Consider the following 72,089-nt stretch of genomic DNA (forward strand, 5'->3'; position numbering starts at 1 on the left):
ACAGCGATGTTGGGAAACTAATGGGTAGGTTATGACATAACATAGCGGCTGAGCATGCAGAGCCCATAGCACTCTTTGAAACTTCTTTGGAATCCTTTTGTCTCACTGTTTTATTTCAAAGTTTACTTATTCGCAACCTTTTTATGCAGAGTTGGGTTAGAGAAACATCTACATGGAACGACTTGTTATACATCATTATTTTCAAAGCATACATTGGCCCCAATGCTTCATAATGCTTGATTTAGATATCAAATGAACAAAGGACGCAACATAATTGTAACCAGAACATTATAAGAGGAGAATAATTAAAAGTTCAATACAGTCCGAGATAGATGGAGAAAGGAGGAGACGGGCTAGAGGAGCCTATATAGAAAAAATGAAGATTGACTTGTGAACGCGCCTGCCACTCCATCGCCAGGCAGGACAGGTTAAACTCTTATTATAAGTTTGATCATCTATTTTATGTAGAAATAAACATTTAGTTTATATCTTCAAAATGTAATAACCCTGGGGATACTCCAAAGTTGTTTTCTAAGGGCAATCCAAAATCTGGCTCCAGTATAAACAAAATAAATAAACGAGCGGCTGCCTTAGTTCATTGTCGAATAAACGAACGTCTGGGCATATAGAAAATTGAAGAAAACTTCATTTCATTTTCTAATGAACAAACTTTTGGAAATAACGATCACACCTTATTTCATTTGCGGATTAATGAACCTTCGGAATAACAAATCTTCATTCATTTTCGGGTTAACGAATCTTCGGAATTACGAACCAGCCCTTTGGAATATCGCCTCAATGTTCGGATCAACAAACTCTATTTCATCTAGGGATTTTAGAACCAACCTCTTGATTTATAGAAAATTTGTGTGTAATTTATTTGAATAACAAACCGTCTGAATGACGAACCTTCTTTTACTATAACTTTATGAAGAGTTTTATTGCAAAATGAGCTAATTTTCAAACATTTCAAAGTAAGTCCATCATTAGATAGAGCAAAATTAAACTTTTCCAGTATTACCTCACTTGTAACATATAACGAGGAATATTCTAGAAGTTATGATAAAAAAATATCCTGTATTTTCTTATTGCTTTCTTTGTTTTTAGCAGCTTTAATCGCAAATAGCTCAACTTAACAAGAATGGAGTTAGCGCCTTTTGCGATAAATACTCTTCATATAAATTTTCGGATTAACGAACCTTCGGGATTATAAAGGGAACATCACCTAATTCTGGATAATAAGTATACCAGCAGGTACTCCAGAATCGAGAATACCAGTACTTCCACAAGTAACTCGAGCAAGTCTAATATCTCACGTAGAAATAAAATGTATTCAGTTTGTCGCCCTCTTTTGCCGACCAGCTGGGTAAGACTGGTAATAAATCACATCTCATATTCATGTTACTCTGGAACCGCATCTATCTTGTGAGATCATTGCTTGATTGATACTAGCCCATTCGCTACGAAGTCCAAACGAACAGATGATGTGCAGTTACTGTGTGTGTACAAAGCGACCCTATTGATATTTTCATCGTAACTTACATGCGCATGAACATGAATAGAGTATTGCCCCATACTCTGCAGCCCATCATGCACACACACCAAAGGAGGGTGTTATGTTGTAACGGTGGATTGACGGCCGATAGACAGAACCAGCGTTAAAAGTCCGTGCGATCTGACAAAAGAGTGGGAAAGAGCTCCCTTGGTAGATGCCATTATACATGATTGGTGATGCCCATGTCCTGTCTTTTTAGGAGATAGCTCTGTTGTCAGACGGCGTGTCGTAACCGAATTTGGTGAGTAACATCTGCCGGTTGTGACATTAGATTACGCGGCATACTCGTGAAATAGGCCCCACCACTGCGTGTCCGTACAAATACTACGGCGGCTCGCCTGTTTATACTCGTGAATTCAGCCCCACCGTGTGGCGTTCATCGGTAGATAAGCACGGCGGTGGGGCTTTCTTCCACAGTATAATACTCGTGAATGCGGCCCCATCAAACGGCGTTTACGCGAGATGCATACGGCGGTGGGGCCGATTTCCACAGCATAGCATCTTTCGTCCTCCCTTTCTCCCGTTTTTTTCTTTGGTCTTCTACTTTTTATTCTCGGAAGGACTCCCTAATGTCCCTTGACTAATTTAATGGCCAATTTAACCATAAATACAACCCTACCTAACCCTAAACCCTAACCCTAACCTAACCTTGCTTGCTAACGCACGGGTGCACGCGCACTGCGGTGGGGCCTATTTCACGATTTTGCCGATTACGCTGTATTGCAAACCGTTTGTTTGGTGGGGTAGGGTAGGCTAGGCCGAGCGAGCGAGCACTGCGGTAGCTGCTGCTGAGTTTCGGGTTCTAACCATCCCAAAGCTTGGGCTGTGGAGGTCTAGAGTCTAAGGTAAGGACAAACATCATCACCATGGCGTTGATCACACCCGCCGGGCGCTGGCCGGGATGGAAATCCCGATCCATGACGTGTGTGTGCCGACAATAATGATTGTCGATGAGTTATATCTCAATTCTCATACACAGACTCCAGTGTCTGTACATTGATTGGTGGTTTGTGTGTGTGTGTGTGTGTGTGCATGTCATAATATGGATGTCACACCCAAGCATGAATGCATGTAGGCCTAAATAGACAGAAAGATCCGTCTGTCCGGAGGAGTCTTTTATTTTTTTGACGTTATTACTCTCCTCAATATCTGATTGAATCTGTGAAGCCAGATACAGACCGATCTTTCGGTCAAGAATGCATGAACTGGACTGTGGAATACACAACTTGACAACTGTCTAGTGTAAACAAGGTTGTTAATGTTATTGACTGAGCTGAAGTCTGAATAATTGGGTGTACAACACTACCTACGCCAATTGCACCAAGGGAGGAAGTTATGTTTTTTTTTTCTTTTTTTTGCATAAATTTGTTTGTTTGTCCGTGTGCAGAATAACTCAAAAAAGTTTTAAACGGATTTGGATGAAACTTGTAAGTTGTATGTACAGTAGACGGAGCCTTCTACAGTATTATTAACTACAGTAGATGTAATCTTATTATATACAGCCCTGTAGCTGTGGGACACACATTGGCGCACGGAGAAGCACGGCGCGGTGTCTGGTCAGGGGAGTTGTAGAGGAAAGGTTGAGAATGACGTACAATGTAAGGAACAGATGATTGAGTTTTGGTAGTGATCCGGCAATTTTTGAGGATTTTATGAAGATTTTTCAGTATTTTGGTGGGTAGGGTCAATGAACTTGGGAGTTCAAGCTGGCTGTGCATTTTTGAGATTTCATACACACACTAAAAAGTGTGTGCCTTAGTTTCTGCTACAAAGCTGTATAAAGGTGAGACATGCCGCGCAGGTTGAATTTGATGAAGTAACAAAGGGCTTCTACAGTATGTATGGGAAATCGGGCGACTTTTGGCATGCACATTCAATGATTATGAGTGGAAATCACTGATCTCTATGGAAGAACAAAATGAGTGGTGCTGGTGGAAATGAGCTGCTTGGCAGAGGTCTGTGCTCTGAGAGGTCTGTGCTCTGAGAGGTCTGTGTTCTGAGAGGTCTGTGCTCTGAGAGGTCTGTGCTCTGAGAGGTCTGTGCTCTGAGAGGTCTGTGCTCTGAGAGGTCTGTGCTCTGAGAGGTCTGTGCTCTGAGAGGTCTGTGCTCTGAGAGGTCTGTGCTCTCAGAGGTCTGTGCTCTGAGAGGTCTGTGCTCTCAGAGGTATGTGCTCTGAGAGGTCTGTGCTCTGAGAGGTCTGTGCTGTGAGAGGTCTGTGCTCTCAGAGGTCTGTGCTCTGAGAGGTCTGTGCTCTGAGAGGTCTGTGCTCTGAGAGGTCTGTGCTCTGAGAGGTCTGTGCTCTCAGAGGTATGTGCTCTGAGAGGTCTGTGCTCTGAGAGGTCTGTGCTCTGAGAGGTCTGTGCTCTGAGAGGTATGTGCTCTGAGAGGTATGTGCTCTCAGAGGTCTGTGCTCTCAGAGTGCTTCTCTAGTTTGATGAGGCAATAACAATGAATGTGAAAATGATGAATTCTGCTGTCGAGGCCTACAGTTCAAAAGGCAGCGAAACAGTGGGGACTCTTGAGACTTTCTTTGTTTAATTGTAACAATCTGAGAATTAGAAACCAAAACATAGTTCATGCCTGCAGAACTTTCCATTATAGCTCTGCAAAATGTATGTGATGATGTATGCATGAGAAATAAATGACACAATTTCATAAATTTGTGTAACATTGAAAGAGCAAAATATTACCATTAGGCCTACTACTTAGCCAAACAATTAACCTGAAGTCCACAATTAAAATCTCAGCACTTACCCGATCTTGGACACCTGGGCCCCATTTCATAAAAGATCTTAGGATGGCAACTCTTGGTGGAATGACAACTTCCAATAGCAACAGCCAATCAGGAAGCTGGATTCTTGTCATTACTATGACAATTGTCATTCCAGCAAAAGTTGCTATCATATCAACTGTTTATGAAACGGGGCCCTGGTATTTGCTATTACCACAAATAATGCCATGTTCTCAATGGACAAGGAACTGATCTAGACATTCTGTGCAACGGTTTTGTATGGAGTATTTTTAATAGTTCATGATTGTAGTGCCTTCTATACTTCCTTCATCACACTATATTGTGTAGAATCTAGACTGTACTAGTATAAAACCAGATTTTTTTTTTTTTTTTTTTTTTTTTTTGTCTGCGGCTGTTGTATACGCAACGCATTTAGAGCCAGTGCCGGTTGGTGAAAAATTCACGTACTGCGAATGTTTCTGTTTTTTGTTTTGTTTTGTTGTTGTTGTTTTAAATCATACAATGATCAAAAGCATCATGTGTTTCTTTGATGGAAGTGTTGTACAGCCACGTTTGCGCATCTTAATTAGCCATCCAGCCACTAATGCGTGGTTGTAACCATGCCCTAGCCTGGTAATAGTGGCAGTATCCATGGTGGGTAGATAATGCATCTGGGACTGTTTCCCTTGCTATGAAGGTGGCTGAATATTTAAGCATTAATGTGCAGTTTATATCACACACCACCATCACTAATAGAACAGCCTTATTTTTCCTAAATTTTTCTAGCATCATGAAATGGCAATTGACTTTCATACAAAGTACTGTCAAAGTGGTAATTTTCGTGGTGTTGAAATTTTTGTGCATTTCGCCCAACCAGAAACTAGCGCCAAAATAAAAGCACAAGAATATATTTGCTTGCCATATATATTCCAGGAGTTGATGCCTTTATTCCGTGGAATTATAAACACGCGAATCTCTTCTTACCAAGCCAAGCGCGAAAAATTAGTCACAAGAAAATATCCACTTTTACAGTACACCTTTTCAGAAAGCAGGGTACATGTCAGTAGCAAGTCAAAAAGAATACAATATTTGTTTGTTTGTGTTTTGTTTTTTTTTTTAATAAAAAGACATGTGCTTAGTCATTAAAAATAAGATGTGATGGAATTCTCTCTGTATTTCTTTTTAAAATCAACATTGTATCATTGTTGTGCAATGATGTCCCAAACTGTTTTAGTCTTTTCAGCCACGAAACATTGCATTAAAAAAACCAAACCAAAACAATGTACTGTATGTATACCATTGTACAGATTGTCTGATGTTCCTCAAACATCATTGACATAGTACACTTGTATTGCTGCATTCACTCACTCAATCCACCTGTTTGGGCAAAACTTTAAAGGGATTGTATAGTATTGGTGGAGATGAGGATTTGACTTTTAACTTTTTGCGAGATACCAAGAAACCACTTATGAAATAGTACACAGCATACCATTCAAGAGGAATTCAAAGTTCATTTAATGAAAATCAGTTTTGGAATGGCTGAGATATCCAAAGACAAAGTAAAACAAAGTGATTGTAATATAAAAGAAGTGTCCCACCTTTTATAAGGATTGCTTTGTTTTGGATATCTCAGCCATTTCAAAACCAATTTTCATCACATAAACATTGAATTCCTCTTTGAATGACATGCTCTTTCATATTTCATAAGAGGTTTCTCATTGCGACCACCAAAAATGTTAATAGAAACATGAAGTTTGGTCTCAACCAAAACTATACTATCCCTTTAGTTTTAATAAACATATTCATACATGAGTATCATAAATGTGGTTGGTGTTTTTGTGCCAGCATTCCTTCTTTGCCTTTGAGTCAATGTGGTGTCTGTGTTATATTGATAAAATTTACATGAAAAAAAGTCCCATACAATGTACATACTCCAGGCTGCCTAACTGACTTGTTACTGACAAGACAACTGTATTGCCCCCTTCACTCCTGTAAATGTACTGTACAAGTTTCCTTAAAAGAGAAATGCATTTGTATACTTTTGAAAATTGCAAAAAAAAAAAATGTGCAGCTCTGCTGGGGTGTTTCAGTAGTTTGTATTTTAATTAAAGTTCCTCATTGTGTTGCAGTCCATCCAAAGGCACAGGACCATTCATGCCTGCTGGACCTGGCATTCCTTCCAAGATTAGTGTCACTTCATACACAAAGGGCCGAATGCATAAAACAAGCAATTGCTTGTAAGCAATTGCTTCAAGCAAAAGCACAAGCTCGTCTAGTAAAAGGTGTAGCTCAAGCAATTGCTTAAATACATATATGCATAATCTTTTGCTTGTGCACATGTATACCTTTTGCTTGCATTCAGCAAGCAATTGCTTTGGGTTCGAACAATAGCGTCACGCCTGTGCGACCACAAGAACAAAGGCGAGTGTGGCAGCATGCATTTGAAAGGGCATGTGTGTGCGGAAACATTTCCTGACATAGCAGAAGAGCTATGAAATGACACTCATAAATGCACGCACAGACGCACACACACACAACTATACACACACTCGTATTACTGGCTGATTCCCACCACTGCTTACAATAGCCCGCATCTGCCAGATCGCACGTGGAGAGTCGTCTCCTTGCTCTCCACCGAAGTGAGACATCCTACCTGTTTTTCGTCAAATTTTGCGTGCTAACCACTGGACATTCCCGTTGTTGAAATGAAAAATTTCTTACTCTACTTTAAGAGTAATTTCTTATAGATTTATACCACTCCTTCACAATTGTTGTCTTTCTTCCATGAATATGAAAATGATACTTAAAAGGGAACGTCCCAGATAAGCAAAAGCTCAAGCTCATTTTACAGAGCTTGGAAAATCGTAAGCAATTGCTAGCAAGAACTAGCAAAAGGTATGTTTTATGCATACGTTTTTAAGCAAATACTTGGTCTCTAAGCAATTGCTTGCGGACAGCAAGCAGTTGCTTGTACTTGCTAGCAAGAGCTTCTGCTCGCAAGCAATTGCTTGTTTTTATGCATACGGATTCGAGTAAAAGGCTAGCACAAGCAATTGCTAGCGTTTATGCATCCGGCCCAAAGTTCATTCATTGTGCTGGACTCTCATTGATTTAAATGAATACTTTAGCACACTTTGGATTCCTTTTTTTTTTTTTTTTTTTTTTAACAATACAAGAAGGTTTTGAAACTTTTGCTCTGAGGGTGACAGACAAGTCTTAACATGTTTTTCTTGTCTTTTGCACTATTAAAAACCCCCTCTCCCAGACCCTCATCCAACCCAACCCCCTAAAACAAGCATACTGTGATACGTACAGTAGGAAATTATGTTCCCATTCAAATTTTAAAGGTTGTTACTGATACTGATAAAGAAATACAGTAGAGTAATGCCACTAATGATGATGCTTTTGTAATATTCATACATTTATTATATTCATTGTGAGTTTTATTAGAAAGATGGGGGGGGGGGGGGAGGGGAGAGAAAATCTTGTACATGCACCCAGACATGTAGTGGTACAGTCGAATCTATTGGACTGAAAAATAGCTTTGACTTTAAGAGAAAATTTGACTTATTAGGGATGAAAATCAATAGAATATAAAGAGAAGAGGACTTGAAAAGGCCTTCCACTTTTTATAGGTGATTATTCGACTTGTGCGAGGTCGACTTGAGCATGGTTGACTGTATTCCAGTGCACTACTTTGGATTATGCACTACATGGCATTTACAGTGTATTTCATTGTGTTGTATTTCCTAGAAGATTTTTCCTTTATTTCAATCTATCAAAGGGTACATGTTCTGGAACTGTGTGCATGATTTGTGAGCAGATTTCTGGCATTGTGAAAGACATACACTAACATATATTTGCATGTACTAGAATGCATGTTTAGGGCGTTCTGTATATAATGGCGTATGCGTACACCTCTTTCGCGAGTTGGGTGCTTTTCACGAATTTATCAAACAACACACAAAATTATTAACTCATATCTTGACATGAATGCGACACGCAGGTCCGCATTTCTCCATTCGTTATTTCATTCTGTGATCGCAAATTTAACCATTTACATGTATGTGTGAAAATGTCAGGAATTCCCAATTTGTGAAAAAATCTGGCTTGCTGTATAATACATGGTGTATATGCGAGAGATATCTTGTGCATTGCTGTGGAGGTAGAAAACAGAAGTCAGGTGTTGTTGTGTGGTATATATCTCCTGGATGTTTCACACTGGTGGTGGGGCTATGGAACTGTACATTACAGAGTGATGACTCACAGTGTACAGGGCTGGGTGTACAACCTGAATGTGCAAACTCCCAAACCTGGTGCACAGGTACAGTGTACGATTGTACTGGTACAGTATACTGACAGTGCCACAGGAGGAGAGGTAGAGCTCCCTTGCTGGAGCTGAATGTGTACAATAAACATCATACACAACAATAAGGCTGCAAGCAAGGTGCCTGTGAAGTTCAGTTAGTCTTGGCATCATTTAGTCAGCAGACCCATTTTTATTTATTTTTTTTATGAGCTTGGCAATTTTACAGGCAAATTTACATCGGCCCAATGAAAATTCAAGCTCAGTTTGTTTTGTTTTGTTTTGTTTTTTCTTTCTTCATGCTAAGATAGATTAGAGCTCTACAGTAAATCCTTTCCTATTCATGATAGCCAAAAGCAATTTAATTTGAGAATTTGTTTTAAACTGTATTTTGATAGTAAAAGCATGCACTTTACCTGTTGTATCTTGCAAATCACGGGCTGCAGCCAAATGCATTATATGGAGCCTAGACCAGCCATGTATATTTTGTGCGTAGATGATCTGCTATAAAATCATTACACATAATACTTGATAAGCTGGTGCTGAGTGGTGGGTTGCAATGCATGCATATCTTATTTAATGTTTCACGCTAAATTCTAGGAAGAGAAAATCATATTATACCGCGAAAATTCACCATTTCACTAATCCGCTACTTTGAGGAATATCCTGAGTTTCACTCAAGAAATTTTATTGATCTGACTATGAAATTAGAATGCTAATTGGAATCAATTGATATTTAGTGTGCTGTTTCGAAACATTGCCCTAATGTTTTTTTTTTTTTTTTTAAGAGGCTGTAGTGCACTTCACATCTTTTTACAGGATGTTTTTTGAGGTGCAGTGCCATGCATAACATCCCACGACCCTCCTGTGATATGAGTCTGTGTGCTTTCAGACCAATTAATTTGCCGTTAGCATGATTCCTTTTTAAAATACATTATCATGAACATAACAGATAATATCAAATTAAGTACCTTTTTAAAATGCATTCATTGTCAACATATCTTTGATTGCAATGTAGATATGTTCATGATATGATACACATAATGGAATGAAAATGTAGTGCAACACATAGTACATGTAATATTGTAGTTCAGGGAAGTGCTATTAAAGCATGTGCAATGTAGGTAGAGACCAGACATTATAAGGTACGGTGTATATTAGTTAAGCAGTGTTTTGATGGTTTGTGTTTAGAACAGATGTGGTCAGTATTGATTTCTTCATAGTGACTGCATATTTTCAAGACTGTTCCCTGTGGCGTGAAATGGTGTGAGAGTGCACTCATTGTGTGTTGGTAAATTCTTTTGTATTCTCATGCCCACTGCTGTAGGCAGCACAGGTTTCTCGTTACAGAATGGGGGCGTTTGGTGTGCATTCTGTTTGTGTTTATGCCCACGAAGTATTAACAGCTTTCAGTGAGGGCAGTGAACCCTAAAAAATGCTTGTGCCATCGTTATGTTACAGATCCATGCCAGTATACAGTAGAAGTCCAGGGGAATCCCCCGTTATGCTCCATGGAACATTATGTAGGCCCAGCCCAAAGTAGGGTGTGAATACCTAGGTAATGAATGATGCGAAATATTGAGCAATAGTGCCAGTGCCTGGATTTACCCTGGTGTATCAGTGCAGAACCTGTGCATAACAAATGAACATTCCTGTGCTCATTCTTTACAATTCCAACATCCGTGTGTAGTGTTCAGAGTGTGAGGACAATCTGCAAGTGTACAAACTACATTGTACAAATATCTCACTGTCCACTCAAATGTGTAGTTTTGTACATGATGTAGACCTACATGTAAATTGTACATATAATGTGCATTGAGCATTTGAGAGCATGGTACATTTGTACTTCTAAGTATCTACTTATCAGTATAGAACATTTAATACAGATGGCTTTTTAGGCAGGGTGTGTTGTACACAACTTTTTTTTTAATTTTTCTTTTAAACCACTTGCCCGGTTTGGCAAGCAGATTGTCAAATTTTAAGGATTTTGATAATTATGCTACTTTAAAGGGATCGTATAGTTTTGGTTGAGATCTAATTTCAGGTTTCTAACATTTTTTTTTGGTGAGATAATGAGAAACCTTTTATGAAATATATGAAAGAGCATGTAGTTCTATGAGGAATTCGACGTTTATTTGATGAAAATTGGTTTTGAAATTGCCGAGATATCCAAAAAAGAGCAATTGTAATAAAAGTGTGGGACTCACACTTTATTGCGATCACTTTGTTTTACTTTGTTTTTGGATGTTTCAGTCATGCAAAACCCGACTTTCATCAAATAAACTTTGAATTCCTCTTAAAATGGTATGCTCTGTACAAAGTGTTTTCTTGGTATCTCGCAAAAAGTTTAAAGGCCCAATTCTCATCTCCACCAATACTGTACCATTATATGACAAAAGAAGTTCATATTCTAGTGTAGATACTAGCCATGAATATTAGCATTATACTTGCCAACTCTACAAACTTGTTGGTGGGCTATCACTTTTGAGAGATCTCATTAACCCTTTATGTGCCATGGTGGAAATCCCCTGTGTGCCACGTTATTCTGAAACACGAAGGTAGTCATGCTTTGAGAAAGAATTCTGTTTTTCCAATTTGTATAACTTCTACAAATTTATGTTAAGCTGGACACAACAGTGAGCAAAGTTAGAGGAATGCCAAACTTTACTTCCATATATAATGTATAAGAATTATATTTCCAATTTTTCTTTTGATTTACCAGTTGCTACATTACTGTAAAGGCATGACATTTGCACATGAAATAGTGACAGAAACTTAGAACGTACAGGCAAATCTAGTTTGGAACACAACTTGATAGTCAATCACCACATAGAATACAAGCCGTATGTGAGAGGAACAAAAGCGCGAGAAACGCTTTGATTGTACCGCGGGATTAGCGATTTATCGATCGGTTTTGGCGGCTTTGTTTGTTGAGCAGAATATGCGAAGTTAGCACGCCGTCGACTGAGCCGGACGTGCGAACGTGGCACATAAAGAGTTAAAACATTCAAGCTAGTGCTGCTTGCTTGGGCAGCCTGGATTCTACCGCTTTCTCTGTATGAAAATGTTGGCAAGTGAACTGTAACTGATGCACAGGTGTGGCATCAAACAATGCTAATTAATGTGGTCTCAGACTTTTGATGGATGTGATTTAACCCAGTGAACACTAACACTAACAGGACCACTGTATATTGTGATATCCAGAGCAATTGAGGAGAGTAGATTATTGCACAAGTGGGCTAATGATCTGTAGATACTGAGACCTTCATTTCTGATAAAATATGATTGATATACTGCAGGTGCTGAGCCCCCACCCACACTATTAATTTATTCATATCTCATTGAGTCTTTCCACTCGCCTCGTACAAAATGTACCTTATTAGTAGGCCAGTGTCGTTCGCACAGTCACACTTTGTGCATGGCAACAGGGGGTACTTTACTCTCTCTCTCTCTGCTAATTGAGAATGTGGCACTGTGCTTTGCATTATGGTGAAGGGACACTCCTTTAATACTGGATGTACAATGCAGTACGTTGAACAGTCGTACAGTGCCACCTTGTAGTAAAGGGGATTTCCAACTCATTACCACTTTGACAAACCCTTCAGTGGTATCACCCATCTACGTACAGTACTATCATGCACTGTACAATTTGAACCCTGTACAGGTCTGCCACTACATATTATGTACACATGATTGTATGCCTGTGGATGTATTATGGGTGTTTAGGGAGTGTGTACATTGCTTCAGAAATGTAAACAGTTCCAGTGCTTTGGGAAGGGAGAACAAATGGGGGAAAGAAATGTTTATTTCATCCCCTGGACTGGGTGGCTATAACAGAATAGTACAGTTGTACTTGAAATAACCAAAATTGGTTAGTCAAAGATTATAGGATTCTGTACTTGACTTGCATAGTGTATCTAAATAAACGGTCTGATGTAGTGGAAAGGACTGCATAACAGTGTTTTCTGTTGTTGTTCGTTGTTTTTTGCTTGTAGCCTTTGCTGAGCATTTGCTTGTAGTGAAAAGGTGTCAGAAAGCAGTCTTGTCTTTTATAAACAGTGTACACTCCAGGCCAAAATTGAAGATTATTTTTAGTGTGGTCCATTTGTATAGTAGGCACTCAGGGAAGACTGATTAACATCCCATAAATTTATACGTATGATCTCTTAACTGTTATCTTTTTGCAGGACTTGGACACGCATGGGACTTGTCTGTGAATGGTATCGTCGTCCGCTATCAACAACAACAAGCTGCCCACTGAGAAGTTGTCGTGGCAAACGCATGGACCAAAGTTGTCAAGGGACCGAATTTGAGATGAATTGATTAAGGGGAGAGAGCAAGTATTTTTTTATTTCCTTGCTGCAGAAGACCTACTACAGACTTAAGGGTAGATCATACGTACAGTCCCCCCTCCCACATTCGCAGGGGTTTAAGAGAATAGAATCTGCAGACTACTGTATTAAAAATACGGCCTCCATTTTCCGTCAAATATTAAACACGGGGCACTGTCTTTGTCATCAACATAATTATCCCCCACGTGCCTGCAATCGCTTTTCCCGGGACCATTGTTTGGGGTTAGAAATCCCGTCTCTCGTTACGTCACGACGCCAGGCTCTTTTCATCCGGGGATCAAGTATGGGAGGTGATAATGATCGAGCGGCATCGCGGTGAGGTTGGCCGAAGGGAGGAACCACCTGGTTCAGCTTGAGGGCAGCGTGGTAGCAGTGCTTGAGGAAGAGATCACCAGGCATGCGAAACACATTGTTCTTTTTTCCTTTGATGGGGCGTACGTGTGAGAAAGGCAAAAGTGTCTCGGGGGATCGTGAGTGACATCGTATGTGAGAAATTGAGCCATGCATACGTTATGGCGGCAGGCTCTTCACCCATGTGAACCCAATCCCCACGTTGGCTCTTTCTTGGAAATCTACCCGTGAGAGGAAATTTGTTCTCGCAGATGAGGAATGAGGATCCTTGTGGATGGGAGAGGGAAATCGTGCCAAGCGCAAACTTTAAATGTCAGACTGCGTTTTATTTCATCTGGAAGTACCTACAAGTACAAAGAGGAATTGTGAAAAAAAAAATGCATAGAGGTTTTCAGGGAAAAAAAAAAACTAAATCAGGACATGAGAAAATATGCAGTTATCTTTATATTCGTTTTGTGCAGGGATTCTTCAGCAAAATAACCGCTAGGGAATAATGGTCGCATAGGATGAAGGGAACATACCCGTGGATTGTGCTGGAAAAGGGACCTACTAGGAATAATCGATGTTTGGAAATTAACATTTGTGAACTTCAAGCTATTGTTATAATGGACAGAGTTGCGTAACACCAACCATTGTTGAGACACTGGAGTTGTTTGACACAGCCAGCAAAATCTGCGGGTTTGGATGTTCTGCAATTAGTCAGATATTTTTGTACGAGTTTGGGTGTGTGTGTGTGTGTGTGAATTGTAATGGCGATGGAACCAGCCCCGTCGCCAGCAGTGCGCAACCCCATCATCCTGTGCCGCACTTGTGGGCAGCGCCACCATCTCCACGACAACCACGTCTACGAGTACTGCGACGTTGTGGACGAAGAGCTGGCATGCAATGTTTGCCTGCAGCCACTGGTCAATCCCATGGACACGATGTGCGGCCACACGTTCTGCATGCGCTGCTTGCGCAGTGTCCTGCACCTGCATAAGTTCTGCCCTATTGACCGTCGGCCACTGACCAGTCAGGACTGCCGGTCATCAAGCTTGATAGTGAGGAGGTGAGTTTAGCAAGCAAAATATCTTGTTTTAAAAAGCTGGTCATAAACTTTAGATCATACTCTCTTTCCAAATTAGCTAGTTAAAGATTACGCAATGGAATATTTGACAATGAGGAAGGAGGTATTATCAATAGTTTTGTTTTTTATAGAACACTTCAGTTGCAATTAAAGCTTTCATTTCACTTCTGGGTTCTCTCTTCTTTCAACTTACATTCAAGCTGCACTCAATTATAATTTAACGGCATCTGTTCCATGTAGTACAAGAGTTATTAATACAAACTTGTACAATGAACCATCTTCTATAATAAGTACAGTATACGTGTACAAATTTTTGTATTCATGTTGCTGTTCAATGTATACAGACTGTATGTACAAGTGTATACATCATGTACATGTTAACTGTCAGTTGTTTTACAAATTAGGCACTGGGCTGGCATTTTGATAGTGATTAGTGGGTGCTGTGATCCCTTTCCGTAGATCCAAACCAATACTTCGTCACCGACCGTGTGCAGTCAAGAATTTATTATTACCACTCTCAGCCAGAGTGGGCAGAGAGCTACAAGTGCTCTTGATGTAAAGTGTCTTTCACAAGATTAATGACAAGTGCAGGTCGTTGAGTTTAGAGGCTGCTAATTAGCTGCTGCAAGAGGTTTTTCATTGAATCCACTACACACTGTCAGTTTGGATTGGCTGGAGAGTGAGTGAGTGAGAAAGAGGGAGCTGGGGGGTGGGGGAGGGGGTGGGGGAGGGGGGTGGGGGGGAGGAAGGGAGGAGAACTCTTGTCCAAATATGGTATGATAAAATTAAATACTAGATTCAAACATTTTGTCTGTTTTCCAACCTGAGATTAAAAATAAAGTAGTTCAGGGGCCCGTTTCATAAAACTTGTCATCAGTGACAAGTGCCACATTTCTATGACAAATTTGCTCACAGCCAATCAGATGCAAGGATTTCAGTAGCTTGTCACATCTATGACAACTTGTCACTGATGACAAGTTTTATGAAACGGGCCCAGTAGTATGAGTTTGAGGTCTACATTCCCGGTACATGTAGAGTGTGTTTTATATGCATGTACACTGTACATTTCATGTGCATGGGTACAATGTACATGAACTATACCGTGTCTCTGCCATTGGATTGATACCCTGATCTCAGAGTGCACTTTAACATGTACACATCTGAAGTTGGTGTTTCCATTGTTGATGGTGGAATCATTTAAGAAGAAGAAGAAAAAAGAGAGAAGATAATTGTATATCATGGTACTGTAGTAGAACTAAAGTCCAAGTGTGATCAAGATTTTGTCAACCTTGGACTGACTCATAATCGCAATACTCTATTTACCCACAGATTGTAAACAGTAAGTTTGAGATAGCAGTCTTTGTAAATCTCCTTTCTGCACATATATGATGTAGCATGCTTACAAGGTCTGTACACTAGGCCGTGCTGTATTACAATTATACAGAAATTCCATAATGCTTACAGTTGTACAGTCAACTGTACCTCTAGAAGTAGCTGATAACTTAATACAGTGTAAAGCTGCACTCAAATTTAAGCCTCCTGGAATCAATGATTTACCAGTAACTGTCTTTGGTGCTCTCGATACATACAAAGCGGTACACAGTGTTCAACTGACATAGTGCCACCGTCACTTACTGTATGTCATGGGGTACTGTAAAAGTGGAAATTTTCGCGGTGTTGAAATTTTCACGCATTTCGCGCAACCAGAAACTAGCGCAAAAATAAAAACACGCAAATATTTTTGCTTGCCATACGTTCCTGTGCGTGATGTCTTGATTCCGCGGAATTAAAAACACGCGAAACTCTTCTGACCCGGCCTAGCGCGAAAAATTAGTCCCGCGAAAATATCCAATTTTACAGTAAAGCAAACTAAATTCTTTCAAAATCCAACAAACAAGAAAACATTGCAAGAAAGATAACAAAATAATGATGTGCCATGTTTAATAAGCACACAATTTGTTGATTTAATCAAACTTCAACCATCACTTTTAAAAGACAAGTTCACCTTCATAAACATAAGGATTAAGAGAGTGCAGCAATATTAATTAGTAGAACATGTCAGTGAAAGTTTGAGGAAAATTAGACAATCGATGCAAAAGTTATGAATTTTAAAAATTTTTGTGTTGGAACTGCTGGATTAGGAGACTACGTTACATTTTGTACAGCTTGTGATGTCATATATATATATGCGTACAACAGTATAAAAAAAATGTGAAGAAAATTCAACATATTTAACCTTTTTTTAGCATAATAAAAGAGCACTTGACTTGCCTCTTTCTAAAGGCAGTGGGAATATTACCCATAACATACAATGTAATGTCAGTAACGAGTCAAGGGAATGTGTACTTTTTTCAAAAGATGAACTTTTGTGAAATTCTCTTTATATTTTCCTTATATTGTTGTACTCATATGACATCATACACTGTACGCTGCAGAAGTCTTCTCATCCAGCGGTGGCTGCACAAAAACTTCAAAAATTCATAATTTTTGAACGGATTATCTGATTTTCCTCAAACTTTCAATGATGTGTTCTACTAAATATTGCTACATTCTCTCAATCCTTATGTTAATGAAGGTGAACTTGTCCTTTAATAAGAAACTAGAGAAGCACCGCTGTGAGAGCACAGACCTCCGCCAAGCATGCAGCTCATTTCCACCACTGATCTTGTTTTTCCATAGAGATATCAGTGATTTCCACCCATACGTACTTATCATTCTGTGCTGAAAGTCGCCGATTTCCCAATTCTAGAAACCTTTTGTTACATCATAATAAACTTCCAGCTGCACGCCGCGCCCTCACCTTGGCAGAAACTAGAGCACGCACTTTAGTGCGCGCAGCCTGAACTCTCAAGTTCATTGACACTATACCTGCCAAAATATCAAAAATCCTGCCATAAATTCCCCCCAAATTCTCGGATCACTACCAAAATTTAATCATCTGTTACTTGTATCATTCTCAACCTTTCCTGTAAGTTTCATCCAAATCCGTTCACTACTTTTTGAGTTATTTTGCACACAAACAAACTAACTAACAAACAAACCAACGGTAAACGAAAACATATAACCTCCTCCCTTGGCAGAGGTAATTAGACTTTGTGATCAGAATCTAAGCCTTTAATTACTGTGTACTTTGAACAATATGCATCTAATTTCTGAACCCCCTTTCAATGGCTATAAACAAGATGCATCTTTATAGCAATCATGCACCCCATACAATTTTGATGCTATGACAATACAAACTCTGCATCAAACTAAATCTGTGGCGGTTTGGCCTCTAAATGCATTGCAATGCACATGTTCATACATGTACTGTAATACAGTGTGTATATGTACAGCTTTTGGACCTTTACAGTGTAACCCTTTCTCTGCTTTTGTTCCATGTGTGGCACACATGACGGATGCTTTCTTCACTGATTAGCACCCATGTCTTGAAACCTTTTGTCAATGAATAGACATTAAATACCAGAATTCCCTATTGTGCCACCGTGGATGGCCTTGCCATTTATAGCTGAGCACTGTGTTTACATTCTATTCCCGAGTGTACAAATTGAAAGTACAGTAATGTTTTAATGTGTTAATGGTTGCTAAAGTGAAAAAGTTTGGCTCGGCATACAATACACAGTGTAACATAATTTTATGTAGGCCTACATTTTTGAACCAGAAAAAAAAAAAAAAAAAACAATTTATGATACAAAACATTTTATCATTCTGAGTAGACAGACACACAGTTTACTGTAGTTTTCTCTAGGTGGAGGACAGCGTCTCGATTGCCTGTTCTCAAAAGTGTTGTCCTGGTTTATGAATATTCCATTTACTGTAAAACAAAATTTTAGGGTGTATTTTTAATAATTCTGTGAAATTTGCAAGAGCTACATTGTACAAGTTGTACACTGTAAGATTCACAATTCAATCAAAATGCACACAATAGTTCTTGTCTACACTATGTGTGCATCGAATGCCAGTGGCAATTAATGAAAATGCTGTGAAATAAGGCCGTCAACTGGGCATTTCCATGGTAAAAGGGTACTTTTCAGGGATGTCTATATTTTCTGTTTCCAGTGCGTATTACCCCCAAATATAATGTGATCTTCAAGAACACTTCAATGAGAGATACAGTAACTTTGTTCCAAAATTGCTTCAAACAAGCAATCTATTAAAATTTATGCCAAAATGAAACATTTTGGGTGAACGCGTCTAACGCAGGACAGAAATCTATGTACTAACATATGAAGGTCAAATTATGACTGCTCATTGAAACTTTGTTGTTTTTCAATTGAATGGCTTAATTTTGATGAGAGAAGATAATAACAGCTGTAAAATTCTATTGAAAATTGTGTTTTATACCATTTCTAGACTTAGTGGTAAACGCGTGTAACATGGACAGACCATCTTTTCGCATTTTGGATTTAGTATTTGATGTTGATGATTTCAAGTAAATAACTAAAGATCTACAGTGCCGACCGCGGGAAACGTCACGAAAACCCCTAGGGCAAATGCGGGAAGCCCTTTCGTCCGGGCGTACTAGGTAATACGCGGGCGTTTGGACGCGTACAGACGAGGGAAGTCGCCCGCACTTTCACGCTCGTCTAAACACCCGCATTTGCCCGAGCGCTCCAGCGCGGAATTAATGATATGAAAATCAAACTCTCCCGTCAACCATCGGCTACATGAAGGAAATTAGCTGAAATCGATCCGCGAAAATCTTTTGAAAAGTATCAGTAATTTGCCGGATGTTTGCTTTTACGTTCGAAAGTAAAATAATAACCATAACATTCAGCTCCCGAATATGCTAAAGCAAATGTCCAATGATCCCTTTGACGTTTGGAAATGAATAACAATAATACTCCGTACGATGATTAAATAAATGTCGGATGTTTGCTTTTACTTTCGGAAGTAAATAGCAATAATATTCATCTCCGGAAGATGCTAAAATAAATGTCGGATCTTTGCTTTGACGTTCGGAAATGAATAACAATAATATTCAACTCTGTACGATGATAAAAATAAATGCCGGATGTTTGCTTTTACGTTCAAAAGTAAATAACAATAACATTCAGCTCCGGAAGATGCTAAAATAAATGTCGAATGATCCCTTTGATGTTCGGAAATTAATAACACTAATATTCAACTCCGTATGATGATTAAACAGATGTCGGGTGTTTGCTTTTACTTTCGAAAGTAAATAGCAATAACATTTGGCTCCGGAAGATGCCCAGAAAATGGCAGATGATTGCTTTTTACGTTTGGAGGTGAATAGCAGTAACAGTCTGCTCCATATAATAAAATAAATGTCGGATATTTGCTATTACATTTCGAAATGACGAACAGTAACATTCAGCTGCGTTTGATGGTAAAGTAAATGTCTGATGTCTGCCTTGACGTTCATAATGAAAAACAGTAACATTCGGCTCCGTACGATGCTAAAATGATTGTCGGATGTTTGCTTTTAAATTTGGAAATGAATAACGGTAATGTTCTGCTCCGAACGATGCTAAGATAAATAACAGATTGTTGCTTTTACATTTGGAAATGATTAACGGTATCAATCGGCTCAGTTAGATGCTAAAATAAATAGCGGATGTTTGCTTTCACGTTTGGAAATGAAAAAGGATAACATTCAGCTCCGTAAGATGCTAAAATGAATGTCGGTTGTTTGCTTTAACATTTGAAAATGATTAACTGTAACATTCGGCTCCGTAAGGTGTCAAAATACTAGTAAATGTTGGATGATTGCTTTTGCGATCAGAAATGAATAACGGTAACTTTAGCCTCTTTACAATGCTAAAACAAATGTCGGATAAATCAGATAATTTTGCTTAACATTCGACGTCGTGCGATACCAAGTTGATTACATAAACCTTCGACACTTCGTTGCTGCTCAATTTTATTTGATCTCGACATTATGGACGCTATACCTATTTGATTTAATTGTCCTTATTTTATCAACCTTCGACATCAGCCGCTACTTTATAGTTTTCTCGATCACTAACGTCGGACGGTATGACCTAATCAACTTTGGACATTGGTCGCTATTTAATAATTTCATGAACCTTACACATCGGTAGCTATTATTCCGATGTTCGTTATTCCGAAGGCTCTCTAGTCCGAAGATTCGTTATTCAGAAGGTATATTGTTCCGTTAATTTCATTTTCGGATTCATGAATCTTCAGAATAACGAACCTTCGGAATAACGCCACAAACGTTCGAATTAACGAACCTGTAGGTTTAGGGAATTTGTGTGTTTCGAATTTAACGACCCTTCGGAATTACGAACCTTCGGAATATTACGAACAGCACCCATCCGATTATCAACCTTCGACATCGATCGCTGCTTACTGATTTTATCAACCTTCGACGTCGACCGTAAATAACGTATTTGATTGACACTTTCGACGTCGATCGCTGCACATTAGATTGGCAAACCGTCGAAGTGTCGATCGCTGCCTATTTATTTACTGGTTCCCCAATTTCTGACTTAGTTACTGATTTAATCTACCTTCAACATCGGTCGGTCATTATATTGTAAGTGGCCACTTATTGTCTCGAGCTTGATATTTCCCAATGGCGTCCACGTCTACACACACACACACATAAAAAGAAAGAAAAAGATCTGAGTCTTAAAGGTCTAACGAGGCGTGAAAGTCCTTGTGTGATGCTTTTAATTGTGTCATTCACAATAGTGTCACGGTCCCTAAGATGGATGAAAGAGGCGCAGATCTTAAGAAGCCACTTGAGTTGAAGTTTACACCGTCTGTCTATTCTTAAAGTACACGATTTGTAGGGAAAAAAGAAAAAGACAAAGAGAGGGAGAAAACAAAAAAAACGTAGGAGAGAGAGAAGGGTATGGCGAAACCACCAGAGTGGCATTATGTAATCAACAAAGCTGCGTTTAACTTCACTCGAGTCCCCGAGAAGTGGTACTACACGTGCATGCATAATGTTTATCTTGGATACATGTACTGTAGGTACCCTTCTCTCCTTTCATGATAAATTGTTTATACGTATCACATAACTATGTCAATGCATGTTTACGTCGCAATTTGTCCAATCGGGGTTTTCCCTCTTTAAGGAGTGCTTGCTTTCCAAGAAAAAAAAAAGAAGGATGAAATCAATGATTATGAGCAAAACTGAATGCATTTAAGCAGCGGAATCGCGCTACATCAATAGCACTCCAAAATCTTCGAGTGATCCCGGAGGTCACTCCGAGTGAAAATGAACATTTTCACTCAAAATTCACTCCAAATTCACTCTAAATTGACTCCGTTTTAAATGTATCCACCCCTTCAAGTGTGAATGTTTTCATTTTTTTTAGAGAGAGAGAGAGAGAGAGAGAGAGAGAGAGAGTAGGCCTACTGTGCATTGGAATACGAATCTCTGCTGTGCAGCGATATTATCGCTATAAAAACAATCAGTTCGATGAGCAAAGCACGTGCTTGCCCTGCCAGCAGTGAGTGCGCCATGTGGTTCCAACATACTCATCTTGTGTGCCCAGCGTGTTTTTATCACATAACTCTTGTGTGTAGAGTTCTGTCGTTTTTACGTTATGGTCAATTCATGACGTGTGAGTGCTTCGACTTGACGCCTGTGAGATTGACAGGTGCCGTTTACGAGAATAAAAACTGTCAGTAGTGACTATCAATCCCAAAATCAGTTTCTATATAATAATCAGACTAATTACTTAAATGTAGAGTTACATGTAGTTACATGTATTTCGAATGACAATGCGCACATCCCCTTTATCATCACACTTTTGATACGGCGGACAGAAGGCCGTTAAATTTCATTGCTCTCAATGATTCGATACAGTCATAGCTTTTAAAAGGTCCAATTAAACAAATTGGATATGAAATCACGGTTACAGCTCGTTATTCCGAAGGTTCGTTAGTAAGGTTCTTTAGTCCGAAGGTTTGTTAATCCGAAAATGAAATAAGGTTCGTTATTCCGAAGGTTCGTTAATCCGAAAATGAAACAAAGCTCGACTTACTTCGAAGGTTCGTTACGGACCCTATATCATTTCGGATCCTATATCATTTCGGATCAACGAACCTTCGAGATAACGAACCCTATTTCATTTTCGGATTAACGAACCTTCGGAATGACGAACCCTATGTCATTTTTGGATTAACGAACCTTCGAAATAACGCCGCAAATGTTCGAATTAACGAACCTTTTTTCGTTTTCGGATTAACGAACCTCTATGGTTTAGGGAATTTATGTGTTTCGGATAAACGAACCTTCGGAATAACGAACAGCACCCGAAATCACGTCTTTATCTTGTTAAGATATAAGACAAAAAAAGGGTCCCTCAGTTCACGAACTTGCGATGTTTCTTTATTGCGTGTGTTTCTAGCTTGTGTTTGGCACTCACGGAATGAATGCGCGTGCAGTATATGGTAGGCTACATACTCGTGCTCTTGTTGTTGCTGAACATTTCCCCTTCACAGTGATTGTGTGGCATGATCGTTGAGTATGTTCAGATGGTGTTAGTGCGTTGATTAAAATGTTACCACAATAGATGCACGTGTGCTATAACAACGATCTGAGGTCTTTGCTCCGCGCTGCTTTCTTGTTTACAAACATTGAATCTTGGTGAACTTAATTCACTATCGTCCCCATGCTAACATGCAAAAGAAGAAAACGCCTTTGTTCTTGTTTACTCAGTATGTGTACCATGCAGTGAACAGAAGGTAGACCTGTAAACTGTGCCGCTAGGCCCTAGCTGTAGTTAGCACTTTGACGGATTGTCACTGCTCGTCTACTATTCGAAGCGAAATGAAAATCAAACTAGAGATCTCGTGCTGTAAACTTTCTCGTACTGTGTACTATGCAATTTGTGGTAGTACTTGTCAACGCTGTGTTTTTGGCTCAAACTTTTCTCTCTCAAACTTACTTGGTTACGCAGGGGCGGATCCAGGGAGGACCGCAACCGGCGCCCGCCCTCCCCCTTTATTTTTATTTTTTTTTTTTTTGTTGAAACAAAAGAAATGTAAAAAAAAAAAAAAAATGGGGGAGGGGTGCGTGCGCCCCCCTTTAATTTTGTAAACGCGCCCCCACTTTACGGAATTCCTGGATCCGCCCCTGTTACGGGATAATACCTATCAGAATCTGTGCACGTGAAAAGCATTCAAACTTTCCCATGTTTTTGCTCTTGCATTAAAGGCGTATTAATTCACCACGTATACATGAAACAAAACCCCCATAGTTCTGAAATGTGAGTTATAGGGATAGAATCAACTGCTGGAAAAAAAAAAAATTGAATCCGTATGATCGAAAATACAGTACACTATGTGAACGGTTACAGTTCGCTATTCCGAAGGTCCGTTAATCCGAAAATATGAGGTTTGTAACTTGTTATTCCAAAGGTTCATTTATCAAAAAATGAAATAAGGTTCGTTATGCCGAAGGTTCGTTAATCCGAAAATGAAACAAAGGTCCTAATTCCGAAGGTTCTTTACAATCTATAAGAGAAATACTGATATCTCCTTATATTCTAGGCTTTATTACAAAAAATTATGTAGGATGCTTTGCACAACGGACCTATTATGCATCACATGTGATATCTAAAACATCTTTTAAATCACTGCTCCCAAAGGTAAACATATGACCTTTGTGTATCTACTCGTTTGTGTGTATGTGTGTGCGTGTGTGTGTGTGTGGGGGGGGGGAATAGTTTCCTCCTTCTTCTTCTTTTTTGTTAGAGTTTATCTTAGTTGATCTTGATACAGTGTACCTCTTTCGGTGCGCCCTTTCTCTTGTTATGTCACTTCATCTGTTTCTACATTTTGAAGCAAAGTAATTTGTTCAAGCATTGTGTATGTCCTCGTAACCGTAATGTGTCATTTTGCTGCGATGAGTTGGTTCTATAATATAGTAGGCCCTATTATTGCTGTGAGATGTAATTTTTGTAATAACGTGTTGAGAATAACAGATTTTTGTTTCTGAACGAAAGGAAAAATGACGGAATTGTTTTGATAACCAATGTGGATGACGTGTTGAGAATTCTGATTCCTGTTTCTGAACGAAAGGAAAATGACGGAATTATTATTTTGATAACCAATGTGGATGACTACCTTCTATAAGTGATTTTGGTGTGAAAAGAGAGTTTGCTCAAAGAAACGCTTCTCATGAATGGTCAACGAAACAAAATACATCATACAATGCAACGTGACTCGCGTGCATTTAGCAAACGAAATGTCTACACTGTAAAAACATGGGTGTTAGATTTAACACCACGGGTGTTAAATCTAACACCGATCAAACTTCAATAAAGGACCACACCCACAGGTGTTAAAAATGCACTGTGATGGTGTTGAAAAGTGTTCACCTGACACTTCGTGGTGTTAATTTGACACTGTTACCTGGTGTTATTTTGACACTGTACTGGTGTTAATTAAAAAATGACACCACATGGTGTTGATTTGATACTTGTTGGTGTTAATATCAATGGTTTAACACCCGTCCAGCTTCAATAAGGGACCACACCAGCTGGTGTTACTTTGGTGTAAAATTATTTTCACATTTTTTAAAAAATCTAGTATTTTAATGTAAAATTCTTGATCGTCTTGTTTAAATTAAAAATCAACAAGAAGTGCAGTTACTAAGAAACTCTTCAAAAAAACAGTTTAAAATTTGGAAATGACACCCGGGGGTGTTAATTTAACACCATAAATGAGCACCGAAAATTTAACACCAGCTCGGTGTTCACTATTTAACACCGGACTTTTTGCAGTGTAGACCTTTAAGTTCAAGTAAAATGCATAAACACAGAATAAGAAAGCAGACAAACTAACAAATATGGAATTAATGACCGCAGACGTAACGTAGGAAAACCTGACACCTATGCTTGAAGAAATTCCCACAAAAGCAGAGCGCAAGATAAAAGAATACATGTGCGTAGTCCATACAGGTCGTGATGCGCTCGGTCGAAATGCGTATGTCGCAGTAAACGAAATTTTAGGCATGTCTACACATGTATATATAAATACTTGAATTCTACATACATTGTATAGTTTTATCTTTACAATAATACATAAAACAACCCCTTTCCGCATCCCTAGAAGTCAGAAAAGAAGAAGAAAAAAAAAAAAGAAAATCGCCCTTAAAGTTCAGGTTATGTTCAAGCTCACAACCCGTTCCCCCCCCCCCCCCCATGATGCAACAGTCCTGCCTTATAGCGACGGCGTTAACGCTTCATCGCACACACATAAATGGCGACAGCTTGGGTGTGTGAGAAAATTCATTCTTAAATGGATGCACCCCCATGGCACTCAGGATTATCACTGACCCTCCTATGCCTTTTGTCTATCCACCCTCCTGCTTTAATCCCCCTCCCTTCACCTATTGGCCTCCTTGCCCATGACCTCCCATCCTCTCCTTTTGTTTTCTTTGTTCCGTGTCCCTAGCCTGTCCCTGACTGTTCGTGTTGTGTGAACTTCTTTATAATGTGATTGCTTTCCCTGCCTGATTATCATTTTGCCTCTGACGAAGATTCTTTTGGAATCAAAAGCTCAGGCCCCTTTAGAGTATAGACTCCATTTTACTCCTTTGGCACGCCACTGATATTCGATAAGCAGTTTTCAGCATTTTTGTGTTTGTTTGTTTTTGTTTTTGTTTTGTTTTGTTTTGTTTTGTTTTTGCTACAGATAATTAGCCAATCACAAGACAGATATAATTCGATTCTAACCAATACCAAAATACGGTTGCCTGAATGTAAACTTTGGTGTGTTTGTGTTGTGTGTCGGCTGCAGTGTAGTTTGAAACAACAGAAACAGAAAAAAGAAAGAGGCACGCAATGCTTGTAAGAGTAAATTAGCATCCCTCTGACTATTTTTGGTCAATATGCATACTCTTAACCCTATTCTAACTGGGGGGGGGGGGTCAAATTGACCCCCCCCCCACGTTTCGCGTCACGATTCTGCAACGAGCAAAGATTTTGCCGCGTCGTTTCACAACTTTTTTCATTGAAGTCTTCCGCATATTTTGAGACCAAATTTGCGACGTCTGAGTACACCGTTCTGAAGTTACGTAATGTTATGCAAATGCATGTCAAACGGAAAACAGCTCAAATTCATGATATCGTGTGCAAATTGAATGTAAATTGTGTTTTGGGGTTAAATTGATATAAATTATAGTATTTCATCTTTGAACCATTGAAATTAATCAATTCTATATAGTGTAGATAAGCCTGAAAAAGTGCCTGCAACAAATTTTGAAAAACAACAGAAAACACAAGGTCGAAAAAACAATAAAATACATAAGAAATTAACAAAACAATAAAAAACAAAAGAAATTGGTTTTGACTGTGCTTTATTTTTAAATGAAAATTGGTTTATATGTCTTGAGGAATTTTGACACAAAAATTTAGCAATACTTCAGTCTTTTTTATGGAGTTATAGGTGAAAATATGATTTCATGCACAACTTTGCATCAATTTATCAAAAATAGAAAGGCAATATTTTTCTATTGTATGACCATGTAATCTTGTAGTTGACATCCAGCTCTATCTTCAGGAAAATTTCGCAGCGATCGCGCGATCGGTGGCCGAGATCTGAAGGGGGGGGGGGGGGGGGGGGTCACCCCAGTAAAAACTCCTCCCAGTTAGAATAGGGTTAAGCCAGCTGGACAGAGCGATCAATGGGCGCGATTATCACCACGCGTGGTTAACCTAAACAATGCTCGGCCGGCCTGTTCGGTTTCAGTGTTGTTTTTGTTTCTATTTCCCCCTTTTAAAAACGAAGGTTCCTTAGTCCAGCCATTGTTTTCGCTTCCTGCTCAAGACATTGAACTGTTCAGCAAAGCTGAAGTTTAGATCACTAAACGGCGACATCGATAATAGGACTTAGATCACAGCCGAAAGTGCGCTCCTTCATTACTCTAGAATGAGAAAGAACACCCTGTCTGTGTTCAAAGTTGGGTTACGGACGATGAAAAAAAAAAAAGGTTTTAATCATGAATTGTCGGATGACGTCGGCAGATTGATGATATAAATATTAGCGTATCATGGGAAAGATTAAGTAATGATGAGCCCAATGATATCGCAGGGCTCCAAACTAATTTTTATTTTTGACCACCAAAATCATTGATTTCTATTTTTTTTTTTTGGTGGCCAAAAAAATCAAGAAAAACATAGGAAAAACTAAATCGGTCCTACTAAAAACAATTATTAAGCATTACTGACGTGACAGGTACCCATGTCTAAAATAAATGAATACAAAAGTAGATCATCTTATCACCATTATTCTGAATTCTAAGATTTAGCAAATAGGCTTATAGATAATTATAAAAGTTGATGCCTATATAGGTGGTCATAGCTTACTTTTGGGATGAGAAAGTGGGAGCATTTCCAGATTGTTTGTTTTAGCATTGTAAAAGAGCCGAAAGTTACCGCTATTCATTTCTGATTGTAAAAGCAATCATCCAACATTTACTATAGTATGTTAGAACCTTACGGAGCCGAATATTACCGTTCATCATTTTCAAATACACTGTATAAAAGCAAACAACCGACATTCATTTTAGCATCTTATGGAGCTGAATGTTACCCTTATTGATTTCCGAATGTGAAGCAAACATCCTCTATTTATTTAAGCATCATACTGAGCCTATGTATACCATTAATCATTTTCAAATGTGAAAGCAATATCTGTTATTTATGTTAGCATTGTACCAGAGCTGCCAACCGTTCCGAAAAATTCGTATACGAAAAATCGAAGGGAATACGACAATATGAAAACGTCCTTAGAAAGTACGAATTCACAGTGGGGAAAAATAATGGGTAAAAATATCGCAAACGCACGTCGCATGTGCCATGTTATCTGTATTCAGCTGGGATATCGATGCATTGCGTACGCACCGTATGTGGAAAGCGCTGAATAGAAAATGTGCGCACACGCATATCGCTGCTTGCGTACTGTGTACACCGAACAGAACTTCGCGCGCGTGAATCCCTGTCGCCTACATACGGACCCTGGATGTTTACATGGATCGCCGTGGTATCCCAATGTGTGGCCGGCCGGCTGGGGAGTGTCTACACACTGTAGCCAGCTGCCACTACAGTACCGTATGAGGCGGGGTGAAAGCGTCCCGTTGTGCAATGTCTGCTTCTTTTTCTCTTCTTTTCATCCTCTTGTCCCTTGCCTCCCAAGTACGAAATGATTTTTAGAGTGTTGTGTGTTTTTTTTTTTATAACGCTATTGCATCATTTTCTGCGAGGAAGTTGTAGAGGTGAGTTTCTGTTTGTGTATTGATGACTGATGTGCACTGCCCTCTGCAGTATATGTGCAGGTGAAAAGCGTTCGAACTTTCTTTCCAGAGTATCGTGGAAACTCGATTATTTCTAGGCCTATTAAAGGAGATTTCATATAACAGAATACTTATAACAAACTATTTTCCCGTCAAAATGAATCAATTTCCTTTGTTTTGTATCGTTTATTGACTTGATCCCATAGGATCTCGTCGCAATACCGAGTTTTATATGTGTGTTTATTTTCGCGTAGCTTTCGGTGCTGCAAAACTTTTGCTAGGGCCTAAGCTTACTACTAAACTTCGTTTTATTTCCGTCGTTTCTCACACCTCGTTTAGTACGATTTCTTACATTTCATATCACTTTATCTGTTCCCTTTATACTCTGAAGTATTTAAACGTTATTCTCTTAGTGTCTCGCACTGTTATTTTCGTAACGGCGATTTCTCCGCTTCGCTGCAATCGAAGCGACGGAGTTTGATCCCAGCCGCTTCGATGTGCTATTTGTTGTCTTTTCTAAATGTTTGTGTTGTTGGGAAGTGTTGATACTTTGTATTTGTTTCCTAACCTCGAGGTTAGGGCCTGCCGTCTGAACGTAACTATGAGTTTCCTAGGTATTTATCTCGAGGGATTATGCGTGTTTCTTAATGTTGATCATAGGAAAAGGCTAAAATGATCTTGAGTGATGTCTGATAGTGATGATAACTATGCTGGTGACTGGTGTAAAAAGACGGCGTCCTGTGAATGCTTAGCGTACGTGACGTTTGTTTTATTTCCCTTTCCCTCTAGTCTTCTTTCCCCCTTACTCTTCTTTCCCCTCTCAAGAATGATTAAAAAAAGAGAAATTACGTACACCTCACAACAAAACGAACCATGTGCTATAGCAACTTTCGTAAAGTTAAATCTAAATGTTCAATATCAGCAAAGAATAAGGCGAAAACACGAATGACAATAAATAAAAGCGAAGAGATTGTGTATGCAGTCTCTTCGGCTCGAAGAAACTTGACACCCCACCCCTCTCCCTTGTGGAAATTTCCACAAAAGCAGGTGCCACACCCAGGTGCGTGCCAGACGAAAGAATGCGCGCATTGGAATAAACAGCGTGTAAGTATCCTGGAAATATCGATCGAAGAACCAGCTCATTAGTTGAATTAAAGGAATAATTCCAGAGATATCATGATTCTATGTCTATAGCCTTTCTTTTGGCGCATAGTAGGGAACATCGAAGAGTCGATTATAGTGTACTTGATCGAATATCTAATGTTCCCTGAACAATAACAAAAGGATTGATTATTAGTCAATTAAAAATGCAATCACAGAAATACATGAAAGGTCTCGTATGCCCAGACAAATTCACTATGAGAAGGTCCAATGAGATGCAGTCATCACCTGGTTAGACAGCAAAATACAACGTGTAAGGACAATTAATTTCAGTTCACGCGCATCAAAACTGCTTATTACTTTTCAAAGTTTTGGCTATCAACATTCGTTCGTGGGTGTATTTTGTTTGTTTGTTTGTTTTGTGTGTTTTTCCCTCGTGAAAGACGTAATGATTTCTTCATATCGAACGTAAATTGCATGTTTACCGTAAACAAGCCATTCAGCTCAGCTCAGCTATGGCGCATTCGATCCATCGAACTTGCAGTAACCTCTTATAGGCAGGAGCACATGGCGCATTCATTTAAACTTGAAAATGAAGCCACGTGTTTGCACCACATCGGCGCTTCCACACACAGCGCGGCATTTTGCGATCATCGTTATAGCAGACTTTCCGATTCCAGTCAGGGGAAAAGGAATTGGAATACTTCGAAGACTACTGATGTTTAAAATCCAATAAAATGAAAAAAAGCCTGAAAACAACGCATGATTATGTTTTTATAGTACATAATTGGAAACACAGAACAGAGTTTTGCATCCGCTCACACAGAAGCTCTCTTGAGAAGATCAAGCATTCCCCGTCACCTGCTAGAAAATGGAAGCTTCCATAATCAGCCCAGAAAGATTTTGGAGGTACAAACTTGCACTTGTACACATTGCGAGAAAGCAATCAATCAACGCTGAACATTGCGTAGTTTAGAATCTTTATCGTGCTGGTGACCAGCTGGATGCTTCGGCATGTGTCATAACGTTATGTTTAGAGCCTGTAGGCCTCATAGCAAAAAGAGGGAGATTGAAAAAAAATACGAATTCTGGTGGAAAACACGAATTTTGGAGCTGCTGAGTACTAATTTGTGCTTCGAAAGGTTGGCAGCTCTGTCGTATACGGAGCAGAATTTAACAGTTAGTCATTTCCAAATATAAAAGCAAACATCCGACATCTATTTTATCATCGTACGGAGCCGAATGTCACTGTTGTCCACTTGCGAAAGTGAAATGAGTCATCTGACAATTATTTCATCATATCGTATGGGGCCGAATTTTGAACGTCAAGGCAGACATCGACAGTTTTTTTTTTTTGTGTGTGTGTTTTGTTTTGTTTTTGTTTTGTTTTTTACCATCAAACGCAGCCGAATGTTACTATTCATTTCGAAATGTAATACACATGTAGCAAATATCCGACATTTATTTTAGCATAGTACGGAGCAGAATGTAACTGCTATTCACTTCCAAACGTAAAAGCAATCATGTGACATTAATCATTTTGGCATCTTCCGGAGCCGAATGTTATTGCTATTTATTTGCGAAAGTACATAACAATATAAATTATAAGCAAGCATCCGACATTTATTTAAACATCGAACGGAGTTGAATATTATTATCATTCATTTCCGAAAGTCGAAGGGAGCTGATTGTTATTGTTATATTTCGAACGTAAAACCGAATATCAGACATTTATTTTATCATCGTATATACGGAGTTATTTTGGTAATTCATTTCCGAACATCACAACAAACATTCGACATTTATTTTAGCATCTTCCGGAGCTGAATGTTATTGCCATTTACTCTTAAACATAAAGGCAAACATCAGACATTTATGTTATCATCGTATACACGGAGTTGAATATTATTGTGTTCATTTCCGAACCATCGAACGCAGGTGAATGTTACTGTTATTCATTTCGAAATTTAAAAGCGAACATCCGACAGTTATTTTAGCATCGTATGGAGCAGAATATTACTGCTATTCACTTCCGAACGTAAAAGCAATCATCTGACATCTATTTTGTCATCTTCCGGAGCCGAATGCTATTGCTATTTACTTTCGAAAGTACAGGCAATCATCCGTCATTCATTTTATTATCGTAAGAAGTTGAATATTTTTGTTATTTATTTCCGAACGTCAAAGGGATCATTCGACATTTACTTTAGCATCTTCGGGAGCTGAATGTTATTGCTATTTACTTCCGAACGTAAAAGCAAACATCAGATATACATTGTATATTTTATAAACGTATATACGGAGTTGAATGTCATTGTTATTCATTTCCGAGCATCAAATCAATCATTGAACATTAATTTTACCACCGAACGCACCTGAATGTTACTGTTATTTATTTCGAAATCTAAAAACAAACATCCAACAGTTATTTTAGCATCGTATGGAGCAGAATATTACTGCTATTCACTTCCGAACGTAAAAGCAATCATCTGACATTTATGTTAGCATTTTCCGAAGCCGAATGTTATTGCTATTTATTTTCGAAAGTAAAAGCAAATATCCGTCTTTTATTTTATCATCGTACGGAGTTGAATATTTTGGTTATTCATTTCCGAACGTCAAAGGGATCATTCGACATATAGCCTACTCAAGCATCTTCCGGAGCTGAATGTTATTGCTATTTACTTTCGAACGTAAGAGCAAACATCCGGCATTTATCTTATCGTCTTACGGAGTTGAATATTATCATTCACTTCCGAACGCCAAAGCAAACATTCGGTATTTATTCCAGTATCATACGGAGTCAAATGTCACCGTGATTCATTTCTAAAATCAAAAGTAAACATGCGATATTCATTTTTGGGGCTTACGGAGCCGACTGTTACCGCTGTTCATTTTCAAAAGTAAAGGCAAACATCCGACTTTTTTTGTAGCCCGATTGGGCCACCGAATTTTCAGCAATGAAATTTTGGTGGCGCAGGTCGTTAAAAGTCGTGAATAGCGAGATGATCGTAACCGATGTCGATAATGTTCTAATAATTATTGATACTTGAGTGATGAACGCATGTGCACAACTTCCGCAGGTGTACTTCTTTAGAAAGTAGCGAACAATCAAGGCAGTGGACATCAGAGTGTGATTAAATCGAAAAGAAGCCCCTGAAATCGGAATTTGATGAAAATGGGCAAAGTCGGAACTCCATGAAATGTATTTTGATTGAGCGGTCAAAATAAAGCTTAACGGGAATGTGCCCTTGAATACCCTCGTCCACCCTCGTCCAACCCGCGTCACTCGAGACGCAAATTCCCGAGGATGGATTATCCGTGCGGGCGGATGGACTCGTCCACTGAACGCGTATACCCGCGGGTACCCGCGGGGATACGCGTCAGTGGCCTCGTCCAGATCTCGGAAAAGTGTGACGTTTCCCGCGGTCGGCACTGTATGGTAATGATTTTGGTCTAGACACCTGTAGTCGGTACCAACCCCCTTGATAGACTATAATTGTACATGTAATATTTGTGCATGACCTTAAGTGTCCCAGATACTCACCCTGTGATAGGTTTTTAACCCATTGAGGATGGACTGATTTTGCTACAATGTGCGTTACCCATAGACACCTGCCCGAGTAAAATTCGAGACTAGTATTCAATGGGTTAAGCATGATGTCATTAACCCGCAAGTTGATATATTCTTCTGAAGTCTGTGATATGCCTGTTAAATGAAAGGACAGCACCCCCTTTATGATAATGTTTCATTTGAACCCGTCACAGTTTTTAGATGTAAGACGGTCATTCTAGAGGATTGCCCTCCCATAGGGAATCCCTCGCCTTTCTCCTGGTATCGTATGATTCATCCCAAATTAATAAACGGGGGTAACCAGCTTAAAGTAGCAGACGCGCTAACAGATGCTCGCCAGCAAGTAACTGATACCGCCATCGTTATGTCAATGGACTCATCCGGGCATTGTCCATTGTCTGGCGTTCTCATCCTTTGGTCCCCGCGACTCCAACGCCCGGAGGCTAAACGTGAATCATGCATGAGACAGAGCGGAGCGCTCGGTAGACGTGCCGATGATATTGTCTTCCCTCCATCTCGATCTCTTACCTTCCTCCGCGTCTCCCCACCCCCATCCTACAATACCTGCTTACCTTCCACCATCCAACCTCTTCTCCCAATCTCCAGCTCCTTTCCCGGAATCTCATTCTCCCGGCTTTAATTCCCCTCCCTTCAAGGTTTTTATGAGGAAGATAAACATGGAAGGGTCATCAATTAGGCCAATTCCCTCTCCCTTTCTCTAGCTTCTCTTGTTTTCTCTTATTGCGTTGATCGTGCAGTGGAAATTAATCTTGCCCTAGATGAGTCGCTGACTGCGCTCCACGCAGGGAGAAACTGTGTTTAATATTATGTTTTAAAATGAGTGCACAACGTGCACTGACTATGCAATGTAACGGTGGTGTGGTGGCAAATGTCCTTGTTCACGTGTAATGTCGGGTACAGTGTATGATATTATCCATCCAATGATTTAAACAAGTGTATGATAGAAGAAGATTTATCAAACGCAAACAGAAGGAAACGGACTAGCAATGAATATAATTTATTAGTGGAAAAATGAGCAAAGAAAATGGGATTCCATCGGGATTTGAAAGCGAGACCTCCAGATGCTAGCCCGGTGCTCTGCCGACTGTTTTGGGATGAACACGTAGGGCTTTCTATAGCTCAGTCGGTAGAGCACCGGGCTAGCATCTGGAGGTCTCGCTTTCGAATCCTGATGGAATCCCATTTTCTTTGCTCATTTTTCCACTAATAAAAGAAGATTCATATAATGCTATTTTTATTTTCAATTTCTTTTTTTCACTCGCTACCGATACCTGCTCACTCACGGGCAGACAAGTTGTCACGTTGAGCAGATTACACAGGAAGCAGACCTGTACATTTTATTTATTTTTTTTTACAAAATTTGTACAAAGTGAATGTTTGATGAATATGAAGTGTCTTGGGGATTATTACACTTTCTTTTCTTTCATCTCCAGTGTCAGATAAGGTTGCCTCACAGTCTGGTGTACAAATGACAATTCTCTGGAAATGACATAATATTATTCCCTTGCTCTTCCACTTTATTTTCATATACACAACTCATGAAAGTACTCTGTTGCGGAGATATCGATGATTTTATTAGCGCATATCGAGTGGTATAGGAAATCAGCGTTTTAAGAAAACCGCTCTTCAAAGTTTTCCTTCCGACGCTATCATGATCAAGGGGAGGCAAGACAGTTTTCACCGCTTGACAATAGAATGCATGCTCTTAGCAACCTCCACAATGTTCATTTACTGTAAGCATTCAAGCACCAGCGGTCTACTCACGACCAATCAGTAACCAGGATGCCACACACTGTCCAATAAGATCACTCCCTCCTTGCTAGGGGCGGACTCTAGCTGCGGCGCTAAATCCAAATCTTCGGACACGTTTCTGTTCCGTTGAAAGTCGGAAAATCATGGCCCAGAAAAACGCCATTTTCTTGCCTTTCCGTTAACCATTTAGCTTCGAAATTTCGGTAGATGATAGTCGATTCATTAGGCTACAAAATTATGCAAAAAAACAGAAAACCGATAGTTTTAACCGATTTTGATGATCTGACTTCAAACGCGATTTTGTTGGCTCAGCCATCAGCGACTTTAGGATCCTTTTGTTGTGATATCAGGTCACATTAAAGGACAAGTTCACCTTCATGTACGTGTGGATTGAGTGAATGCAACAATATTAGTAGAACACATCAGTGAAAGTTTGAGGAAAATCCGACAATCCGTTCAAAAGTTATGAATTTTTAAAGTATCTGCGCAATTACTGCTGGATGAGAAGACTACTACAGTGTGTGATGTCTTATGCGTACAACGATATAATGAAAATAAAAAGAGAATTTCAAAAAATTTTACTTTTTGAATAAAGTGCACATTTCTTGGACTTGTTACTGATGTATGTTAAGGATAATATTAATTCCCTTGTCTTCTTAAAGAGAGAAGTCGAGTGTTCCTTTGTTATAAATGCGAGAAAAGTGAAAATAAAGTGAATTTTCTTTTTACTTTCTTTATACCGTTGTACTCATGTGACATCACAAGCTATGTATGTAGTAGTCTTATCATCCAGCCATGACTGAGCAGAAACTTTAAAAATTCATAACTTTTGAACAGATTGTCAGATTTTCCTCAAACTCTCACTGATGTGTTCTACCAATATTGCTGCATTCACTCAACCCACATGTCTATGAAGGTGAACTTGTCCTTTAATATGCACTCCTTTTTTCATACAGTATAGTTTGTAGTTATCCCTCCTTGACTGTATGTGATGTGTTGAAACAAATGCTGATAGCACTAGGCTTTCTCTTACCAGTTATGGATAAAATGTGTTTTTTAATCAATACTAATCATTATCATGTGTGTGATTATTTAATCCCTACAGGATGCTGGACAGACTGATTGTGATGTGCCCCAACACAGATTTCTGCACTGCCAAGGTGCCACGCAGTGAGCTGGAGCCCCACTTAGCCAACAGGTGTCCAGGCCGAATAGGTAAGGGGAGAAATTCTCCATGGGTCACATGGTGGGAAGCTACATTAAAACCTGTACCATACACAGAATGTATCACAGTTAGAGATGATGTACATGCTTTTGAAGGAAGTGTATTGATGCTTTACATTTTATCAAAAAAACTCAGTAAGTATGCACTATCTCATTATATTAAATTTTATCATTTGTATTCACAGGAAAAAATAAAAGAAATGTAAGCTTCATTATGTTTTGAATCTCATTTGATGAATTTAATAGGAATTATTAGGCCATATAAGAAAGTGGTTTTTGCGAGGTTTATAATGTGCAACATGTAAGTAGTCTGACTGCTGATGTATTTTCATTGCTGTTTTTTTTTCTTCTGTATTTTTAATGCTAGCAAAACTAAAGCACCCCCTCATCCTACATATATCTCAGAGCCTCTGATGTCATCGGGGAAGCTCGTGTAATCAATTTGTCGTTTATTCAGAGATGACAACGATGGCATTCCAGTCATGCATTTAATAATTAATCAGATCTCGGCAAAATCTGTGTACCATGAATGCATTATAAATGCATGTGGAACATTCATTTGATGGTCTTGCACAACATGTACAGTACGTGTGTGTATCAACTCTCTGAATCGTGTGCATTGTTGTATAGCCACACCAGCTAGAAACGGCAGTGTCTAGTCTTTGAAAAAAGCAAATCAATATAGAAGGCCTTGATTAGTGGGACATCAATATATGTGTGATATAAAAGAGGGGGAAGCTCTCTGTGATGGTCGTACTGTTTATTTACCTTCGGACAGTGTTTGGTATAAATCAATGTTCACGAGGATCTGTGCAATAATGAATAGGAGACACACACTCCATAGGCCTACATGTTAAATATTTTGTGGAAATACATGCTTATTGATGCATGTGTACACTGAGAGTCACAGGTTCATGAGGTACATGTACAAGTAGGGGGATTTGCTACAAACGAACTCGCCAGCCTGCCGAGGGCTACCAAAAGTTTGAATTGAATTGCCTAAATAGAAATTCCTTCTTGATAACACTAGTGATTTTTTTTTTTCATGAAAACATAGAATTCAGAAAGGTAAATTTTATAGTAAAAATATCAAAAAAGAAAAATGGACAAACTGAAAAATTTGTAAATTGTGTGAATTTTAGAGAGAGAAAGACAAATTGCCAACTCTGTGTGATGTACAAAAGTAGGTGTTGTGAAGCTTCCATAGTTTGATTCAAAATGTATACTAAATTTAAACTTTTCCCACTAGACTTACATGTATTTGAGCACCTGTAGACAGAACTCATCCATTGAAGAGATATTTTGCAAATAAATCTTTTGTCATGAACAGAATGGAGAGCTGCTCAAAACTATGATACTGATTTTGTTGGATGCTGGTTCACTCTCCCTGCATACATATGCAGGTTTTCTGCTGCCCTCCCCCCCCCCCCCCCCCCCCCCCAAAAAAAAAAAAAAAAAAAAATGAAGCAAAATAAAAACAGGAACAAAAAAAAAAAACAAACAAAAAAAGCAAAAGCAAACAATAGGTGCAAAATAAAAGAGGCAAAGTATATTGAGATACATTGTACACTGTACAAACGAGTAGCTCAAGAAGCTGACAAAGAACTGTACTGTGAGAGTCATAGAACCAGAATTTTTACAGTTTAAATTAAAGCAAGGTAATGCGTGATGAGAGGGAAATGATTTGAAGTACAACATGTAAAACTTAAAATTCTTTCCATCATACCCTGTAGCGACAGGGTAAAGATGTGGTTGACAGTGGTTTCAGCATTCCAACCAGGTGTAAAGAGCTTTTTTTTTCATGAAAATGAACAGGAGGCTTTTTTTTGGTTTTATTTGTTTCACATGTTACTGTGACTTTCATGTTCTTTTTAATGGAGACTTGTCCCCTTGCCCAACGAGGCCGGTAGGGCTGAATGGCTTACCAGGTATCCAGTCACATGTTTTCCTTTTATTTTCCTAATGTCGTCAAATTGCCATAGCCATCTAAACCCATCGGAGGATAGTGCTGGATGCGTGGTGGTGTGTGATAATGATAATAACAGGGCCGATAGTGGGAAGAGTGGCCCTCATACTGGTGAGGCAACTCAAGGTGAATGAGTTCCTATTGCTGTCATTTCGCTGTCGTTATGGTTTTGCGGACATTTGATCTTTTGTGCATTTAACTCTCAATATTCTCTGTACACCCATTATAAAGAACGAAACTTTGATGATTAACAGGAAAATGTATCCATCTTAATGACAAAGTGTTTGCGTAGTCTTCATTCTAACGAGCAGAACAACGTAAGCCCTTGATTTGTTTTGGCAGTCACTGTCTGTTGTCAGAGAATCTATAATGTAGCCATTGCACCGACTCAACAGTTGAGTTTGTCATTACCCATAATAACTCTGTATTTTGATATGATGTGTGTGATTTTTATATGAGTCTCGGACACGTATACAGGGTGTTTTCACACTGTATTATGAGCTTCCTGCTTGCCTTTTGATAGTTTTCAAAATTACATCCCACAACATTCCAACGAACATCCATTTTATGTCACAAAGTGGCATTTCAGTCTGAACATGCAACTCTTGATAAACTTAAGTATTTTAAAATACACTGTACGTTACCAAAGTACACTGTACATGTACTTCAAATTGCAGTTTCTTTTGGGTCAAACCACTTAGACTGGCTGCAAACTCGTACACCCAGCATGAAACAAAACAAAACTCAGTAGGAAACTCAGTAGGAAAATGTCTGGTGGACCACCAGAGCTGATTCTGATTTCAAAGTGTTTTTTTTTGAAAGACATGCTTCAAATTTGCTTTCAGAGTTTATTATACCAGAAAAAGATAACACTTAGCCCCTAATTAATGTGCATATAAATGCACTGTATACATAATAAAAAAACAAGGGTCGAGTGAATCCCTGCATGGTACGCTTTTTGAGTACCAGTACTGCTCATGAAACAGTACCATAGAGTTTTAGAACTTTGAATTACTTACCCCCTCTCCACCCCATAAAAAAAGTAAAATTGTATTGATAGTTGATGTACAAGACATGTTCCTTTACAGTGTCTTTAATGATACTCTTTTTAAAGTACCATAATGAAAATAAAGTAAGCAATTTTACACCTGTTGTGTATCATTCATGCTTAAAGTAAGGAAGGAGATTTGGGGCTTTGGACATTCAAGTGAAATACTATTTTTCTTTCATGAAATCTTGCTGTGAAGCAAGATCATCATTACTCGCAGTTCTCCATCAAGAATGTTGGCATTCTGTAGCATGATGTCCAAAAGTGTTTATGTGAGGTGAAGCGGCATTTTGCCATCATTTTTCAAGTGGTGACTAGTAAACCATGCACAGGCTTTAAAGGTAGGGAATCCCATTTGCACGCCTTAACTGAAGAGTTGTATAAATACAGTGGTATGTTGAAGGGAGTATCATGTTAGAAACTCCCATAAAGTATTGAAAGTGGAAGGTAACATTTAGTACATTTTTTTGACCGTTAGATTTTGAATTGAATTGTTTTCGGGGCTCACCGTAAATTCCAGTACATTACTAGGCTACCTTTGCAGACCCATGTACTGCATGTGTGTCCATCATGTATATTTTGTGAAGAAAGTTCATCAACACTTACAAACATTTCTATAAGCATTCTTGCCACACACTCTATTTATATGTTATTACATCAGCTCCTGTACTTTTAGATTTGTGTTTATAGATCACAAATACAGAAGAATGCAACAAAAAGGCTTAAGTGTGGCTGACACACAGAACTACTGAGTAGTTGAGTTTTGTGCATTATTCGAATTTTAGATAACTGTTGACTTCCAAATTTCTAAGCAGTGGCCTAAGCAAGTCCCCTGAGGTTCATATTTAATGTTTTGCTGCAATTTGGGAGGTCTGTAAAAGGCATCCCCTACCTTTAACAGGGATTTAAGTGGCAGTTTCTTTTGGTCGTTGGATGACGCACGGACCGTGTTTAAGAGGCCCTGATGATAAACTGATCGGATAATTTGGCACGGGAATAGGCGACGGCAAGAGACGGCGGGGTCCCCCGGTAACGGTGGAAAATGTGCTGAATATTTAATGAGAGCCACCGTTCCCCATAGATCGCCCCCTTTAAATGTGTACGTCGGTGGCAGAGCTCAGATGTTTTACATGCTCGTCACGGGACATAAAATTTCATCTTGTGCTACATTCTGGATAATATGCCATCCACTGCTTGCATCCATTGTGTTACATCAATGCCTAGTGGAGTAGTCAACATTATTGATGGTGCCCCTTCACTCACAGAGAAGATGACTCCACACAACAAGTCAAATTTCATGATCTTTTACAGTGGTAAGGCTGTACATCTGTCTTTGCCACTGAGAAATGAACCAATTTACAAGCTGATTAAAAACGTGAAACTCTTGCACAGTTTAAAGCTTCCAGGAATCAAAGCTAATGTGGTGGTGACAGAGTCTGAATGATTAATCATCACTGAAGATTCATATTGTTGTCACTGTCGAGGCAATTTTCAAAAGTCAGTGTCGCTGCTGAGAGCCTCTTAATATATTTTTCTTCAGTTGATATTTCTCACGAAGAGTGGTAGATTAGAATTTCTGGTCTCAGGTAATTTTAGGGTTAAAGGTCTCCACAGTACAAGTGCATCAGTTTCAGGGATGAAATAGTATTCAAAAAAACACATATGCATCACGATCTACTATCGAATGGATTTTCTCTCATATTTCCACAATGCATTTCATATTGCTGCATTGTATCTACCAACATTGTATGTATTAACCTTCACAAAAGGACCTCACCTCAGAAGTTTACAGTTTGTTTGGATTTGAAAGCATTTGATGAGACGATAAGACTGTTTAGGGATAGGCTACCTATCCAGAGGAGGCAGAACAAGGCAGACATTACATCAACTTCATGGAAAGTGTTCGGAGCTTGGTTAGCAATCAGTACGCATGATATGATATTTGAATTAGATAATGCTTGCATGTGAAGTGTACTCAGGTTTTCATAATGCAAAAGTTGGTGAAACATACTGAATGACTGAGTCATACATAAATGGCAGATGGTAATTAGTTTTCACTATGAAACATCTTTTGACTTCTGAAACAGTTTTGTATTCTTTGTATCTGCTGATTTCTTTGAAGTCCATTGACATTAATTGACCCTTTACTATGCTTTATTCTCTGGTTGTCACATCCCCAGGCTGGAGTGCAGCTTTCTTCACCAATCTGCATTCATGTCTGGAAACTACTCTGTAATTGCCAATGAATGGAGATTACCTAATTTCATTCCTCTATTAAATCTCTGTTGTGATACCGTGGCTTTCCTGCAGACACTGAGACACATTGTTATGCCTGAGTGGGCTCGCGAGCTACCATACAATAAAGTCAAGTTTAGACTTGTACAAATTAAACTGAATGCTAATGAAAAAAAAATCCCATCCAGTTTGAGCAGCTATGTGTCTGGGCACATAAAGGGGTACACATCACAGATTACAAAGTTAGTACATGTATGAGCGGTAAGCTGCCATTCCACTTTGAAGAGAACTGAGTATACACTGAAATAGGATTCGAGAAGAGCTGATTTGGGCTGTTGGCTTCCGTTGGCTATTTCTGAGTTTTTATTCATTAAAAGTCGTGCGGTATGTGTCTGTATACTTGTCAAAATGATGAAAAGTAATGTTTGTTTGAATGTGTGTGCTTGCGTGTTCATGTGTGTGTGTGTGTGTGTGTCAGTGATGGTAGACCCTCATGATGATATAATTTTTTCATTGCCAACTTTAACTGATCCATGGAATGGGCCAACAAAGTTCCCCTGATAATAATGGCTATTTTTCCTCTGAGGACCAGATAAACAAATATGAGGTGATGCGGGAGACAAAATTCGCAGTGATGCAAGGTGATGCGAGGTGCTCTCAGTAGAAACACGCTCAAACTGTTCCTTGTGTTTTTTTGCTTTGAATCCACCTGACATGCTTGTGTTGTTGCTATGTTGGGCAAGGCCATGAAAATTATCCATTTGAGGCAGAGAGTGTATGTGCTGTGTGTGTGTGTGTTTTTTTTTTTTTTATTTATTGTTTGTTTTCTGTACGGATGGTCATAAACTTGGAACTCCACCACAGTGCACTCCCTTCATAATGAACACAGTAATGACAAAATTCTGGTTTAAAATATGCCAACGAAGTAAAAATTTAGGTCCCTACATCATCTATACTACTGTAAGACCTGAAATTTTCGCTGTGGTTTTATTTTTGCGAATTTTGCAAATCGCCTTTGAACCGCGAAAATAGCAACACGCGAAAATAACAACGCGCGAAAACAATGCAGGGAAATGAAAATCAAACCATGGCATGTGCTGCAGGATCGCGGCAAAATTATAGTGCCGTTCAGTACACTACTAGTACTCGTAGCTAGCTACGTACATAGGTCTAGCACACAGCTATCATAAGCTGAACCATGTGGCCATGACGTAGCTACACGTAGCATTAATAACTACAGTACTTCGAATGCGGAACACATTCGTACACACTGTGGAATAAGTAAGTTCAGTTAGACCCTCGCAACGGCAAAATTAACAACATGCAAAAATGTCCTCCAAGTAGCAATTCGCGAAAAAATGTGTACGCGAAAATTTGAGCTCGTACAGTATAAGACACTTTACTATTTGGCTGTATAACAAATTTTGATATAGTGAAAGAGAACTGCAGGTCCTGAGGACTTTGTTAGAATGGGAGCTGACTGCACTTCATGTTTGAGAGCCTCTTGATTGCCTTTCTGATGTGATGTACATAATAGCAGTGTACATGTACAGTGTGTTCGGCTGGCCTTAGTTCATTTCGAGCTACACTGTATGGCCCGAATTCTCAAAGGTGGAATAACTTTATTACACCGCTTATTCCGCCGATTTATTACGCCTCTTATGCAAATCGGGCCCTCGTGACGTAAAATGACGCGATTTATTCCCCGGAATCTATTCTCAAAGGTGGAATAACTTATTCCCCGGAATAACTATTCCGCGGAATAGTTATTCCAGCTTTGAGAATTCAGGCCTATATGTTTTCGGCTGATCAGCACATTGGCTGGAAACATACCATATGATGTACTCCATTGCTTGAGACAAACTGTACAGTCATGATACTGTATATTGTAGGCAGCAATGGGCTGCATGTTTTCAGATTAATTTGATAAAATTAAGATTGTGCACTGCAGGTTTGTAGCTGACTGGAAAAGATCATGTGTGCGATGGGTCCATGCCAGCATTTGCTGTATTACCGTGCTCTTATCTCTGAGAGTGCATTATCACATACGTATGTTTGTGCATGATGAATTGACTTTGTGCCCATCTTTCAATACATAATGTGAGGGCAGAGTACATCTTGCTAGAGATGTGTGCTACAGTGTACAAGCACTGCACAAAATTATTGATAGACCATGTGATATTTGGGTGTGTGTGTGAAGCCTGAAAGTGAAATACAACTACATTGTACATACATCATGGCATTAAATACAGCATAGCCTTTGTTCCCTGTAGGATTTGGATTGAGATAATGTGTAAATTGGATACATTGTAGTTAAACACTGTTAAGAGTACCAGTATAACAATACCCTTTTGTCCAAATTCCTTGAAACATTGTGGAGCTTGTTTCACTGGGGGTAGATGGAATGAGACAGAGAAAGCCAGAGCAGAGCTCAATGATATTAACTTCCTAGAGTTATTAGCAGGATTTTATGCCTTACAGGCATTTTGTACTCACCTTGCTCACTTGCAAAGCTGTTTTTTTTTTCGTGACTTTCGATGTGACTCTCTTTCTTACTCTTTCCACACACAAACATATATTTCATGCCCTATAGAATGTGGAGAAGAAAAGAGTTTTTACTCTTTAAAAAATCACTGCTGACAGAAATCTATGTGGAACAAGAAGAGAGATTGAAAATGATCTTAATAAAAGGTGGGACCCACTTTTTATTATGACTACTTTGTTTTACTTTGCTTGTGGATATCTCAGCCATTTCAATAACAATTTTTATCAAATAGACTTTGAATGTCTTTATGAATTGTTTGCTCTTTATAATATTTCATTATGACATTTTTTCATCATCTCACACACACTTGTGAAGAAAGTTGGAAGCCTGAATTCCCATCTCAACCAAAACTATTCCATCCCTTTGATACCAACTGAGCCACATGCCAGGCTTTAAATATCTTTAACAGTATCCATCTGACCTTGAATTGCACTTCTGATATTCATTGTCTACATGCATACTGGGTAGTGTCAGATCACAGTATGCTTCCCTTGTATTTTGGAGACCAAATGGCCTTGATAAATGCACTTTGTCAAGAGCGATCTCCTGGTGTTTCCCTGTGGCGAGGTATCGGGTTGCTATGGCGATGACTCAGCCAGGTTCCCAAGGTGTGCTGCCTATCCTGTGGTGCATCAGGTGTGCTCTCTACACCTGGTATACACTGTGCATTGTGCATTTTGTATTTGTGCATCACATCAAAGGACGAGGTGGCTGCTTGATTTTGTAAATTTGTTTGTGTGTAGACACTACAAGACAATTTTGTATTCCCCTGTATACTTGAAATCTAGAGTGATCTTTACAGTTAGTTTATGATGCACAGACCCACTCCTCTACAGAAACTGTGTGCATTAAATGTTGGCAGATACATGTAGCAAATGCAAGCAAAATTTATACAGGAAACAAAATACTCTGTATATTCAGTCATAGATCTCAAGCATCTTCTAGAGGTTAAATTGTTTGTTTTTAACCCTGAGAATGCTGTATTCACTGATTAGCACAGGATATGTACAGTTGTAAAGAATAGATGCTTAGTTCTTTCTTTACAAATTGGCAAAGATGGTTAGAAACCATGCAGTAACTCTCATTGTCAATGAAAAGAGCCTATTTTCTGTACTGTCAATCCTTGCCCGCAGTGGCGTTGCTTCTTTTCAAGGGACTCTTCAAATGATACTCGTACATTCATTATGCTGTATGTTTCCTCCGTGAGATTGCTATACTCACGCCATGATTGATATTTTAGCATATTTTTTGAGTTGGGTGATGCTTGTGAAATTAACAGCACACCAAAATATTGCCTCCCGTAAACCTTTATGCAATGTATTTTGTCTGTAAGGTGGGAAAGTACTAATTGTGTTTCTTATATTTTAAGGTGTGTGTTTTTATCAGCCCGGTGCCATGTTGTCTCAATGGGAAGTTAAACCGTTTGTGAAATTACCTCACAAGTTGTGATTAGCAAAAATATGTAGGTCCTGTGTACTACATGCCATAATGCAGTATTCTGAGACGATCTACCAACATCCCCCCTGACGCCTGTCGGCCGAAATCATTCCTCGCGCCCTTCAGCCGTGTCCACTCATTTTAATAGCCACTCCCAAGGTGACATCCCAATATCTGTAGGTGTGCATGCGATAACAGGTGTACGTATTGGATTGCACTGTGTGGCCAGCTCCGGGGGAGGGAAGGGGACCGGTCTCCTGCTCTATGGAGGACGGGGGAAATCCTATGCGCAAACATTGGGTTTCGTGCACTTTCTCCTCCCAAGGCTGTTGACATACCGACGCTGACTCACAGATACTTGGCAAAGAGATTCACAAGATGCCTTCATCCTCCACCACTAAAAATGCCCAAGCATGATTTTCGAGCAAACATCCCAAACCCTTTTTCGGAAGCTGCTCCCAACATAGCCCCCCCCCCCCCCCCCCCCCCCCCCCCCAAGGAGGAGAGGAAGACAGTTGGATGGGGGGAGGGGATGATCCAGTTGACTGGTATAAAAAGCGATGATAGCTTTGTTACACCCCAGTTTGTATGTACACAGCTACCACATTTGATAGGGGTATCATGTTATCCCCTGACCACCCCTATCCATTTCTGTACATATACGTATCTCCCCCTTTCTCCCCTTCCTCTCAATTTCTATCCTTTTTCTCTTCTGTACATTTCTTGACTAGTCATTCTGTATAAGGCCGTCTTCGTATATTTCTCTCATATCTTTTTATCTGTTTTTCTCTCTCTTTTCTGTCTGTTTATGATACTATCACTGTCTAGGTTTCTATCACTCTTTATGTCTCTGTTTTTCTAGCTGTATTTGTCCATCTATCCGTCTTTCTTCATCTCTGTCCATATTTCTGGCTCTCTTGGTCTGTTCCTTCCTCTCTGTGTACTTGTCTTTCTACTGGTAATTTTGCTCTCTCCATGTATTCTATGTCCCTTTTATTTTCTGTCTCAATCTTTGATTTGTCTGTGTCTGTGTTGAGTCTGTTCCTGTAATTCTCTTTTGCAACCAGTTTTCTTTTTCCTTTATACATGTGTGCACACACAGATATCATGCTTTTTGCCACAGCGGTTGAACAAGGCATTTTGATACACAAAGGGATTCCAAGTGCTGGTTGAAGAATGAAGCAAGCTGTTAAACATGTTTTTGTTGTGAGCTAATGAACCGCATCACAAGCCAAAGATGCCGAAATTCCCTCCCCCAAATGATCATCCTTGTCTACCAGTACTAAAGCATTCTCTTTCTCTTTCTGTTTTATTCTTCTCTCTTCTCCATCACCTGCAGTCGGTCCGGGAGCCCCGATCCGAAACGGCCAGCTGACGTCGATCGAGATCAACCGGCGGGACAAGAGGGACCTGGGCATCTACTTTGTAGGAGGGAACGAGACCCCGCTGGTGAGTCCCTGATCCCAATTCTTCGCCCCTCGGGTGGCGGACCAAAGGGGAAAGCTATTGGACACAAGAAAGGGTGACATTGCACTAATTCCCTGTGTGTGTCCCAGTTTTGGGGTGACCCGTGAGCACGGGGCAAGGCGGCTTGCAGATAAAACTTCTGAAATTTGTTGGCATGATAATGATAGATGAGTATCTTATGAAAAAAAAAAAGTCCTGTCAATATCCAAATCTATGGAAACATGTAGATTGAAACTGCACTAGAGGCACATTTTATCATTATTCTAGTTGAAGGATGTTAAAATTTTTTTTTTCAATCCATGGTATTGTTTTTTTTTTTGGCATGTAATAGATGTATTGAGTATGATACTTTAATAGCATACCTGTGTAGAATTACCACCACATTGATTGAATAAGTATTTAAAAGTGATTATTGTTGATTATCGCTTTGTAATTGTGACATCTTTCTCTCTATCAGATTGGAATTGTTGTCCAAGAGGTCATCCCTGGTGAAGTGATAGCTGAGGATGGGAGGATACTACCGGGTGACCAGATCGTCCAGGTATGGTTGCCATGGCAATGAATGTAGACTTTTGTTTATTTTAACTTTTTTTGGGGGGGGGGGGGGTGACGAGGGGGGAGGTAATATTTGTTTTGAATCACACAGGTGACATACTCTAAAGTAGATTATTCAATATGAATTACCTTGTTTTACTGTAAAACCGTAAATGTTCAGGACTAGAAACTCCTCACAAACGAATTTTGTGAGGAGGTAAGACTCTCAAAAGTAAAAATGTAAGTCCTTTTTTTTTTTTTTTATTCAAGGCATTGAATGCCAGTGGTAATTTGGAAATGTTCCATGCTGCCAATATACAGTGTATATTCTGGTTTTACGTTATTTATTGTTGATTGATGTTCTTTTTTTCTTTTTTATCACGCAGGTAAATAATAGAGACCTCCGTGACGTACCCCACAGCATCGCGAGGGACGCCCTCTCATCAGCGGAGTCACCCATCTGCCTCACCATCTATCGCGAGAAGAACGAGGGGCGGGGCAAGGCCTTCACGACAAAGGTCATCCAGGTGTCACTTACAAAGGTTGCTGGCGTGCCGCTTGGAATCAAGATCGCAGCCAAACAGTAAGGCCTGATTTCTTGTACTATAGAATTTAAGTTTTCCCATTAAGAGCATTTTTTTTTTTTGCGCCCATTGGTTAAGATGAATTTGGCTTGTTCTTTTATGTCTGCAGAATCAAAATGTAAAATAATATGTCATATAGCAAACAAATAAATTGACATGCATTTCTTCTCATCCTAGTTTCATTTTGCAAAAAATGGGCAAAAATTTCAACACTACAAAATTACCCTTTTTTATGGTATTCCAAGTTTCTGTCTCAAATCCAAATTTGAGTCTGGACAATTGCTAGTCATTTACAGCTTCTTGTACGAAGTAAACATTTTGAGAGATCTAAATGTTATCACAGTAATGAACAATGATGTTTTTATCTGTGTGCTGGAGGTTTTCCACTTGGTGTAATGCAGTTTGGGTGGGACTAAGCATACACATTGTAGGATAGACAGTGATGGTACACACACACAGAGGTGTAGGTATTTTAACTATTCTGAAATAATTTGCTGACATGCTGATGTGTTTTTTTTTTTCTTAAATGTAATTGCAGAGATGCCATAACCTGCTGTCATTTTGTGTGCTTGAGTTTGTTTTAATCCATTTTTAGCATCTTTACACAGGTACGGTAGCACTGCTTGACAGATTTGTAAGTTGAGTCATGCCGTTAAACAAGGGTTGTTTGTTAAAAGATCTCACTGCAAATAGTAAGACAATACAGAACAGCATAAAAGTGTGTGTTCCATTTTGGAATTAACTTCAACCCTCTGAAAAACACTGAGAAAATCCCAATAGCTTCTAATGCTGTGTTGTTACAACTGGTAATGATAGTGTTTAGATTCTAAATTCTTTTGTTGTTTCTTCTTTCTTTTCTGTACTTCTGTATTTGTGATTTTTATTTCTCCCAACAGGAGTGAGCAAGGCATCTACATTATGGAAGTGGTGAGTTCAACAAACTTTATCTCATTTAACGTTACATGTAACTGATAGTCTTGATCCCAGACCCGTCCCATTCTGTCCCACTTTTATACCCTACGACAAATTTCATGGCAGCAATATAAATAGAGAGAATTTTGTGATGCTTTATCAAGATGATTAGCAATGAAAATAGGCATTCCGTGTTATCATAATGTTGTCTACCCAAAAATATATTAGAACGAAACCGTGTTAGATAATGTCGGTCACTATTGGTTACTTTCTGAGGAGGAGGAGGGTGAAGGCTTGATGCCTTCATCGCTTTTGAATGGGGAAGCCTCCCAAATTACATATCATGATCCCAAGGGTGAAGAAATATTAGTGAATCATAAAATGAAATTTTTTTTAGGGAATTGAGACAATTTGTTCCAAAGTTAGGAATCTCTTTAAAATTGTGGGTAATATCCTGTGCTGCCCTCTCTACACAGGTCCTGTACAGTAATTAATGATGTCACAAGAGTAGTACAGTATCAATGAGATATAAAGGATGCAGAGAATCTCATTTTGATGGCATGGAAGGAGCTCGTGTCTGAGCTCTTTCAGAAGACATAGAAGATAATCTTTACCTTAACATACATGGCAATTGTGTCTCCTAGAGAGGTTCAGGAAACTTGTACTTTTCATCAAAAGAATGTACTATGTCTTCTTCTTTACATACATAATTATACAGACACACATGAACACATGAAAACATGTTGTGCACATTCATGCTCAAAGACAGAAACACAAACATGGATAGAGAATCGGGTTACTAGTGAAATGATCCAAATGTCTCACGCGACAATGCGATGCCTTGATTTCCTACCCAGCTGGAGAGTAGTCTGGCCCGACGGGACGGCAGACTCAAGGCAGACGACAGGGTGCTGCAGATCAACGGACATAATGTGGAGGAGGAGAGACCTGAGAAAGTGGCCAAAATCATTAGGGTATGTCTGAAGCAGAGCTGTCAGCTGTTCCTTAAAATTGTTTATCCAGTATTTTGTGCCTCTTTGTTGAAAAAAAAAAAAATACTGCAGGTTTCATGGAAATGACTATTTGTAATAACAAAAAGCATCATAACACATATGTTGCAGGAAAGGAGAAAATACTGTTTTTTCACTTGAAATATCCTATGTGTTTTTTGGCACTGAGATTGCTGCAATGCTGTGTACAAGGTTGTCATCCCTGCAGTAGCAATGACCCTTGACTCATGACCCTTGACCCTTCAATTGGAAATAGTCCTTCTGTGGGGTGCTGCTAAAAGCCTTTATTTCCCCCAACATTGTATTTCTGAATTTATTTATCTGTTTTTGATGGTTGTATTGCATTGGTCCTTACTTTCAACTACCAAAGCTATTTCATGCTATGTTAATAGCATCCTTAACTTCAAAGCTAATATTCTGAACACTCTATTTTTCTCTTGAAAGACCTTCTCTTTTTCTCATTCCTGTAAGATGATTGTTGAAATAAAGTTAAAAAATTTAATCTGTCTCCAGCATGGAGTCAAAAGGCAATTTCCTCCAACGTAGTTATATCAAGTTTTTCTTCATATTAGGGTACAAAAAAACATAGAGTTTTGACCTGCAAAATGACCTTTTGTTGTATGCTATCTCATTATAACAAAGTTCCACAGTACCAATATTGGAAAGGCATTGTTCAGGCAGCTTTTTTTTTTGATAGTGGTGGGGCTCATATGCTGCCCAAAAGGGTTACAGTATGATGTTTTTCTGTCTTCTGGTCTTCTGGTCTAGGATTGTGGGGACCGAGTGGACATGGCTGTGTCAAGACAGGTTCCAGTGACCACGCCGGAAGTCATCCAGGGACCCCCAGCAGAGCTTCCCACCGAACCCTTCACCCTCCTCCGACACGCCCTCGCTCCTAAAGTGAGAGCAGAAAAGACCGTCAGCATCAAGAAGGTATTTACAGGAATTTGATATCAGGTGTACTTTGAATATTATTTTATTTAAGTCTGTTTAATTGCTCCATGACTTGTGATGGTTACAAATATTAACATATCCTAAGACAGATGCCCAATGGAGTGTCTTTAAGGTATGTCTTAGTTTGTTTGTATTGAAATAGGAAAGATATATGTTTTTAAATAGAAAAAATAAACAAAACCCACAATGTATGTACATTTCCTGAAGCTTGATATGCACAGTGATAGGATGAGCAATTTCGCAGTTTATATTTCTACTAAAGCATCAGTACGTTCCTTCAACAGAACAGATTAGCTACCCTGTCCCAGTGATTCAAATTTGCGTATGTTTATAGTCCCTCGTTTAAAGGGTTTGTACAGTTCTGGTCGAGGTGAGGATTTAGCTTTTAACGTTTTGCGAGATATTCAAAAACCACTCTATGAGATGTCAAAGAGCATGCAATTCTAAGGGGTATAAAAAGTTTATTTGTGAAAAATTGGTTTTGAAATGGCTGAGATATCTAAAAACAAGGTGCAACAAGGAGATCCTAATAGAAGCCGTGACCTGTCACCTTTTATTATTATCACGTTTTTGGATATCTCAGCCATTTGAAAACCAATTTTCATGAAATAAATGTTGAATCCTTCTTAAAATTACATGCTCTTTCATATTTCATAAGAGGTTTCTCATTATCTCACTTAGGAATGTTCAAAACATGAATCCCCACCTCAGCCAGTACTGTAGGGTCCCTTTAACCCTAACTAGGCCGGGGGGGGGGGGGTGGGGGGGCCTCTGAGGCCCCCCCCCCCATGACGTTCTGCGCGATGTATGGCTATCGCGAAAAGCTATCACCACGACGTTTCATGACTTTTTTCTTTCGAGTCTCCCACATCTTTTGACACCAAATTTGCGATGCCGGGCGCGGTTCCGAAGTTGCGCATAAATATGTACGTGTATGTCAGACCAAAAATTTCTCAAAAACGTGAATTCGTGTACAATTTCAATGCAAACTGTGCTTACAGGCAAATTTCATAAAAGCATGATTATTTTGGGGTTTTATGGATTAAAATCAATTAATAACATATTTTCCTTGTTCGGAACAATGTCGCGACAAATTTCATCGAAAAATCAAAGAAATACATAAGAAATTCAAAAAACAATAAAATACTTAAGAAATTTTTTTGATAGCACAATTTTTTTCTCTTACATTTGCTAAGGACACTAAAAAGAATATTTACACAAAAAAGTGCCTGTTTTGAGCTTTATTTAGTGATTTATACCAAATTGGCTGATTTCATGCATCGTTATGCATAAATTAGCATAATTTAGCATAAATGATGATTTTTTAAAATAAAATTAACTTCATGGTAATTTAGATTATGTCATAGGGAATGTGTGTGCCAATTTTTGTCGCTATCGCGTGGTCGATGGCCGAGATCTGCCCCCCCCCCCCCCCCTCCGGGCTCTAATCTAAATAGCCCGGCCTAGTTAGGGTTAAGTTTAAAAACTATGTGCCATCTACACATGTAAAAACAAGCACACAAACAAACAAACAAACATAATTTCTATGCCATAAAGAAATTCCTTGGGATCAAAATGATACCTCATATTATTTTCAATATCACCCGTACAAAGTGTTCTTATACAAGGAAAACAAGAACAAAACACGTAAAATTACCATTTCTTGATCCAGCCCTATCCTCATCCCTCCCCCCCCCCCCCCAAAAAAAAAAGTAGGAAATGATTAATTCAATACAGCAGTTTTGAATCAGAATGACCTATGGAACGTCCCTGATTTTGAACTGTGAATGAGTGCAGATCAACCAGTATATGAAATTCTGAGTCAAAATGAGGGTTTTGAAAGACCCAAAGAGAGAGACTGTAATAGTCTGCAGAGTTTTGAATCATCAAAAGAGTGCAAGTTTCCAAACATCAGACTTCTCTCAACTTCCAAGGTCTCTTTGCCACCATAATCCCCCCACCCCACCTAGGGTTACAAGGAGCTTGAATATATGTGTGGAAAGACATGAAAAGAGAAACCATAATATCTGGAGAGTTGTGTACAGGTGTAGCAGCATCAAAACAGTACAAGTTTTAATATATCCATATTCTCTCAAATTTCCAAGATCCCATTGCTATCATGATTTCTCTTGCCACTCCCACCCCCCACCCAGGGTTACAAGGAGTCTATGGGCATCAGTGTCAGTGGGGGCAAAGGTCAAAGAAAGGGGGATGTCCCCATCTTCATCACCGGTATCCAGGCTGAGGGGTGTGTGGCGAGGCACGGGCAACTCAAGGTAGGTCTGTGGCTGCAACACAAGGTTGAAGCACGATGAATTTCACAAAATTGCATTCATTGTCCATTTTGAAAGTGTTGCAGCAACCTTGGGTCGAATCCCTATGAGTTGAATTCACTATCAATCTTGAAACTTGGCTCTTGCCATGTGGTTTCAGTGATGGTCATTGCAGAAAATATATGAAGAGTTTGTTTGCAAAAACTGATAAGTCCATTTTTGAAGATTTTGAAGTACAGTCTCTGTCCTGAAGTACAAAATAATACCTTTTAAATGATATGTTGGTCACTATCTATAAAGGTACATTTTTGAAGTTATGGTCAAAAGAAGCAAAATTTTTCTTATTATTCTCCTTATTTTTCTTGACCTTTAATCGCAAATATCTCCATTTGGCAAATATGGACTTATCGGTCTTTGCGAACAAACTCTTCACATCTTTATCATAATTTTTTGTTAGGATAAATAAAGGCAAATAATGTTTTGCAGTGCTACCAAGTGTCCCTGATTCTGAGGAGTATCCTAAACATTTCTCCTCCTGTCCTGACAGTGGAATGTGAGAGCGTCCTCGAGTTCACATTTATTGTATCCAGTAGAGTTTATTTATTTATTAAATTCTCAGTGTTCCTTGCTCAGGGCAGCCCCATCAGTGGTTTATACACTGTTTGCATGTAATACACAATTACATGTATGTCCACTATGGCTCTTTAAATTTCCCTGATTTTCATGCATGGATATTGGTAGCCCCAGTATACTTCATCATAATGACAAATCTTTTGGCTGAGAGAAGAAAGAATGGAACTTTGGATGTGAATGAAATTCCATTTTATTAGCAAGTTAAAGCCTAGTTGTCCTGTATGTAAGAACTCTTGTTCTGGCACTTGGAACGATGTTGAGTTTCCAAGTTTCCAACAGTTACAAGATTGACTCCAGCAGAGTTGATACATTTTAAGTTAATTAAACCCCATCATAAACAAAAGGCAAAATAATAGCAGTGGCATTTTTGGCCTCCAGCCCTGCAAGGGTTAACAAAATGGAAAAAAGAAAAGAAAAGAAAAAGAAATAAGAGATCAAGCTATATGATGTCAAAAGTGTTCTCAGGGTTAAGCAAGTACTGTTCATGTGGAAATTTTTGTGAACTTTGTTCTCATCTGAAACATCATGAAGGTAATAGCACATGGATTTTATGAGAGATATTTGTTTTGTTCACCAGTGCTTTCAAAGTTATAGACAGGCAAAGTCCACTGATTGTGGCCCAGTGCAAACATGTGTTGGTTGTGTGAAACTTTCTACCTTTGAATTACCATTGTGAATCATTATTATCGATATGCAATCAGGACTAGATGATATGGTTTCTTTTTCATACCTGCTTGACAATTTCATGGATTTGATTTCATGCAAATTAGGAGATTATAAACAAGTGTTTGCAGTGCGTACAGCCCTTACCTCAGCATGAAATTGATGTACAGGACACATATAAAGGCGTGTGTAGTGGCACAAATATTCATGCTTTAATCATGCACATGTGTGTTCTCACTGGTTGTATTATTGATTTCTTCCATGTTGTTTCCTGTACATAGAAAGGAGACATTCTGCTGAGTGTGAACGGTACCAGCCTGCTGGATCTACCACACACTGAGGCGGTCAAGGTGCTGAAGGAATCAGCCAATGCCAGGTCACTAACATTGCGGGTCATCGAGGGCGACTCAGACCCAGACAATGAGACCCACGGCTACATTCCCTCATGGCTCACCTGGCTCTCCCTCCCCAAGTGAGTTAATGGAATAGTCCGCTACAAAATAGTAATGAAGAGATCATAACCTGCATTTTGTAACCTCTTCCAGTATGTAGAGCAAATTTAAAGAAAAATAATGACCTTAAATTTCTCTAAGCTACAAAAAAAGTGCACACAGGGATGTTCAGGAAAGTCATGTATTGAAAAAGAAAATGTTTTCAGGAATGTGAAAAACCTCCCTTTAACAGCATAACTTTCACCCTCCCCCTCCACTTGATTATCTATCTCCAGAAGACATAAGCAAATAAATAAGAACAGCAGAGACAGCTCTTGGGACAGTTTTTTTGAAAGTCATCCCATTTCTTGCAATTGCTTCTTACTGGTTGGGATAGCATATTGAAAAATTGCTGTAAGTTTGTAATGTAAAAACCTACTTTCAAAGTTGTCCAAAAGCCCTCCCCAAAACGTAGATGCAGTAAAGATAATGGATGACATAGGCACAAACGTATTGATGCAGTAGAACCTCGATTATCTGGCCACATCAGGACTAGCGGGTGTCCTGATAATCAATCTTCCTGGATAAGAGAGATATCCCTTCATGTATTGTTTGTTTCATTGATATTGACCGACAATGAGATTGAAGTTGAGATTTTCTTTGTCTCCCTCTAACAAATTTTAATTTGTCTTTGTTTGTTAGAGTTAGACAAATCGAAGAAAATTCAAACCTCGACCTTCACCCCTCTACTTATTATTCTCTGGCCTTTATGAATGAGATTGATAATGCTACTCGTCGAATACTGCTGTTGCATTTCACTGTAACCACTGCTATGCATTCAGTACCAGTGACAAGTGCGGCACCAGTCACATAATGGTTGAAGGGGTGCTTGTTTCGAGTGAATTTTGGCACTGAAAATACATGGGAAAAAAAAATGTACTGTATTTAGAAATATTGACAGTGTTGACATGAATATTTTCACACCTGTCATCCTCTTGGCTCTTCCAGTTACTGCCGGCAACCCCAGCAGGTGAATCTAGAGAAAGGGCAGAACTCCAGCCTAGGTTTCAGTATCGTCGGAGGGAGTGACTCCACGCACGGGGCACAGCCGATCTACGTCAAGACGATAGTCAACAGTGGCATAGCTGCCAGGAGTGGACTTCTCAAGTACGTATTGATGTGATGGAAGGAAGATTGGATAATTTGTGCATGCCGCCTTGAGTGTGTTTGTCAAATTAAAATGTATAAAACCAGTTTACTGCATTTCAGAAGATATTGGGGGCTGGCATTGATGTCTTTGTCAATGAGTGTTCTATCTTTGTGGTGCTTCTTACAACTTTTTTTTTTTCCTTCCCAAAGCTGTAATACATTTATATTTCTGTGTCTTTTTTCCATAATTACAGATAGTGTTATGGCCAGATTCCTGAGAGATATAATTAATGCTAGCTGAAGTTTGAAAATAGCATGGCAATAAAGTGCAGAAATACTTTGTCTTCTATGCACCCTGTTCTCTCTATAGCTAAATATGCAGTGGCGGATCCAGGGATTGCGCACTGGGTATACCCTCCTTTATTTTATGTTTAAACAAAGAAATAAATAGAAAAAAAAAAAATGGAGGGGGGGGGGGGCGTGCGCACCCCCTTTAATTTTGTAAAGGCACCCCCCCCCCCCCTTTATGGAATTCCTGGATCCACCCCTGATACGAACCAAGTAAAAATGCTCCTTGTTATTCTTTGCTTGTGTGCAAGACTACGCACCACTTTCAATGTTTTGCAGATTAAACACCTGTAAAAGATATGAATAGAACACCCAACCTGTCGTCTGCTAGTGAACAAAGCCAGCGCTTTGGTACAGGATTCATTTCGATAAACTCAATTCCCAACTGACACACTGCCACATTCTCTCTTCAACAGGTGTGGAGACATCATTGAGTCAGTGAACGGTCAGTCTGTGGTGGACTCCTCCCACAAGCTGGCCGTAGGGCTACTAAAGAACATTCAGGACCGTGCCCAGCTGACCGTTGTCTCTTGGCCCGGCACCATCGTATAATCCCTGCCCCCCACCTCTTTCACGAGAGGGGTGCAGAAACGATCGAGGACAAGTGCAAAAATAGACGATGTGATGTTTTGAAAAGCATGAGAAGAAATCCAATAAGACATTTAAGAAAGGAAACTAGTTATTGATCAAACAGAATGCTCCAAGGATTGCCAAGTGGAGAATATGATGTGCTGTGTAAATATTGATATATTGCCAGATAATTGGTCACCAGGACAACATGGATTTTGCTAAAGTGATTTGCTGCTGTGACGATGGCGGGAGCTCCTGAACTTTAATTCCTGAGTCCACGTCGATGGGATGTCAGTCATGTTGCTTGGAATGCAGACAGCCAGCTTTTTATTGAATACCAAAGTGTGTGGAAGAGGCCGTGTTGGGCACTGCGTCATCGCCGTGGGATACCGCGCTCTGCTATCGTGATATCAGTGGGTTTGCCGAGTCTCAACGTGGCCACTCTACGTTGGTTTCTAGGGCGACCTCCTCATGACACGAAGATCTAAATGCAGCTTGTCCCCTGACCCCTGCTGCCTCCCTCTTACCACATTTTATCCTGTGATTGAGTTGAAAGACTTTTTTTATTTCTCCTCATATGTATGCTACAAGTCCATTGTATCAACCAAAGTAGGACCCAGATTTGACATTTCCATCTCCTTCTTCAAATTCCATTGCCACATTTGTACCAAAGTTGGCAGGTTATTGTATAGTTACAGTAATGGAAAAAAAACTACAATATGATAATAAATTGTATATTTGAAAAATTTGCCATCATTCCCCATGTGGGGCCTTTGAGCCCATTTGTCACATTTTCATCTTTTTCTTGAAAAAGGTGTGGGTCAAATGTTCATCGAACTCAACAGGTATTGTCAGTAGGGTAATAGTACCTCTGTGTATGGGTGCCAGTCTTGGGCCTGGGGCACAATACCCCTTCCTGCTTGTGGGGTTCAAATTAAGGGCTTTCAAGTTAGTGCCGTGAGTATAGATTTGTCACTGTAGTTCAGATCAGATCAGATCTGTGTTTTAGGTTTAGGATTGATGTTAGGGTTTGGGTTAGCGTTAGGGCTAGGGCTAGCTTTATAGTTATGGCTGGGGTTAGGGATACTATAGGGCCCAATTCTATTGTTTTTATAATATTTATGTTATTCATGGTCAGGTTTTCTACAAAATGATACCTGCCAATTTTGTAGAAAATCAAACCATGACTAACCCAATTCAAGACAATGGAATAGGACTTCCATCCAAAAATGATTGAATTGGGCTCATACAACAGGTGAGACCAAAGAAATAATGAACAGGGATAGGAACAAAGATTGCGTGAAGAAAAAATTACACCCAGAGGTTGTTGTGATGTGCAAACATTGCGCAAAGTGACTAAAATTTCTCTGACTGCAAGTTCTGAGTGTGGTGTTGTCGATTGCGAGTGCCACGAGATATGTATTTTGATGTGTGCGTGACCATGGAGAACGGACCACATAACATTATATTGCAGGGAAATGTTGAACTCCAATTTCATACTTGACAGAAGGCATTGTAAGGCACAGAAATACAGTGGTGTCAGTTTTTTAGCAGATGAATTTTAATTAAGAGATGTGAGTTTTTGTTCCACCGTGACTGCACTCTCCTTGTGAGAAGCTTCTTGATGATGCGGAATGTGTCTCTTACCCATCGAGTCCCTAGGAGAAAATTGCTCGCAGTACGATATGCCATCAATGAGTGGTGAAAACTGAACTTAAGAGATTCAGCATCAAGTCACAATAATGTTGGTGTTGGGACTAGAGAGATAAGTGGTGCTTGCACCTCTTAAAAGAGTTCCTTTTCCTGTCGCCAAAGTCTTCAAAATTTGATATAAATTCCTCTATTAGACAGTGCACCCTATGTCTTGTCCAAAGTTTACAAATCAAGTTAGGCATTGGTATGATGTGCTTTCCCATATTGACCAACATTAATTCCATCTCATATTTCTTTAGTAGTTTTGTTTGGTGAGGTAAATAAGAATTATGGTCTGTAGTTACACCATGTATATGAAGAGTTTGTTTGCAAAAACCGATAAGTCCATATTTGTCAAATGGAGATATTTGCGATTAAAGGTCAAGAAAAATAAAGAGAATAATAAGAAAATTTTTGCTTCTTTTAACCATAACTTGAAAAATATACCTGTATAGGTAGTGAGCAATATATCATTTAAAAGGTATTATTTTGTACTTTATGACAGAGATCGTACTTCAAAATCTTCAAAAATGGACTTATCGGTTTTTGCAAACAAACCCTTCATATGTTGTCCTCAAAAGTTTTATGTACATGTGCCATTAATGCAAATCCCTTTACCTGCGGTTCCATTTAGCTTTTTCCACCATTACTCATTTCAAGACTCTTGATTATTGCAGCATACTTTGCACCCCAGTTTTCTTTCGCTCATCATTTGCTCTGTGTTATTTTGTGCCAAACTGGAGTGTGATTTGACGCTCCCATAATTTTGCGTGCCTTTATTGTAGTACTGCTGCCATGAATTAATGATTATCCTCAGAATGTGCCCAAAAAGAAGAAGAAGAAGAAGAAGAAGAAGAAGAAGAAAAAACATATACTGTACGAGCTGAAATTATCGTGGTGGTTTTATTTTCGCGAATTTCGCAAATCGCCTTTGAACCGCAAAAATAACAACACGCGAAAATAACGCGCAAATAGTTACGTTCAGTTAGACCGTCGCAACCGCGAAATTTAACAACACGCGCAAATGTCCTCCAAGTAGCAATTCGCGAAAATATCTGTACGCGAAAATTTCAGCTTGTACAGTATATTGCTGAACATCAAACTAAACAGAATACCACTATTGAAACAATTTAGAGAAAATGTATCTGTTAGACATTGCAGATTGGTCTGTCTGAACGAAACGCAGCATCTTGGTGAAGTGGAGGTAGTGTATGTTGAAGACAATGCAAACTACCTTTGTGATCGACAGTAGTGAAAGGAGGAAATGATACATGTTCAGATGTCCTTTCTGAAATCTTTCTGATAAACTACAGAAGTGGAAAAAAATGACAGTATGGTGTATGTTTCCCTTCACATTCTCATTCTTGTGGCTTGATATTACATTACTACTGGTTTGCGTTGTTAAAATCTGTCTTTGCAGGTTTGTCCTTTTACAGAAATCTACAGTTATTATGATGACATAGGGGGAGGGGGTAGGTGTAGGGCTTGAGGGAAATAGATATTAATATGAGTGAATGGTCCGTCCTTTTTGGTGAAGCACAAGATGCACCGAATGTTTCATTGTAAGCTATTTTGAAGATAGTAATTATTGATAATACAAAGTGTATGTCATTGAAAGTTGTGATATTGTTAAGGAGTGTTTTTAGATATTAATGCCATAAAATATTTCGAATCCGCTTCTTTCATGGGTGCAATATAAATCACAGTGGAGAGAAAGAGAGAGGTAGAAGAAAATATTAAAGCTGTGTTCAGTAATGTGCAGTACTGGAGGAAAATTATCTCTTTGATTTCAGGGCAGAAAAAAGTGTGAATTTTAGGGTCAATTTGTACACATTCAGCCTTTAACCCTATTTTAACTGGGCTATTTGAGACCAAGTTTTTACGGGGGGCGGGGGGGGGCTCAATTTGACCCCCCTTCAGATCTCGGCCGCCGATCGCGCGATCACCGCAAAATTTTGCCTGAACATAGAGCCGGATGTCAAGTACAAGATTATATGGTCATACAATAGAAAAATTTGATTTTATATTTTTTGATAAATTAATTATGCAAATTTACGCATGAAATCATATTTTCACCTATAACTCCATTAAAAAGATTGACGGATTGCTAAATTTTTGTGTCAGAGTTCCTCAAGACACATCAAACAATTTTCTTGTAAAAAATAGCGCAGTCAAAATCAGTTTCTTTTGTTTTTTATTGTTTTGTTAATTTCTTATGTATTTTATTGTTTTTTCGACCTTTTCTTTTCTATTGTTTTTTGCCAAAATTTGTTGCAGGCACTTTTTCAAGCTTATCTACATTAGCATTGATTAATTTCAATGGTTAAAAGTTGAAATAATCTTAATTTATATCAATAAAAACAAAAACAAAAACACAATATGCATTGGATTTGCACACGAAATCATGAATTTGAGCTGTTTTTGGGTTGACATGCATGTGCAAAACATTGCATAACTTCAGAACGATATACCTGGACGTTGAAAATTTGGTCTCAAAATATGCGTGGACTTCAATGAAAAAAGTCATGAAACGACATGGCAAAATCTCTGCGTGTTGAGGAATTGTGGCGCGAAATGTCGGGGGGGGGGGGTCAATTTGACCCCCCAGTTAAAATAGGGTTAATGTGTGTGCCAGAGGAATAAACCTGTGCTCTATGTAAATACAGCAGCCTGCGACATGTGAGTCAAAAAGGTAGTAATCATTTATTATCTTCACATATTTCTTTTTCTTTTCTAGATGACACAAAGCCATTTACTTTTCATGTAGCTACATCCTTGTATGCGATCTATTGTCATCATAACAGATTAAGATTACCTACTGAATAATTCTGTGTCGGTGGATGAACCATACAGGTTTGAAAAATAATTACATTTCACATCTCGCTCCTGTACAATGTGGATGGAGTGTGTGTGTGAGAATTGATACTGTAAGGAAACTGGAATTCTTTTTGGCTTTGACTGGAAATTTGTAAGTTTCTAGGTACCATTAACTGTCATCCAAAGTATGTGTGTGTGTGTACAGCTGCATCTATTCAATGCCGCTATGAGAAACAGTAATGTGTAGTCGAGACGTAATTGTAAATACTTTTATTGTCCTTTTTTACCAATGATGCCAATATGTATTTATTTCAAATTCTAAACATGCATAGATCAGTCTTCTTGAAAGCTCTCATATTTGTCTTTATTAACTTCTATATTGACATATTTCTCCATGTCGATACTTCATGTGTGTTAACTTGAGATATGGTATGTCAATTTGTGAAGATAATGTTGGAAGCTATGTACTGTAAACGCGGAAATGTTCATGATACGTTTGATTAATTTTTCTTGTATTTCGCGCTACTTCTGGCTAGCGCGAACTTTAAAACCCCGCGAAAAATATCTCAATAATTTTCTCTGCACGTTTTTAATGGGTTGACTATTGCACACTGCGAATTCAAGAACCTACAAATATGTTTTTGAGCCGCTCTGCGTGAAAACTTAGTCACACGAAAATATTGACGTTTACAGTATGGGTCTTTTATTCTCTTTCCTGGAACTACAGCCAAAGCACCATCAATGAAACAAACACAAAAGCAGTCGTACACAGATGCAGTCAGCTCCCGGACAATTCCATTTCAATACAATCAGGCATCTGCCACTGGGTTAGCTAGCAGATTTCTGTGAAAACTTTCACTGATGCAGATTTTGTCATATGATAAGATAGATAGATTTTCTAATACGTACATCAAAACAATTTGGGCATGAAGATGTGCGATCAATCCCAACGGACTACACTCATTACAAGAAAGTATGTTTCCCCTTGCATGTGACAATATCATGCCATTGTGTGAAAGGAGTTTTAGTGTAGGGTCTGTAGAACAAGATTGTTGATATTAGCTATTTTGCACCATAATTAAAAAGTTGATTTCTACAAATATGTGTGTGTAGTGTTAGTATGTTGCATAGTGCCATATTTTGTACACACACACATGCACACACACACAAACTGAACAGACACCAATCCACCCCTCCCCCTTTATGCACACATGTACATCCACTATAGATACATGCTGCTGTTAAAAAAAACAAAAAAACAAAACAAACAAAAGCTGATGTCCACATGTCTTTTAGTTGGATCAAATGTCCTTTAGTTTGATCAAAATGCTTTCTAGAATCACCACGCACAATATGACACAGGGTAATTATGTGAAGTCTTCTACAACTGGTTATTGTGTGTGTAATCTGACTGTGCTTGGATATTGATGGGCCGCAATGAAAACAGCAAAGAAAAAGTTGCAATTAGTATTTGATATGGGATTATTCATGGCAAAATATCTCTGTTATGATCTACGAAAGCAAAATAATGCTTGAAAACATTTTATACTGCTTTTCTTTCGGCTGTACATACACAGGTGTATATACTTCAATAGTTTAACAGATAAACTATCAATATTGATATCTCATCATCTCTATTTTGACTGTTATCTTTTTCTTCTCTCCATTGCTTCATATTGATTGATAACCAACACTATGCCCTATGTAAACACACATGTTGCATACAATGAGGTGTAGAGAGAGAGAGCTGATAGCAGTGTAATTACAGTAACCTGGAAAAAAAAAAAAAGGAAAAATTCCGTGAAGGTACTGCACCTTTATTTTTTTTTTTTTTTGTTGTATGCAACAGGCTGCCTGAAGCTAGTCGACCATTTTAGCATTCCATGATATGTTTTCATGTTGTCGTCCTTACTTATGTTGCTATTATCCTCAACATAGTTTGAATCCATGTGGCTCATGATTCTATTTAAAAGTCTTTACTCTTCTACATGTCAAGGTTTACCCAACGCTATACATGTATTGCCTGATATGGGTGCTGTAGATTCGCATGGCATACAGTATTCTGCTTTTTTATGGCAAGATGGTACATGTATTTGTCAAAATGTAGAGAATACTATGGTTCCGGTCATATGATATTCAAGTTATCAGTATGTGGGTTGAAGCGGAAAGAAGCAATTTGCTATCATCCCATGAAGTCACACATTATTTATACTCAGACGAGCACCATTATAATAACAACATAGTCAGGACTGTGAGAATGGTCTTATTACAATGAAACCATGCTAAAAGTAACGGAATGTCCTATCTGTGTCCATTCCAACAGGATTCGGCATTAAGGGCTCACGAACCCACATTTCAGTACTATGTATATCAACATGTGTTACATTCTGGATAAAATGACTCACAGATTCGGTGCAGACATTACTGTGTAACATTTTATGATAATAGGCCCTACCAGTAGTTAGAGCAGAGGCGTACTTAAAGGACAAGTCCATCTTCATATACATATGGATTGAGTGAATGCAACAATATTAGTAGAACACATCAGTGAAAGTTTGGGGAAAATCCGACAATCCGTTCAGAAGTTATGAATTTTTAAAGCATCTGTGCAATCACTGCTGAATGAGGAGACTACTACAGTGTATGATGTCACATGCGTACAACAGTATAAGGAAAATGAAAAGAGAATTTCACAAAACTTTGTTTTTTGAATAAAGTACAAATTTCTTCGACTCATTACTGACATATGTTAAGGGAAATATTATTCCCCTTGCCTTCTGAAAGAGAGAAGTCGAGTGTTCTTTTGTTATGCAAGAAAAGTGAAAATATGTTGAATTTTCTTTATACTTTCTTTATATCGTTGTACTCATGTGACATCACGAGCTATAGTAGTCTTCTCATCCAGCCGTGACTGAGCAGAAACTTCAAAAATTCATAACTTTTGAACGGATTGTCCAATTTTCCTCGAACTCTCACTGATGTGTTGTACTAATATTGCTGCATTCACTCAACCCCATGTCTATGAAGGTGAACTTGTCCTTTAATGCTGAGAGTGTAGATAAAAAGTAGTAGTTTGTATGTTGACATGTTGATGTACGTGTACATTAGGTCATGGTATAACCAAAGCATAAAATCAGCATTTTTGTTGGAATGAGCGTGCTCTCTGGTGAGATTTGATAGTACATATTCCTTTTTTGTTTCTTTGTTTGTTTTTTTCTTTGACTCCACCCACTTTCTCTTCACCTTGGAGGAGTGGAGACCGTTAAAATGAAATGATTTTGTCATTCTCATTCAAGTTCAGATTTATCCAATTGTTGTTGAAACATGATTGGCTCACAATATATGAAATATTTAAATTTCCCATAGAAGTTATGCATGGTATCCTGGATACTGTAGGCAATCGAATGTGCTATCTGCACATCCAGAACTATTACAGCCATGTTTATTGCAGAAGATATTGACTGTAGAGGGCAGTGTGTCATTTTGCCTGTATGTCTATTTTCCTAGGCTTATTTGTTATTCTACATATTCGAACTTTTTTCCAATCTATTATTGACAGATTCTTAACAAAATGCTCTCACCTACTGGCAGCCTGTGTGTGTTTACAACATTATCTTCTTGATTTTATTATGTCATCAGCAAGCTGCTATATCATAGAGAGATATCTAGATATTTTGAGGGGAAAGCGATGCATGTAATCTACTCTATGAACATTCTGATAATAAATGTTGAAATTAAAAAATGATATACTTTATTTGGTGGCTTGTGTGTGCCTTGTGTTATTCATTTCAATGAATTGTGACATTTGTTGTGTAGAGCAAGTAGTCATGTATGTTTCCATGAGGCCAGATCCTATTGTATTATGTCTTTTCCTTTCATGTCATACATTTCTACAACTCATTTAGGAGGATAAACAAATCAGCATTAAAACCATTGAATGGACAAGATGTATTTAGAGTATAGAATTATGCATTACATACATGAACTTGTGTAGATAAAAATTATAACATGCAGGTGTGAAGGAAGAAGCTTTTCATCTGTAAAGGGTGCTCCCCCATAATAATGATAATAATAATGATGATGATGATGACAGCAACAATATTAGAATGATAAAACATTTGAAGGATATTTTACCGAAGGGAAAACAAAAAACAAAAACAAAAACAAAACAAAACAAAACCAAACAAACAAACTGGATATTATTCTGGCATGATGACGTAGAGACTTTAAGATTTAAAGGCAGGTATTGCAGCCTGGTGTGTGACTTTGCAGTAAGCATTGTATATTCCTGATATATTTTCTGAAATGTAGACAAAGAACCACATTGCTTTTACAATTATTAATATGGGAGACCAATTCACATTGCTTTGAACCGAAATATCTTCATAAAACTCTAACGTAAAAGTTCGGTGGCTTATAATTTTCCGCCTGTCTACTCAAACTGCTACGCAGAGTGCTACGCTGCTGCAGGTAGGTTTTGAAGCATTTGCCATGTTGTGCGGTGAACAGAATGATGTGAATATTCACTGTTTAGCCCGTTTCTGTGCATTCGCTTGCGAAGACTGGGTATGTGTGTACGTGGTTTTATCTTTATCAATGTTTATGTGCTTGTGTGAGCCAATCCCTGCGGAGACCTTGCCCCGTCATTGAACTTACAGTTCAATTATTAAAGGTCCAGTTTACCTTTGGGAGCAGTGATTTCAAAAATGTTCAAGATATCACATTTGATGCATACATGTAGATCTGTTGTATCATAAAACATCCTACCATATGAAATATTTGCAATAAAACCTAAAATATAAGGAGATATCAGGGTTTTTCTCAGTAAACCGTAACTGTATACGGTTTAGTCTGGAAACATTTTTATTATAACTATTGTTCACATTTTGTGTATTTAACAACACTTAACATCGATTATACGGATTCAAATTTTGACAGTGGCTGTTTCTATCCCTAACTCACATTTTACAACTATTTTAAAGCACTAATGCTTTCATCTGCAAATGGTAAATTATGCCTTTAAGGAGCGATGGTCGAGGCCTATGTATGCATATACTAGTAATATGCCAACATAATGATAATAATGACGATGATAAAAATAATGAACATTTATATTGCGCAGCTACTATAATAATATACTCTACTGCGCATTACAAAGTAATAATCACGACATACATAATTTAAACACAAAATGCATTGTTCAAAAGATGACTTTTTAACCTGACCTTAAACTCAAGAATTGTGGCTGTTTACATGATTAAGTTGTTCATTCTCTGCATTTATTACCAGTCAAGATTGATATTACATCTCTACCCCCGATAATTTATTGCCATAATCATCGTTACCACCACCACTATAACGTCTCAAAGCATCTCATAACTATCAAGCGTCCAGAATTTTATCAAGAATTTTGGGGGCAATGAGGGCGTACCCTGCATTTTCCATAATTGCATGTGGCTAACGCTAGGTGCAACCTTGGTGCTGATCCGACTTTACTTGGAGGTAGTTCTCGGGGATTATTGCTGGCCGACCCGACGTGTTGCAGCTGTAGCGTGTATAATGATTACATTTTTCCATATAATTGTCATATTATTGTAATATAATATGATATGAAAAGAATCATAAAAAGAAAACCGGCCCTTTATGTTCGTGAATCGCCTGCACTCTGCCTGAATTACACAAAATGCTCAATTCGTTAAAAAGGAAAGTGTGAGAGCAAGTCTAAGGCTACGGTCACAACTCAGAGCGGCGACCGACCGATTTGTAGCCTGCTCGTCAGGTCGCTGCTGAAATTTTGGCACCGCCCAGCAGGTTTTGGAGATGCTGAGCAGGCTGTAAAACCCTAGCGATGGCCGAGCAGTGCCCTGTCGATTTCCCGTCGGTCACCGATCGATTTTCAGAAAAAAATTTGGTGAAATATGGGGATCTGCAACGCGCAGAGTCCGAGCAGTCACCGAGCGATGCCCCATCGGCAACTGGACGATCTCCCAGTCCGGTCACCGGCCGATTTTTACGAAATCGCTCGGCGACCGACGGGTGATCGATAGGTCATCTACCGGTGACCCGTAGGCGTACCGACGGCCACCCGTCGGTCTCTGCCGGAAATTTCTCACGAGCTACCTGTGTTTATTAATGTACCTATGTGATTTGTGATGTGTTAATAATCAATTAAGATAAAACTCAGGCAAAAGATCTAAGAGTTTAATTATCAACTAACAAACCTCAGCTATGTGATACCACAGATAACTAGAAATTAGGAAATAAAACAAAAGGGAGGAATACCCAAGATGGAACAAAGATTAGAATAGATTAGATTTTTCCAGAATATCTTCAAAAACTCTCCAAAATATCTTTTATATTTTACAGTATTTTTCTATTCCTATCTAATTCTATATTTTGATTTTCCCCATCTCTTGTCATTCATTTCTTCTTCAATCAATAGGCCTTAAATGAATCATAAGGTAACCAAACCATATTTTACTACGTCAACATATCAACACTAACTTTCAGCTTTCATCTCTTTTGCCCCAAAGTGGTTGCCTCTGACTTCCATGTCCCTTATGTTGGTTGCCTCTGACTTCCATGTCCCTTATGTTGGTTGCCGAGATGTTGAGATGCCGAGATGTTGGTGGGGTTTCTTTGCCTTTTATTCTTCCCCCTGCTTCTTCCACATAGCATTAGATTATCTTCTCCATCTCGTCCCTGGTTTCCTTCAGTGCTTCTGTCATTTTTATCTTAACATTTTGAGTCCCGAAGTCGCTCGACGGCGACTGCTCGATCTATTCTCTTGGTTTTCTTCTGTGCTGTTGTCATTTTTGTCTCTATTATTTTTGTTCCCTAAATCGCTCGGCAGCGACCGCTCTATTAGGTCAGTGCCTGGGCGGTTGCCGCTCGGACACCGAGCGTATTTTGGGCAGCGAGTGAAAACTGGTCGGTCGCCGCTGAAATTTTAACTCCGCGCTAAAACTTCAGCGGCGACCGACCGATGCCCCCAAAATCAGTGGCGCCTGGTCGGTCACCGGTCGGTCACCGGTCGTTGTCCCAACGGTTTTGGCTAAAAACTCGCCGACCGGTCGCCGAGCAGGCTGATTTTGGGGGTTGTGACCGTAGCCTTAGATGTTCGTCTCTAGATTTGCTGCTGATGAGAAAGTTATGTCGGTCCTGCAGTGGGAAACACAAAACAAACTGCAAAATGAAGAGTACCAGTATCTGATGTAATTCTATGACCTATACACCTAAAGACTTAATTTTGTGAAGGAGAAACCTTTCTTTTTATTGTTATATTGAGTGATTGTGTTAACAAGGTTAAGAATATGTTGAGTAATATATGAATTCGCATCTGTTTGGCATATATAATAATAATAGGGGGTCACGCCCGACCTGGGTCGCGGTAGTTCCCGTAGGTCGTTATTGCTTTGATGTACAATTAAAAAGCGCCTTGAGCATTTAATCAAAGTGGAGAACGGCGCTATCGAAAATGTATGTATGTACACTGCAAAAAGTCCGGTGTTAAATATGAAACACCGAGCTGGTGTTAAATTTTCGGTGTTCATTTTTGGTGTTAAATTAACACCTCCTGGTGTCACTTCAATGTATGAAAATGTTTTTTGACTAGTTACATGGTTACTGTTTTTCTTGTTGATTTTGAACTTTAACAAAACGATCAAGAACTTTCCGATAAAGTACTTGATTTTGGAAAAAAAGTGTGAAAACATTTACACCACAGTAACACCAGCTGGTGTGGTCCCTTATTGAAGCTGGGTGGGTGTTATACCATTGAAATTAACACCAGCAATATCAACTCAACACCATGTGGTGTCAATGTTGAATTAACACCAACGCAGTGTCAGAATATCACCAGCTACAGTGTCAAATTAACACCACGAAGTGCCAGGTGAACACTTTTCAACACCATCACAAAATACTTTCAACACCTGTCGGTGTGGTCCTCTATTGACACTTGATCGGTGTTAGATTTAACACCCATGGTGTTAAATCTAACACCGATGTTTTTACAGTGTATGTATTATTATTATTATATTATAATAAGTAAAGGGGACTTAAGTCTTTTTTTTTATTTACCAAACTCATCTAGCTCTCTTTTTCTCATCCCAGCATAATTACGTCCCCACACAAAATTGAACAAATTGCCGACAGGCAAACTACACAGAGAATCAGTTGAAACATCTTATGACAATGGTTGGTCCGGTATGCCCATGTATACCCAACCTACTGTAAACGGGTTAAAGGGAACTCCGTTTTAAAAATCATTATTGGTTACCATTGTCAAGAAAAATGAAGTAGTATAAACAAAACATAATGAGGGTCTCTGTAGTTTCAGCTCAATTCTATCCTTGTCAACAGAGAAAATCCCAATAAATCCAAGAAATGTTGTCATTATACAGAGGAACAACAAGCCAAAATCAGATGATCCGTTTCATCCTACTTTTCCTATTTAATTCTAGGAAGAGAAAGAACGAACATCACAAGAAGGGTGGGAACATACGCTTTGTTACGATAGAACCTTCGGAGGCCTATAGGTCCTAATGATTATGGAAAAATGACACGGCAGAAGAACGCATTACGGTATAATGTTATCACACAGCGTTTTGCCGTAAAAAGTCAATGCTTTGAACAACACTCAAAAGAGCGTTATAGAGTTCAGTTATACATCATAATAGGGAAAGGTAGCTGGCGAAAGTAACATTGTCAGATTAAATTGATCTCATCTAATTTTTGAGTCGAACAATTTGAGACAACAAATATGAAACAAATTAGCATACGGGTCATGCCTTCCAAATTAAATGAGGTGTACGCTATGAGAAATATGTCAACAGGGCACTGCACTTCTATCGATTTATTGATATATAATTTCATATTACGATGGTTACATTATTGCTGTTTTCTTTTCAAACAAGAGAGTAATTTAAAAAGCATGCAATTGTGATATGATACAACCAAGCCAAGCATATCTGCTTAAAAGATAACTACTGGTGTGTCAACTCTACCAGCCAAAATCTCAAAATTTTGATGAAAGGAAATTCCAAACATCTAGTCAGCAAGAAACAAACAAAGACACAAACAAATAAACTGAATAAATTTTGCAAGATCTGCTACAGCATAATATTCTAATTATGTCAAAGATACTGATACCCCATGAATCAAACACTCAGTCCTGTGGGATGCTGTTGGATCGGATGAATACACTTTTGACCCTGAAAAACGGTTTCTGGCCAGACAAACAAACATTAATGATGTATACTAGTTAAGCATAATTGTGCATGCCCCTTCATACATGATACTGCTGCTTTGACAGAGTATTTAGTGTGGCAGTTTATTGAAAGCCTCCGATGAATGATCTATAATGTATTTTGAATCTCAATTGCATGTCTAAATGTAGTCATTAAGAAAACAAATCTTGTCATAAAAAATATAAAGTTGCATCGATAGAACATTATTGTCTTTTTTCTGAGTCAAAGCGTGAGCAGTGTATCACACAGATAATCATTGAAGTCTGATATTAACAAGTCTCTCTCTCAATGTCTCTAGCATCATGGAAAATAAAAATCAGAATGTGTCTACAATTACCACAGACAGACCTATAATGTTTGCTAACGGATATCGCTTTTGTCAATAGGACTCAAAAGATAAACCTAAGGTTAATCATTAACCTGTACAAGTATGAATGTGATATCGCATACAGAACGAGTAAACAATGTAGTTATGGCATTATTGTTGTAAGCGGTCGATCTGCATGACTCCACTTTATCTTTCACACCGCCTTCTGGATGTTCTGCCATGCACGATATCCTGGGTTGCACGTACTCAAACCACAGTTGTAGGCCTCTTCATTTCAGGTCGGCCTTTGGACATGAAGAATGAAACCAATACTATGGATTATGGAAGATAAGAACATGAAAAATAATGGGGCCTGTTCCATAAAAGTTACTGTTGTAGTAACTTTGCAATCCAATGGTAACTACCATGGTAACAATACTCAACAGCCAATCAAAATCAAGAATTCCATGGAAGTTACCATTGGATGGCAAAGTTATCATAATTGTAACTTTTATGCAACGGGCCCCTGTCATTTCGGATCATCAACAGACAGACTTTGCCCGTTGCCCTTCATTTTTTAACGAATTTATGTACATTACAATAATGTTGGACACATAAAGTAGCAAATCCACGATTTTTTTTTAAATTGAACGAATAAGGATATGAAAAAATTCGGGGACGTTGTGAATTACTGAATCAGTTGCAAGTCACGAGTCACTTGCAACCCACCACAAGCTAGACTTGATAACTTGGTGGGTGTCTAGCTCGTGGGGGATATCCCCATCCTTACACATGCCTACCTGCATGAAAACGACTATGTTTCATTTCTTTAACTGAACGCAGACGATCTGAAATTAAATGATTAGATATGGTTTATGAAAAAGAAGGCACATGCATGATTATTGCAAGTCAGTTATATGTTCCCAACCACTAGTTCAAAATATTCTGAGAAACACTTCTAGACCCAACATTGAGGAATAAAACAAAC

The 72,089-nt window shown here is 38.8% G+C and overlaps 1 protein-coding gene across 1 annotated transcript; it reads left to right on the forward strand.

Annotated features, from left to right (window-relative positions):
* The first annotated feature begins 14,044 nt into the window (after window positions 1-14,044).
* Window positions 14,045-57,150, forward strand: LOC140246740 (ligand of Numb protein X 2-like). Its single transcript, XM_072326079.1, has 12 exons — window positions 14,045-14,343; window positions 36,157-36,266; window positions 46,846-46,955; window positions 47,431-47,514; window positions 47,894-48,090; window positions 48,988-49,018; window positions 49,861-49,977; window positions 50,782-50,946; window positions 53,121-53,243; window positions 54,818-55,008; window positions 55,976-56,134; window positions 56,881-57,150. Exons 1-12 carry the CDS (start codon window positions 14,045-14,047, stop codon window positions 57,014-57,016), a joined length of 1,722 nt encoding a protein of 573 aa, XP_072182180.1. The 3' UTR covers window positions 57,017-57,150.
* Window positions 57,151-72,089: the final 14,939 nt, after the last annotated feature.

This window comes from Diadema setosum, chromosome 3 (assembly GCF_964275005.1).
Source record: "Diadema setosum chromosome 3, eeDiaSeto1, whole genome shotgun sequence".
NCBI lineage: Eukaryota > Metazoa > Echinodermata > Echinoidea > Diadematoida > Diadematidae > Diadema > Diadema setosum.

Coding starts and splice junctions, on each gene's coding strand:
- LOC140246740 (XM_072326079.1), top strand. CDS start 14,045: ATGGCGATGGAACCAGCCCCGTCGCCAGCAGTGCGCAACCCCATCATC. Junction 36,267..46,845: donor CAGGTGTCCAGGCCGAATAG/GTAAGGGGAGAA, acceptor CATCACCTGCAG/TCGGTCCGGGAGCCCCGATC. Junction 55,009..55,975: donor ACCTGGCTCTCCCTCCCCAA/GTGAGTTAATGG, acceptor TGGCTCTTCCAG/TTACTGCCGGCAACCCCAGC.